General features: G+C 57.3%; 3 protein-coding genes across 5 annotated transcripts; 2 read left to right on the top strand and 1 right to left on the bottom strand.

The window, feature by feature from the left end:
• Positions 1-9,550: 9,550 nt before the first annotated feature.
• On the bottom strand, positions 9,551-17,529 carry SNCB (synuclein beta). Its single transcript, XM_062189629.1, has 6 exons — positions 17,490-17,529; positions 16,802-16,930; positions 14,180-14,221; positions 13,838-13,956; positions 9,892-9,981; positions 9,551-9,613 (listed from the first exon to the last, which is right to left on the bottom strand). The coding sequence occupies exons 2-6, from the start codon at positions 16,920-16,922 to the stop codon at positions 9,581-9,583; spliced, it is 405 nt and encodes a 134-aa protein (XP_062045613.1). The 5' UTR covers positions 16,923-16,930; positions 17,490-17,529; the 3' UTR covers positions 9,551-9,580.
• An 8,889-nt stretch (positions 17,530-26,418) lies between these two features.
• On the top strand, positions 26,419-32,233 carry EIF4E1B (eukaryotic translation initiation factor 4E family member 1B). The gene is made up of 7 exons (XM_062189628.1): positions 26,419-26,433; positions 29,490-29,683; positions 30,115-30,210; positions 30,818-30,881; positions 31,433-31,546; positions 31,634-31,773; positions 32,119-32,233. The coding sequence occupies exons 1-7, from the start codon at positions 26,419-26,421 to the stop codon at positions 32,231-32,233; spliced, it is 738 nt and encodes a 245-aa protein (XP_062045612.1).
• A 1,237-nt stretch (positions 32,234-33,470) lies between these two features.
• On the top strand, positions 33,471-42,470 carry TSPAN17 (tetraspanin 17). Of its 3 annotated transcripts, none has more exons than XM_062188648.1 (9): positions 33,471-33,662; positions 37,033-37,083; positions 37,186-37,332; positions 37,882-38,052; positions 39,284-39,409; positions 39,758-39,805; positions 40,318-40,434; positions 40,519-40,580; positions 41,069-42,468. In XM_062188648.1, exons 1-9 carry the CDS (start codon positions 33,576-33,578, stop codon positions 41,103-41,105), a joined length of 846 nt encoding a protein of 281 aa, XP_062044632.1. In that variant the 5' UTR covers positions 33,471-33,575; the 3' UTR covers positions 41,106-42,468. The 3 variants fall into 3 exon arrangements, with proteins under 3 accessions (XP_062044632.1, XP_062044634.1, XP_062044633.1); XM_062188649.1 differs by having other exon boundaries at positions 33,472-33,662; positions 40,519-40,630; positions 41,069-42,470; XM_062188650.1 differs by lacking the exon at positions 41,069-42,468 and having other exon boundaries at positions 39,762-39,805.
• Positions 42,471-67,798: the final 25,328 nt, after the last annotated feature.

The following is a 67,798-nucleotide window of genomic DNA, read 5'->3' as shown; positions in this document are numbered from 1 at the left end:
ACCTCACACTTAACTCTCACATTTTGATCTTTTCCCTTACCTGGTGGTCCATACTTCACCGTGACCTTTAATTTTTTAAAATCTCGATGGCAAGTAGAGAAAACCCACGGAACCAGCGTCATCAGCCAGCACCCGCCCAGGCAAGGGGAAAACTTCAGAATGCGGACCGATTTTCAGCACCGTGGCCAGCGCACCTGCGCCCTCCTGGTATTTCCTCTTCCGAAATTTGCTCATTCCACATCCATCCTTCCATTTCATCCCCCTATGGCCCTTCCAGGTAGACACTGCTCACTCCATATTGTACATGGGCAAGGCAGCCAGATGTGCGAAGTGGCGAGAATCACCCAGTGATCTCCCCTGGAGCAGGAAGGAGGAGCCTGTGGCAGGTGTTCAGGTGAGCGACAGTGACGCCCAAATCAGAACAAGGTTGGCTCAGCTGGAGAGGAAGGGGCAGGGTCAATGTCTATTTAGTCAATTTAGGTCAAGGTCTATTTAGGGGTATAATCAAGAGGCCTTGATCATGGATCATGGAGCGGGGGGATGTGGGCATGAGGGGAGAGGAGCCATCTCCACAATAGTCTGCTGTGGGAGCCAGGTGGAAGGAAGACAGACATCTGATGAGCTCTGGATGGCCCAATGGAGACAAGTGAGTCTGGAGCTAAGCTCTGGAGTGGCCAATCTGGAGACACAGTAGGAGCCCATTAATGGAGAGTGGGGTGGGGAGGTTATGGGAGAGGAGAGTGTAAACCAATCGCAGGGCACTGGGGCCTTAGGATGAGAAACAAAGGTTTGAGAAGCTGGAAAAAACTCAGGAGTGTGGCATCTCCAAGGCCGGGGGAGCATGTTCCAGGAGGGCTGTGCCAGCCACATCAGGAAGACAGAGTATGGATTCAAAGGCAGTGAGAGGGCTGGTGCTGTGGTGTAGTGGGTAAAGCCACCACCTGCTGTGCCAGCATCCCATATGGGCACAGGTTCGAGTCCTGGCTGCTCCACTTCTGACCCAGCTCTCTGCTATGGCCTGGGAAGGTCCAAGTCCTTGGGCCCCTGCACTTGCATGGGAGACCTGGAAGAAACTCCTGGCTCCTGGCTCCTGGGTTTGGACCAGCCCAGCTCTGGCCATGCAGCCATCTGGGGGAGTGAATCAGCAGATTGACTGGTGGAGGGGAGGATGAGGAGGGCGTGACAAGGAGGAAGTGGAATGGGCAAGTGGGCCATTTCTTGAGAAGTCTGAGCTTTGAGAGAGAAAGGAGGTAGGTCGTACAGAAGCAAAGATGGAGGAGATTTAATGGTCCTGTTGAGAAGCACCCAGCAGAGAGGGAAAAGGAGATACCAGCATGAGATCCACCAGCCTGGGCCTGGATATTCAGGGTGGAAGGGGAGGATGGGATGCAGAGCCCTGGGGTGGCTCTCAGACCCTGGGATGTAGACTGGAGGCCTGTGCTCAGGGCGTGGGCAGGTGACTCAGGGAGGGAAGGCAGCTAACAAGCCATCATCACTAAGGCAGCTACTGCGGTGGGTAAGTGGAGCTTTGTCCTGCAGGAAGGCTTGGGAGTTGGGGCCGAGGCCCTGCAGTGCTTTGGATGCGGTTTGTTCCCCAGAGGTTTATGTGTGGGGGTTGTGGTCCTCAGTGCCTGGTGGGGCCTTTAAAAGGTGAGGGCTGGTGGGAGGTCCATAGGTCACCGAGGGCGCTGCCCTTGGGAAGGGTGAAGATAACTCTCAGGGAACCCTGGGTCCGTTCTCATGAGGACACAGTGACCTATGCGTCAGCTTGCTGTCCAGCAGTGTGGTAAAGACATCTTTCGTTAGGCCCTCACTGGAGCTGCCCAGTCTTGGATTTCCAGCCTTCAAGACTGTCAGCTGAACAACTTCTTTTCTCCATAGGCACCCAGAGTCAGGTATTCCATTACAGCAATGAAAAAGAGACTACTAACACACACTTCCGAATTCTCCTATCCCAGGGTCAGGGAGCTGGGGTATTTGTAGCCTAGCACCTGGCAGGTGTTGGTTAGGGCTGTCCCTGGGGTGTGTTGTGTGCGGTTGGGTGTTGATTCCCAGCCTTTCTTGTCCTCAGGAGTCTGAGAGCATCTCTGACAAAGGTGCAGGTCCTGGCTGTTGGGAGACCTGCTGGTGGGCGCTGGAATGGTGAGGCATCCAAGGGGGTGCACTCAGGGCTCTGCTAAGCAGGCAGCTTCAGTGTCTCTCCCCATCTGTCCTCTGTCACACTCCCTGACCACTGTCATTCCACAGGGACTTGTTAATTAAAAAAACATTTTTTACATGAAAATTTCCAGGGGCCAGCCTTATTGGTGCCATGGGTTAAGCCACTGCCTGCAACACTGGCATTCCATGTGAGTGCCGGTTGGAGTCCTGGCCGCTCCACTTCTGACCCAGTTCCCTGCTAATGTGCCTGGGAAAGCAGCAGAAGATGGCGCAAGTGCTTGGGCCCCTGCACCCATGTGGGAGATCTGGAGGAAGCTCCAGGCTCCTGGCTTTGACCTGGCCCAGTCCTGGCTGTTGAGGTCATTTAGGAAGTGAGCCAGCGGATGGAAGATTTCTTTTTCCCTTTGTCTCCCTCTCTCTCTCTCTCTAACTGCCTTTCAAACAAACAAATAAATCTATAACAATAATAAAATGAGAAATTCAAGACAACAAAACAGAACACGTGCTAGAGCAGAGGAGATGCTCAGGAGGGGATGGAGGCAATCAGAGAGGATTCTGTCTGACTTCGCAATCCTTAGCTGTGTGGCCTTGATGGAGTTCTCTCTGTCTTGGCTTCACCTCACGTAACACTTGGTTCTTGGAGCGATGGGGAGGACAGAGGGAAAGAAAACACACCAAGTGCTGGGTGTAGTGTACGCCCCTGTGGGAGCACCAGAGTCAGGGTGAGCCAGGACATGTACCCTTTCATAACCAGAGCCTCCAGTTTCCCAATTCATATGGTGGGGAGGGACAGCACCCACTGCCAGCCCCAGGACAGGGAGTGACACAGGCCTGGCCAATCACTGTCCAGTGGTTTGTTCTGGGGGTGTGGCCAGAGCATACGACCCAACTCAGGGTGACTGACTCCCTCCCACATGGCCCTAGAAGTTTGGGGGTTACTATATCGGTGGTGTTGCTCAGGGGTTGTCTTTGTCCCCACGTGTGACCATCTGCCTGGGCCTGGGGTTGTGGCTCATCCTGAGGTCCAGGCTCACCCTGTGCTGACCAACCTAGTCACTCACACCCACGGGCTTCTGTGTGCACCTCCCAGATTGCTCTGCGGCGGGGAGCCACACACACTCGGACGCACCGAAGATAAACAAGTGGCGGCAGCTCCTTGGCTGGCACCCAGGCCGGGGGTGGAATAAACAATCCCAGTGACTTTCTGAGAAGCAGGCTTGTGTGGCGACAGGCTCCATGGAGACAAGCAGGCTGTACCAGAGCAGAGACGGCAGCCCGCTGCTGAGGCCACCCCGACACACGTGTGTGTGTCCCATGCTGTCTCCCCCTCACTCTCATGTCCATGTCGTGTCCACATCCATGCTGTGGAACGCAGTCAAAAGCTTCTGTTTCACAACCTAGTGCACCCTCCCCGGGAGCCTGGCCAACTACCCTCCTTCTGGCTTTGCAAGAGGCAAAATGCTTTTGAGAAGCTCTGAGATTGGGAGCCTACACTGTGGCATTTCGGGTTACACCACCATTGCCTGCCATGTTGGCTCTGGTTTGAGTCCCGGTTGCTCCACTTCCGATCCATCTCCCTGCTAATGCACATGGGAAAAGCAGCAGAAGATGGCCCACATGCTTGGGCCCCTGCATCGACACGGGAGTCCCAGAGGAAGCTCCTGGATTTGGCCTGGCCCAGCCCTGGCTGTTGGGGCCATTTGGGGAGTGTGGTCAGAGCATAAGACCCAAGTGGATGGAAGATCTTTCTGTCTGTTCCTCTGTCTCTCTGTAACTCTGCCTTTCAAACCTAAAAATAAACTGAGAGAGAGAGAGAGAGAGAGAGAGAGAGAGAGAGAGAGAGAGGTCTGAGATTCCTAACACAATGGCATCCATGGTTCCTGACCCCTTTGGCTGGACACAGGTCTTGTGTAGGCTGAATTTCTGCAAATCACAGTCTCTATGCACACAAGCATATGCTGTGTGTGTGTGTGTGTGTGTGTAGTTGGAGGTATCACGCAGCAGGCAGTGCCAGAAGAACCCAACTTTCTTTCTTTTTTTTTTTGACAGGCAGAGTTAGACAGTGAGAGAAAGAGAGAGAGAGACAGAGAGAAAAGTCTTCCTTCCGTTGGTTCACCCCCAAATGGCCGCTACTGCCGGTGCGTTGTGCAGATCTGAAGCCAGGAGCCAGGTGCTTCCTCCTGGTCTCCCATGTGGATGCAGGGCCCAAGCACTTGGGACATCTTTTACTGCTTTCCAGGCCACAGCAGAGAGCTGGACTGGAAGAGGGGCAACCAGGACAGAATCTGGCGCTCCAATCAGGACTAGAACCCGGGGTGCCGGTGCTGCAGGCGGAGGATTAGCCAAGTGAGCCGCGGCGCTGGCCAAAAGAACCCAACTTTCTGTAAAGTTCTTGTGCTTGCTTCAGGACTGCACACACAACATAGGATCCCCCAGGAAGTTCTGGCCCAGGCTCTGTGCCCCAAGTCTTGCCTCCAGACTCTCATATGTGCACCCATTGTCACGAGTGCGGGGCAGAAGCCAGGGCTTCCTGCCAAGGACAGCATGGTGTGTACCATTCCTCACTTTCCAAGTGCTTCCAAGCTCACCGTCACACTGAGATGCTACTGTTGTTAATCTCATAGGTGAGGGGGTGCTGAAGTTCAGAGAGGTTCAGTAACTTCCAGGGTCACACAGCTGGAAAGCGGTAGAGTTGGCAGTCAAACTCCCCCATGCGACCAGTGCCACTCATGCACACACAGACACACACACACACCCTGCTGTCTCCTCAGCCCAGATAATGGATGCCCAAGGGGTCATCTTTGCACTCCCCCTTCCCAGCATGCACCACTCTGGCCCTTACTGTGCTGCCCTGCTGTTTACAAGATACCCTGGTCTGGACACACAGGAGCACAGCCTCTATCCACACAGCACCGCCTCCCCACTCCCCTCTGCACCTGCTCCACCCTGGGGCCACATCACAGCCCAGCTGCTCCTTGGCAGCCCCTCCCCATCCTGCCCAGAAGGCAGAAGTGGACCTTGGGGCAGGGGGAGGGAAGGGGGCACTTGAGAAGGAGGAATGAGGCACAAGGGGGCACGATGCTCCTCAGGTGCTCCCAGGCAGTCCCCTCATGTCGGATCCTTCTGTCCGGACACTGGGCTCCCTCCCTTTCAGGGTCTGTTTGGGCTCCTCTGCCCCTCTCTTGGCTCTAACAATGACAATAAGAATATGAATGATTCACATTCACTGCTCCTGTTTTATAGCACGCTACACTCCACAGAGCGCTTCCTCACAGCAGCGCTTTCAATCATCTCCAGTCCTCGGGGGAGGAAGGAAGCACCCTCGCCTTGGAGCTGAGGAAACCGAGGCTCAGAGAGGCTATGTGAACGTCCCAAGCTCACACAGCTGCTAAGAAGGACAGCTAGGAAGTAGCTCAGGCTCCCTGATCGGATCTGGGGTAGATGAGCTGTCAGACCAGGAGTCCAGTTGTAACTGAGCCAGGTGCTAGCCCGGAGTGGGGGACACATGGCAGGGGGCAGGGCAGAGGTATAACCAGTGATTTGGTGTCTAGCGAGACTGTGGCAACATTTTTTCCTTTCCCCTCCTGCAATGAATGGATTACGGCGATCTGTGTGCTTTTAAAGCTTTTCCGTGTTTCAGGCTAATGTCTTAAGGCCAACAGATTCAGAGTGTGGATCCTGCTGAGAAAGCTCCAGTTGTGGGACCTGGGCTTCCTGAACCCTCAATTTCCCCCTTGAAAAGCAATGCGTGCAGGCCCCCAGCAGGACGGGCGTGAGAGAGACCAGGGTCATCCCCGGTCTATAGAATTCGTGAAGGACTTCCCAGGGGCTGCTGTTTTTCACATTTTGTTTTATCTTTCAAAGAGCTTCCATTCGGTGGGTGCTGGGCAGAGGCGCGGGGTGGGCTTCTGGGAGCCTGGGGGTGGTGCTGTGAGGGGAATGGGTGACAGCTCTTCCTCTCCCCCTGCCTGGGCTCGGGCCTGGCCTTCCCCCTCCCTCAGCCCAGAGCCGGTTTCTAGGCAACGGGATGGATGCAGGGATGGCTCGGAGGGGAGAGAGCTATAAATAGGGAAGGGAAAAAACAAAAATAAAGTTCCAGGGAAGGCTGTGGAGCCGCAGTATGGGAGGTGGGGGCAGGGAGCCGGACAAATGATGGGGGCTTCGGGGCCAGCCCCCAGCCCTGTCCCAGGGAAGAGGGCAGTTTCCAGGTGAGCTGTGTGTGTGTGGGGGGGTCTCTGTGCACAGCTAGGCAGGTGGTTGGGATGACACAGACTCGCTTCTGTTCAAGCAGGGGAAGCTGAGAGCGGGCAGGCTTTCAACAGGCAGGGGGCACAGCAGCTGCCCAGGAGGGAGAGAAAGCTGGGGTTCCGAGAGGGGGGGCGGGGTGTGCGGAGGGCTGGCCAGGCTCGCCTTGCTGACCACATGCTCCTGAGAACACCAGAGCGGTGGGTTCCTCCTCTACCTGCAACACCTGCCCACCCCACCCCCTTCTCAGTCAGGTTTCAGCTCCAGCCCCGCCTCCTCCGGCACCTGAGCTGGCCACCTTTCTTCAACCGTGCGCACCAGCTCCTTCCTGTGCTGGTCTAGCACCTCCGCTTTGTTTATATTCTTTGTAAAACTCCAGCTGAACTTGTGTTCCCCGGATCTGGGGATGACTTTGTGATTGCCCGGAGGTGCGCTCTGTCCGGGCAGCAGCCTGCGGGGCTGTTCCTGAAGCCGCTCACTCCTCAGAGCGGAGCAGGTGCACGGCGTGCAATGTGAGATCACTCCGTGAAGGCACACCACACGCACACACCTGTGTACACACTTGAACGCAGATCCAGACATGGCACGCCCCCATGCCCAGACCGCACGTGGAGACATGCACACCGCTCACTGCCACCCCCACACACAGCCTCCTCCAAGGCCACGTCAGATGGCCCAGGTGTCTGTAAACCCCGCTGTTGCCTCCACATTCTTATTGTTGTCATCTGCTGTTTGTTTGTCCCCCTCCACTCAGCCACAGCCATTCTCGTTTGGAAATTTCAAAGGAGTTGAGCTTTTGGGGTGGGGGTGGGGGTCAGGCTTGGGAGGATCAACATGACCTCAGGCAGGTAACTGTGTCTCTTTGGCCTCTCAGTAGAGCTCCTGGCCAGGAAGCCTTGAGGATGGTTTTGAGTGAAATGAGTGCAGAGAAGAGCCATATGTACTGGGCACCCAGCACATGGCTCTACCCTGTGTGAAGCCCACGTGTGCCTGGGCTCACACGCGAGCTGTTTGCATTGCAGTTGGGACCCTGAGCTGTGTCTTCTGCGGGGCCCCCTGGACCTGTGCCTGGGGCGGGTTTAGAGTGACCCCGGGGCAGAGCAGAGCACTGGTTTGTGGGCAGAACCGTCTCAGTAGGGTCAGGTGAGAGGCTTGGCATCGCGTGGGAGAAGTGCATTTCCCCACGGGCCAGATGATGACCCTGGTTTGGGCGTCTACAAATGGGCTCAGGGGCTGACTCCAATTCTTTTAAGGCGAGCGGGTCTCAAGGAGGGTAGTGCCCACAGCACCGGGCGCAATACAATAGTGAGAAGAAGGGACAGAGGCCACTGGAACAGGTGTGCCCAACCCAAAGGTATTCACGTCTTAAAACTGTAAAACCTTGTGCCAAACTCAGCCCGAGGGCAGAGGGCCGCGTCTCAGGTCGGCCAAAAGGGATGGCAGCGGCGGAGGCTCCAGGCCAGCGGGTCTGTCCTCAGCACGTCCCGCCCACGGCTGCCTCCCGCTTCCGGAAACCCAGCAGGCCACGCTCAAGCCTTGCCCGGGCTTTGCATAGCCTCTAGCCCCCAAGGACTCAGGGCAAGAAGCGCTAATACGTGGAGACTGATTAAACGGAGCAAGCTTCTGCCGCTTCGGGGCTGCAGGGACAGACGCTCCAAGGCACGGAGGCGGCCGGGGTCTTGCGCAGGCGAGCTGGAGGTCTCTGCGGCAAGGCCAGGCCGGGCTTCCACTGCAGGGCGGGGCGGGGCTGCTGCAGCAGAAGAGGGGCGGGGGCGCCGCGCAGGGAGGCGGGGCCTCCGCAGTGTGAGGGCGGGGCCTCGGTGCAGGCAGCTTCTGTGCCAATAAAGGCAGCGCTTTCGCATGGCAGGGGCGGGGCCTCGGAGCAGAACCCGCAGTGCAGTGGTCCCGGTCTCCCGTCCTCCGTCTTCGCTCGGAGGCGGTGTAGGGGGCCCCCTGGTGCCTATCCTGATCCGCTCCAAGCGCCTGGCCAGTTTCTCAGATTTTTGCGACCCTCGCCGATCGTCAGCCTAGGTCTCCAGGGGGAGCCCTTCTGGATGTAGGAACTTTTGCCCTCTTCCCCCAGAGCATCTGCCTATCTCCCCTCCCCTTCGGTGGGTCTTTTCGCGCTGGGCCCGTGTGCGTGCACCCGTTCCGGAGTGGGACAGCGCCGCTTGGCACCGGCGCCGCGGGCTTGATGCAGCCGTGAAGTGCGTGCGGCTCTGCACGCTTACCCTGGGTTTGGTGCGCACGGGCGGGCGAACGTGCACGCAGGTCCGTGCAAGCTGGGGCCTCGGCGCGCCTGCGCGGCTGGACGGGTGGCCCTTGGCCCCGGCTCCCCTGTCTTCGCTTTACGGCCCAGCAGGTGGCGCCCGAAGCTACCCTCCCGCCTCCTAGCGAATGCGTGTCCTAGCCCCTGGAGAACCCCTGCGCCTCGGGTCACGCCCGGGAATGGGGTAGGAGAGGGGGCAGCTGAGGCCCGAGGTGGTCAGTTTTGTGTTTGGGCCTAGCGTGCCTGGCCCCCAACGAGCAGAGCGGGACAGGCCGCGACCTGGGAGCCCATCTGACGCCGCCACCCCGCACCCAGCCCAGCCTTGCCCATTCGGCGCTGGCTACGGACAGATTGGCTTTATTCATGGACACGCGGGGGGCGGCCGGGCCCGCCCGCCCGGGACACGCTCACACGGGGGTAGGGGCTCTCCTGCCACGATCACAACACTCGACGCCCGCGCTCGGGCGGGCCGGGCCGGCACAGCCTGGCTCCTGGTTTTAGGTTTAAAAAAAAAAGTTCTTGGGAGGAGAATGGGGTGCTCTGGGGGCTGCCCGGGTTCCCCTGGGGGCAGGGAGGAGCCGTCGCTTTCCGATCTTGGTTTAAAAACACAGAGAACATGCTACATCCGCAGACGCTGGACGGGAGGGGCTACGCTGGGGACCGGGGTGGTGGGGGAGAGGGGGCGCGAGGCTCCCAGCCCCGGCCACGTTCGTGCCCCAGGGTTGGACGCGGGCGGGTAGGACAGACAGATGGACAAACACTAACACGGGCTCCGAGGGGGCTGCCTCGGAGCGGAAGGAAGATCTCGTGTTTGCGGGGAAAGGGGCAGAGGGTCAGCCCTGGCTCTGGGGGCGGGGCGGGGGCAAGGGCGGCATTGTGCTGCTGGTGGGCGGCCTTCCTGGGCCCTTACGCCTCTGGCTCATACTCCTGATAGTCCTCCTGCATCAGAGGGGTGGCGTAGACAAGAGCAACAGGGAGGAGAGGTTGGAGACCAAGCGGCCACCAGCGGCCCCAGGTCCCTGTCCCTCTCCCGGGCAGATGAGGATCCTGGAGTCCCCAGGCAAGAGAGTCCCAGGCAGGGGAGCCTGGGGCTCTGTCCTCTTAGCCAAATGCCCTTCCCTCCCTGCTCCCACCTCCTGGGGCCTGGGTTGGACCAGGGTCCTCCCATCCCACCTGCGGAGGCAGCCGGAAGTCCCACCCAGCCCTGCCGCCCTCACCTGCGGTGGCTCCTCATAACTTTCCCCTTCTGGCTCCATCAGGGGCTCAATCAGCGGCTCCTCAGCGGCTTCCTGGGCCACTTCCTCTGGCTGCGGGGAAGAGAGGGTCAAGGCTGGGGAGGGCAGCTGGGGTGTCGCCTCCACACATGGGGGAGCTTTTGGCTGCTTGGAAGCAGAGAGCAGGCTGGGGTGGGTTGGCGGTGCCAGGAGCATGTTTAATCAAGTTGTTTATTTGGAGTGCCTTGGCCGTGCCGTGGAGGTGTGAAGGGTGGAAACCCGCCAAATCCGCTCGTTTGAGGCTGGGAGTGGAGGGGGCCACGGGCTCTCTCTGCCCCTCCCCCCAGCATCTGGCCGCTTCCTGCGCCTCTGCCATTTGGACTGCATGTGGGGACAGCTTGCTCAGTCACCCTTTTTCCCTGACTCCCGGGAGGCAGGCTCTGTGCTCAGCCTCAGGACCCCAAGGGAGAACCCTGGATGCTCCCTCCAGGGCTGGTGGGAGACGGAGGTTCAGGGACAGGGCTGGGTAGGGGCTCTGAGCCAGTCCTCTGCTGCTTCCGCCCATCCCTCCCCCAGGGCCCTGTGTGGCCTGGTTTCTTCGCTGTTGCTATTTTAAGATAAGCTGGGAGCAACAGCTCATAGTGTTGCTTGGATGTGTGAGCTAAGACTCCCCCTCCCCCCTGCGTCTGCTGCCCAGACAGACAGGGACCGTTGTGCGTGTGTGTGTGTGTGTGTGTGTGTGTGAGAGAGAGAGAGAGAGAGAGAGAGAGAGAGAGATGTGGCTGGCCACCTGTAGGTGAGTGCATGTATGTGCACAAACACAGGACTGAGTTGGCTACACACAGACAAAATAACTCCAGGTCGTGCATGGCTACATGTGGCCAGGCACATGCTTGGGACCTTGGGGGATTGGCACTGAGAAGTTGGTACTCCAGTTGCCCCCAGCCCTGTCCCAATAATGTTGTTTCCTTCAGAGTACCTGTCCACGTAGGCCCTGTGGACATACCGGTTTACAGCTCCTGACCTGGCTCCTTCCCCCTAACTATAGAGCAGGGTACATCAAGGCCCAGGATAGGGAAGTATTATCTTGCTCCAAGTCACCCAGAATCTAGGGAAGAATCATGGCGCTAAATAAAAACCCCAGCTTGATGGGGCTGGTATTGTGGGCAGTGAGTTAAGCCACTGCCTGTGGTGCTGGAATCCCACATCAGAATTCCACATCCGAGCAACAGTTCACATCACTGCAGCTCCACTTCCGATCCAGCTCCCTGCTAACACGCCTGGGAGAGCAGCAGAAGATGGCCAAGTACATGGGCCCCTGCACACAGATGGGAACTCCAGTCTGGCTGTGGGCTGGACCAGCCCTGGCCATTGTGGCTGACTGGTGAGTAAAGCAAGCATTTGGAGACTTTCTCCCCCCACCCCCATAAGTTAATAAATAAATCTTTTTTTTTTTTAAATCCTAGCACGAGCACATTGATCGACAACCTCACTGTCCAGTGGCAGTAGAATGGGTGTGCAGTGGGAGCCTACACAGTAAGAATGAAGGTGACACTGAGGACGTGGGCAGGGCGGAACCTCACAAATGTACATGGTGAATGAAAGAAGCCAGAGACAGAAGAACATGCATTTTATGAAGCCCTTCACATGAAGTTAAAAAAACACCCACCTGATTTGTGCGGCTGGAAGTTAGCAAGCAGTTCTCGTAGAGGTGGGGGTGAGGATAGGCAGGGCCAGGACGGAGGGGGCCATCCGTGAGGCGCCCAGGCCCAGGTGTTAGGAAGGCAGTCCCTCTTTGGGCCATGCAAATGAGGCTCCCCCCGCACTCTGCCCCGAGTGAGCACCTGGGACACTTGTCTCACCCATGTCCTGGCTGTGATGACAGTAAGGACTGGAAGGGGCCACAAGGTGGCCTCTGGTGGGGGAGGGGGTGTGTGCTATGTGTTGGGCTGGCTCCTGGTTCCATGGGGGCTCCCTTGGTGAAAACAAGTGGAGCTGCTGGTTTTTGGCATAGGTAGGCTGCCCTTCAGTAAAAAGTCCCCTTGACCCACCCAGCCTGGCCACTGGCTAGTCCTCGAATCTCTGATCTCAGCAGCCCCGGATGGGAAATGCAGGGAGAGCTGTCTGCTCACTAGGCCTGCGGTGCAGATGCCATGATCGTGTTTGGGAAGGGAGCAGAGACTCAGAAATGATGGCCGTGGACTTGCCTGCCTTCCCTCTGTTGTTTGAACTCCCTTGAGAGAGCAGCCTTGGGGGCATGGGCAAGGAGGCAGGAACTCAGAGAGCCTGCAGGCGGACACCCGAGGCTCCCTGTGTGCCTGGGCACCCCAGCTGTCAGCACAGGACCTGGCCCTGTGTCAGCACCAGGACCTCAGGCAAATCATTGTAGCTCTGCGAACCTCAGTTCCTTCAGCTGCGAAATGGGCTAGGTATGGTGCCTTCCTCCTGGGGACGTGGCGTAGCTTCAAGGCAACAAGACCCAGGCATCCCACAGTGGAAGGAGCCAACTGTGCAAGATGTCTGGAGTGGAGGAGGGGAGTGGAAGCTCCCTCAGCCCCACCGACATGTGTGTGCTGAATGCGTGGTGCTGATCACCCAAACCAAACGTTGACAAAATCGCCCCTTCCTGCATGGAGGCAGAGTCTGCACGTGTCCACGGGCAGGCACTGAGCACCCACTGTGGAAGGGCTGTACACACGTGGGCAGGTCACAGCACACTTCCCCACACACCTGCACTCACAGGACCCCCTGGGGACAGATGTGAGCTGCTGGTGCAATCCCACTGCCACACTCTTGCTGCACTCTATCATGATCCTCACAGCGGCGTGCTCCCCGGAACTGCACGGGGAGCATCCCCCGGGGACTTCTTGTTGGAAGTGCAGGTTCTCAGGCTTCACCTGAGACCCACTGACTCAGAAGCCGGAGGACAGGAGCCTGGCGCGTGTGAGTGCCTGTGTGTGTGCATGTGTGTGTGTGTCTTTCCCCCTGGTGATTCTGATGTACATGCTGGATTGGAGGACTTCTGATTACTTTATCTCCAATCTGCACAAGAGCCCCACTGCGTTCCTCTTCCATCATGAGGCTCAGAGCCAGGGTGGGGTGCCCCACCCCCGTCCCCATCCCTGCCCAGGGTACACAGCCAGGAAGTGGTGGAGCTGGGATCCACACCCAGCTCTGTGGGGCTCTAAGAGCTCAAAGCTCTTACCCCACAGGGGGTCCCAACAGGGGCCTCTGTGTGCACAGAGCAGCCACCACTGCCCCTTGGGGAGACACGCCTGCACTACCGCGTGACCCAGAGATCCCCCCACCCCACCATGGTTCACACCTGCCTCAGAGCCTTCGTACTTGCTATTCCCACCACCTGAAATGTACTTCCCACACATCTGCTCACGGCTGCTTCTCTCTCATCCCTCAGGCTTCAGCTCAAATAGCACCTCCCCAGAAAAGCCCTTCTAGCTCAAGTAGCCTGCTCGCTTCTGGACTGTCTGTCGTGTCCGCTTTGTTGTCGTTTCTTCCCTGTCTGAAACCATCTTGTACATTTGCTTCCTTTTCACTGTGTTCGCCTAGTACCCTGTCAGCTGCATGCAGGTGGGACCGCCCACTGCCATACTGCCAGAACTGTTCTTCTCTGGTGTGGACACTTGTCAAGCAGAAAGAAATGAGTGGACAGCAAGCGGCACATGCAGATGTCGCCAGATGTGGTATGGGTCCCGCTGGCCAGCAGGATGCCCAGACAGCCAGGTGGGGTCCCGGTCACTGGGAGACCGCACATGCGCACATCTACCTCACTATGGGCAGTCTCCCATGCAGCCGTTTGGAGCAGGAGGCCAGGTTGTTCGTGCTGCAGGCTGGCAGGGACTGGGAGAGTGGGGCAGGCAGGGGCTGGCTTGCTTGGCGGCCTGGGGCGTGTGCGTGTGTGTGTGTGTGTGTGTCCTGGAGGATCTCTCACCTTCAGATCAGTGGGAAATTCTTCCCTCTTCACCAGCCCTGTGGCAGCTGCGATGTTCCCAGCCCCAGAGAACACGGCTCCTCCCAGATGTGATGCCTGCTCCTTGGTTTTCTCAGCCACTAGAGCAGGGAGGGGGTTGGGGGAGGGGTTTGGGGGCCAGGGTAGAGGAGGCATAGATGCCCCTGCCCCTGCCGTCTGGTGTCCTAGGGTCTGCCCTCCCCCCCAGGGAGCACCCAAGAAGTCTTGGGACCTCACCCTCCCTTCCCCAACCCTGCCCTCTGGATCTCGGCGATCACCGGGCCCAGGGTAGGGGAGGGGGCGGGGCCTGGGCGGGGCTGGTACCTGAGGCCACACCTTGTACCACCCCTTCTCGGGTCTTGCTTCCTGCAGGGAGGAAAAAGGAACACAGGTAAGAGTGCTGAACGGAGGGGCACAGTGGTTACAGAGTGGGCATTGGGCGGCTGCTGTCCCCGCCACCCTGTTGACCCCCTTTCTTCTCAGCATGCCCAGTGCCCACACCTCCTGCCTCAGGCCTTCCACTGAGGGCCAGCACTGTGCAGAGCTCCTGGCCTGCCCCCAGTCCTGGGATCTGGGTTCTGCCCTTGGGATCTGCGGTTATTGTCCCTGTGTCACACGTGGCCCTCGGAAGCTTGGGGAGGGCCCGTTAGTGAGTGGCTGCATGGGCACTCGAGGGACCTCCAAGTTCCAGCTCCCTCCCATTCTGTGAGTGTGCAGCCCAGCATGGGGGGAGTCAGGGAGGAGGCAGGCAAGGGATGGAGCTGAGGGGCCACCGAGCTCCGCATCACACAGTGCAGGGCTGCCCATGTGCCCCCTCCTCTCACTCCACTATCTCCAAAGTCTCTTCCCCATAAGGGGCAAACTCTTCCTTCTGGACAAAGTGGGGCGTCTTAGGTACAGGGCGGGTCTAAGGGGGCGTGCGGATGGGACTGGCATCCCAGCCTCAGCTGGCAGCAACCTGGAGACATCAAATGCGGGAAAGGCAAGAGCGCCTGATGTGGGGCGAGGGGTGGAGCCCTGGGGGGAGTGGGGAGCCTGCTCTCCCTACCACAACCCGTGGGTCTGGACACGGGCACCTGCACAGGCCGAAGCCCATGCCAGCAACAGCCTAGAGGCAGAGAGAGGTGACAGCAACACCCCCCACCCCATTCTTTGCTCCTGCAAACAGCTACTGGCGCTTCGCTTGCTGTGTGTCAGGCCTGTGCCCATGGCTCACGGTCTGAAGGGGGCAGAAGGGCAGATTCACACCCTGGGCCTCAGGTCCCCGGGAGAGCACCCCCAGCCTCCCGGGGTTTGTGAGTGCGGCGGGGACATCTCTCCCTTGAGAAGGAGCAGGTGGTTGTTTGGACAGGAGACTCAGGACGGTGTTCCAGGCTCAGGGAGCCAGGCAGGCAGGCAGGCAGGCACAGAGACTTGTGTTTTCAGAGCCATGTGCTAGGAGCCATGGGTCTGTGAGAAAGGGAGCTGGGTGCATAGACTAGGGCAGGACCAGGGAAGGCGTCGAGTACCAGACTACAGGGAGCTGAGGCTTTAATATGTAGGGACTGGGAAAAGACACCAGGGATCCTGGGCAGGGGGAGAAGCAGGAGGTGCCAATCTAAGGGGAGTGGCAGGAAGACCTGGAGGGGCTGGGGCATTTAGCAGAGTGGCAGGGTCAGAGTGGCAGAAGTAAAGGGGCTGGAGCCAGCAGGAGGCCAGAGCTGGGGTCAGGCAGACGTGGGCTCAGGCATTCTGCTGGTGCTACTGCCCTCACCCCAGCCACCCTCAGCCAGCAGCTGTGCGGCCCCCAGGGGGTTCTGTTCCCAGAAGCCTGAATGAAATCACATCTCGGCAGCCCCTCACTGACATCAATGTCCTAGAAGAGCCTCCTAGTGAATTGACTGTTGCCCATTCATGTCGTCCAGTTGTCTACAGCTACCTCCTGCTCTCTGGTGGCTGCCAGCCCACCCCGGGGCCTTTGCACCTGCCTTTTCTGCCTTCCCCCACCTGCTATCTTGTCGTTCAGGGCTCAGCTCCAAAGCCAGCTCCTCAGGCAGCCCCTCTTTCGACCTTGCCCCAAAGTGGTCCCCACCCCTGCCTGCCACCCCATGTCAGTTCTCGCTATTGAAGTGTTCTCTGCCACCTTCTCTGGAGGGCGGGCGCCTTTGTCCCCGGCCAACGGATTTGGCCCCAGCATTCACACAACGCATGGCACATAGTAGGGACAACCCAAATCTGCCAGGACCTTAGGCAAGGTGTGCAGCCCTATAGGAGATAATTATGTTTGCTGCACCTGGGCGAGCCCTGAGTCACTGAGTGGGTCTCCAGCCTTCCCTCCCTTTATGTAAATGGCCCTGCAGTCTCAGTCTCCTTTCTCGCTCAGGGTGGGAGATTTTAACCAAACCAGCCTCCTAAATCCTGGCACCAGCTGGCAGCTGCGAGGAGGGTGGGTGTGGGGGGAGCTGGCCACAGCAGAACCACAGGCACTGGGAAGCAGAGGCGCCCGGAGAGGAACTCAGTCCCGGAGGGAGCTGGGGAGGAGGGCAGGAGGGAGCCCCAGGAATTCAGGAGGATGGGCCAGGGACGTAGGGGCGGGACTTCCGAGTCTCTACAATCCGGTGGAAACCTCCACCTTCAGGTTTCACCCAGCTGTGTGACCTTGGGCAAGGTAGTGAGAGCCCAGTTTCCCCATCTGTGGAATGGGCTGACAGCACGGCTTGAGGCAGTGGGCGCTGCGACCTATCACACTACTTCCCGCAGAGAAAGGGCTCCAGGCTGGAAAGGAGGCCATGGGCTCCAACCCCACCCTCACCAATCCCCACTCCGTCCCTGCCCGCCTGTCTGCCTGCCGTGTCCCCAGTGACCCCTGCTGACCTAGCCCTATCTGCTGACTCATATCCCACTCCCTGTGAAGACCCCCAGCCCACACCCTCGGAACGCGCTCCCGGAGCCCTGCCCCCGGCCCACCGACGTAGAGGACGCCCTCCTTGGTCTTCTCCGCCGCCTCGGTGACCCCCTGCTTGGTTTTCTCGGCAGCAGCCACAACGCCCTCCTTGGCCATGGACAGGCCCTTCATGAACACGTCCATCCTGGAGCCTGGGGAGGGCGAACACTCGGGCACCGGGGCGCTCTCCCGAGGGACCGGGTGCCCGCTCCTCTCCCTCCCCGAGGCCAGCAGTCCCCTCCCACGCCACCCCTCTCCCCAGTACGAGGCCTCAGGGCCGCAACGAATCCTGGCGTCCTTGAAACCCAGGGACGCGGGAGGGGCCCCCGCCTCGGTTATTCGGAGCCCTGCAACCTGCAGCCCCGTGGAACCGGAGTGCCCGGCTCGGCGCGAAGGCTGTGCACTCGCGTCCGTCCCACGGCCATGCACACAAACACACCACGGACACGCTCACGTGCACAGAGAGGCCACTCAGGCGTCCACACGCGCACGGACGCCCCCCACACACGGGCACGGACGCACGTCCACACGGCCGCACAAGCAGGTGCAAACCCGGGGGGCAGTCACACATCCCAGGGGTTCACCCTGACGCGCAGTCCTCAGTTGGCTGCCTAACTCCTTCCCGCCCCCTTTTTCATCCCGTCGCGGTCCCCTTGGCCTCCCCATCCCCTTTTCCATCCCCAGCGCCCGGCGGGCGCGCGGCCGCCTCACCTGGATGCGGGGCCGGGGCTGGCGGCGGAGCGGCGGCTGCGGCGGGCGGACGCGGGGGCTCGGTGAAGCCGGGCCGGGCGGGCTCAGAGTCGTTGGGCAATCAGGCCGTGTCCAGGCGCTCGGGTCGCTGGCCCTGAGCTGGGGCGCAGCAATGCGCGGACCTCGGTGCGTCGCCGGCCACCGCTCGCCGCTGGCGCTCTGCTCGCTCGCGCGCTGCGCTCGGCTGTTCTCGGGCTCCGGCTCGCGCGCTGCGGCAGCTCTGAGCTCAGCGCCCCCCCTGGCGGCCGCGCCGCCCCCTCGGCCTGACTGACAGGGGGCGGGGAGGGTGACATCTCCGCGGAGCCCGGGAGCCTCCAGGGGCGGGCTCCGACGCGCCGCTGGGGACCGAGGGGCGCGGAGGCGGTGGCGGCTGGGGGAGCGGGGAGGCTGCGGCGTGCTCAGAGCGGGGAGGCAATACTGCGGCTGGCTTGGGAGTTGTGCGGGGTGCCGGGCTCAGCGGTGCTTTGAGGGACCTTGAGCTGCTTTGCTAAGCTTTGCCCGAATGTTCTTCAGTTTTCTCTTTTGAAAAACGCGGACAATTGAGTGGGTATTTGAGCACTTGGCAGGTGGCTGGAGACGGTGGAAGCCAAAGACAAGCTTCCTGCTCTCTGGAAGCTACCCCGGGGGAGAGTGTGCTTGGGAGATGGGAGGCAGGTGCGAGAGGAGGCTGCAGCCGGGTGAGAGCAGAGATCTCAGAGACATGTCAGGACACAGGTGATGCTTACGGCCAGCACTGCAAGTGCAAAGGCCCTGAGGTAGGACTGTACTGAGGCATAGCTTAAAGGTAGTGCAGGGGCCCACGTTGATGGTGCAGCGTATCCGAGTGTAGGTTGGGGTCCTGGCTGCAATTTTCACCCAGTTTCTTGCTAGTGTGCCTGGGACCCACGTAGTTGGGGTGACCTGGATGGAGTTCCAGGCTCCCGGCTTCACCTTGGCCTAGTCCTGGCTGTCATAACAGCCGTTTGGGGAGTCAGTGGACAGAAGATTCTTCCCTCCCTCTCTGGCCTAACAGTGTCTCATATCAGAGTGCCCGGGGTTTGTCTACTGACTCCGGCTTCCTGCAAATGCAGAAGTCATCACTCAAGTCATCGAGTCCCCGCTACCTACCTGGGAGACCCTGATGAAGTTCCTGGCGTACAGCTTCAGCCCAGCCCAGCCCAGAAAGGCACAGGCATTTGAGGAATGCACCAGTGGGAAGGAGCTTTCTCCATCATCATCTGTCTCTCAAATGAATGAACTGAACGAAACTTTGTATGAGCTTTTTGTTTGTTTCTAGAATGGCCTTAGCAGGCCAGGCACATAGTGGGCCCTCTGTTGGTTTCTTGGTAGAATTATGTTCATGAAACTGTGGGAGCCTATGGCTGGCAGCTCGGCTCAATAGGCTAATCCTCCGCTTGCGGCCAGCACACCGGGTTCTAGTCCCGGTTGGCGCGCCGGATTCTGTCCCAGTTGCTCCTCTTCCAGGCCAGCTCTCTGCTGTGGCCCAGGAGTGCAGTGGAGGATGGCCCAAGTGCTTGGGCCCTGCACCCACATGGGAGACCAGGAGAAGCACCTGGCTCCTGGCTTCATGCAGGGTCTTAGTCCACCTGTACAGGATGGACTGGGTCCAAGGAAAGGTAAGTGCGCCACTCGCCTGTTCCCCAGCCTCCGGATCCCGGAGATAGTCAGATGCAGCGGGGAGCCAAGTCTAGCAAGAACTCGTTTATTACCCGCATAACAGAGCCTTTTATAGCACAAAACTGCAGAGTCATTGGGGCAGGACTAAGGACCAACCAATCACTTAAACCGTCATTTTACGGGGCAATTTCTTATAGGACCAAACATATGTCTATACACTTGTTACTAGTTTTGTTACCTCCCTTGATGTTGCATAGCCAATTAGTTTTAGTGGTAAACAACTTTGGATTCCGCCCAGCTTACTTCGTTTGGGCTCCATCTTTGAATTACCTCATGTAACTAATTTCCCCACAGCTTCAGATCAGCGCGATGTGCCGGCCGCAGCGAGCAGTGGCGGCCATTGGAGGGTGAACCAACGGCAAAAAGGAAGACCTTTCTCTCTGTCTCTCTCTCTCTCTCACTGTCCACTTTGCCTGTCAAAAAAAAAAAGGAAAAAAAAGGAAGCTGTGGGATCCTGGGGGAAAGGGACTCTGCCAGCTCAGGGGAGCCAGGGAAGGTTGTAAAGAGGAAGTGACAAGGGGCCAGTGCTGTGGCATAGCGGGTAAGACTGCCTGCAATGCAGACATCTCATGTGGGCGTCAGTTCAAGTCCCGGCTGCTCCACTTCCAATCCGGCTCTCTGCTGTGGCCTGGGAAAGCAGTAGAAGATGGCCCAAGTGCTTGGGCCCCTGCACTAACATGCGAGACCTGGAGGAAGCTCCTGGCTCCTGGCTTGGGATCAATGCAGCTCAGGTTTTTGCGGCCAATTGGGAGTGAACCAGTGGATGGAAGACCTCTCTCTCTCTCTCTCTCTTTCTGTAACTCTTTCAAATAAATAAATAAATAAATAAACCTTAAAAAAAAGAGGAGGTGACAGCTGGAAGATTTCATGAGGCAAACAAGCAAGGGAGGGAATTTTAGGCTATGGGATAGCATGGGCAAAGGCACTGTGGCCAGAAACACTGGGTAGGTGAGCGACAGGTAACCAAGTAAGGGGGAACCAGCAGCAGAATCTGGAAAAAAAAATGTTCACAGGCCATTGGTGGGACTGTGAATTGGCGCAGACTCTTTGGAAGGCGATTTGGCAATGTTTACCAAAAGCATACACACATGCTCCTTTTGAGCCAACAGCTTCCCTTCCAGGAATTTATCCCGTGGAGCTCCACTCACACAAGTACACAGAGACATTTGTGCAGGGATTTTTCATGTCAGGCAGCGTGGTTTACTGTAGCAAAAATCCAAACATATCTAAGCGTCCATCTTCAGAGGACTGGCTAGTTAGCTGGGTCCACCAACCCTGTGGTTTGCTATGGAGTGGTGATAAAGGATGGGTTAGACCCGTGTGCACTGATAGGGACTGTCCAGACATGAGGGAGAGAAGCAAGTGCAAAACTTTAATATTGGGAAGGAGCCAATAAAAAAAAGAAATTTATTTATTATTTATTTTGAAAGTCAAAGTTACATGTGTGTGTGTATATATATATATATGTAAAAAGTTACATATATACACATGTATATATACATATATATATATAGAGAGAGATCTTCCATCTGCTAGTTTAATCTCCAGAGCCAGGTCTGGACCAGGCTGAAGCCGGGAGCCAGGAGCTTCTTCTGGGTGCAGGGGCCCAGTACTTGGGCCATCCTCCACTGCTTTCCCAGGCCAATAGCAGAGAGCTGGATTGGAAGTGGAGCAGCCAGGACTCAAACAGGTGCCCATATGAGATGTCATTGTCACACGCAGTGGCTTTACTCGCTATGCCACATTTCTGGCCCTGGGATGAGCCGATTTTGATACTTAGAAACTGATGTATAATTTTCTAAGTATCACAATATATTAATATAAATGTCTGTTGCTACTCACCACATACCACATTATACACAGACACTTTATATACAAATACGTGCACACGGCAGCCCCTCTGCGTCTGTAAGGCTGTGGGTCAGAGGACTCAGCGGAAGTAAGTTGATTTACCCAAAGGAAATTAAATTGGCAAACAAAAAAGCTGTCTGCACCTTAATGTTTATTGCAGCTTAATTCACAATAGCTAAGACCTGGAATCAACCTAAATGCCCATCAACAGTAGACTGGATAAAGAAATTATGGTACATGTACTCCATAGAATACTATACAGCAGTCAAAAACAATGAAATCCGGTCATTTGCAACAAAATGGAGGAATCTGGAAAACATCATGCTGAGTGAAATAAGCCAGTCCCAGAGGGACAAATATCATATGTTCTCCCTGATCGGTGACAACTAACCGAGCACCAAAAAGGAAACCTGTTGAAGTGAAATGGACACTATGAGAAACGGTGACTTGATCAGCCCTTGCCCTGACTGTTGATGAACAACTTAATACTTTATTCCTTTTAGTATTTTTTTCTGTTTGTTCTACTTAATACTATTGGTTGAATTCTATAATTAATACACAATTATTCTTAAGTGTTGAAACTTAACTGAAAAGTGATCCCTGTTAAATATAAGAGTGGGAATAAGAAAGGGAGGAGATGTACAATGTGGGACATGCTCAAGCTGACTTGCCCCAAACGGTAGAGTTAGAAACGTACCAGGGGATTCCAATTCAATCCCATCAAGCTGGCATGTACCAATGCCATCTCACTAGGCCAAGTGATCAATTTTCAGTTCACAACTGATCATACTGATAGGTCTAAGAGTCAAAGGGATCACACAAACAAGACTAGTGTCTGCTAATACTAACTGATAGAATTTAAAAAGGGAGAGAACGATCCAACATGGGAAGTGGGATACAAAGCAGACTCATGGAATGGCAGATGTCCTAAACAGCACTCTGGCCTCAGAATCAGCCCTTAAGGCATTCGGATCTGGCTGAAAAGCCCATGAGAGTATTTTAGGCATGGAAAGCCAAGACAAAAAAAAAAATGGCCTAAATGAAAGATCTCCGCAAGTGAGATCCCAGTAGAAAGAACAGGTCATCAAAGGAGGAGGTACCTTTCTCTGAAGGGAGGAGAGAACTTCCACTTTGACTATGACCTTGTCCAAATATGATCAGAGTTGGCGAACTCAAAAGGCTTCCATAGCCTTGGCAACTCATGACAAGAGCCTAGGGTGATTACTGACGCCATAAACAAGAGTGTCAATTGTTAAGTCAACAACAGGAATCACTGTGCACGTACTCCTCATGTAGGATCTCTGTCCTTAATGTGTTGTCCAATGTGATTTAATGCTATAACTAGTACTCAAACAGTACTTTACACTTTGTGTTTCTGTGTGGGTGCAAACTGTTGAAATCTTTACTTAATATATACTAAACTGATCTTCTGTATATTGAATTGAAAATGAATCTTGATGTGAATGGAAGGGGAGTGGGAGAGCGGGGGGTGGGAGAGAAGTTATGGGGGGAAGCCATTGTAACCCATAAGCTATACTTTGGAAATCATATTCATTAAATAAAAGTTAAAAAGAAAAAAGAAAGTAAGTTGAAAGGATTCTGAGGGCTGGTGCTGTGTTGCAGCAGGTAAAGCTGCCGCCTGCAGTGCCAGTATCCCGTGTGGATGCCAGTTCAATCCTGGCTGCTCCACTTCCCATCCAGCTCTCTGCTATGGCCTGGGAAAGCTGTAGAAGATGGCCCAAGTCCTTGGGCCCCTGCACCCATGTGGGAGACACAGAGGGAACTCCTGGCTCCTGGCTTCGGATGGACCCAGCTCCAGCCGTTGCAGCCATCTGGGGAGTGAACCAGCAGATGGAAGATCTCTCTCTCTCTCCTTCTCTCTCTCTCTCTCTCTCTCTCTCTACCTCTCTGTAACCCTGCCTTTCAAATAAATAAATCTTTAAAAAAAAAAAACCAAAAGAAAATATTTGGAAAATAGATTTGCTTCTCTCTTGAACATGTGCAGACTTTGTTCTTGTCATTATTCTCTAAACACTACAACGTAACAACTATTTACATAGTATAGCAGCTTTTTATTTAAGATTGATTTAAGAGGCAGAATTACAGAGTGAGTGAGAGACAGACAGAAAGATCTTCCATCCACTGGTTCACTCCCCAAATGGCCACAACTGCTGGAGCTGTGCCAATCTGAAGCCAGGAGCCAGGAGCTTCTTCCAGGTCTCCCACATGGGTGCAGGGGCCTAAGCACTGGGGCCATCCTCCACTGCACTCCCCGGCCACAGCAGAGAGCTGGACTGGAAGAGGGGCAACCGGGACAGAATCCGGCGCCCCAACCGGGACTAGAACCCACGGTGCTGGCACCACAAGTGGAGGATTAGCCTAGCAAGCTGCGGCGCTGGCTGTAAAACCTGTTTTTAACGTGAGTTATGTAAGTTTATATATGATTTTTTTTAAAGTAGTTACAGAGTGAGAGGAGAGACAGAGAGAGATCTTCCATGGGTTGGTTCACTCCCCAAAGTGACACAATGCCCGGGGCTGGGCCAGGGTGAAAGCCAGGAGCCAAGAGTTTCTTCTGGGTCTTCCCAGAAGGGGCCCAAGCACTTGAGCCATCTTCTGCTGTTTTCCCAGGCACATTAGCAGAGAGCTGGTTCAGAAGTGAAGCAGCTGGGACTCGAACCAGTGCCCATATGGGATGCCAGCACTGCGGCAGCGGCTTTACTCGCTACACCACAGCACTGGCCCCCATAATGATTCCTTATAAAGACTTCAACAACTGGCTCATAAATTCCTGAAATTTTAACATTTGTCCTCATCTTCTATCTGCTGGGTCACTCCCCAAATGCCCACGACAGCTAGGACTGGGCCAGGCTGAAGCCAAGAACCAGGAACTCCATCTGGGTCTCCCATGCGTGTGGCAGGGGCCCAAGCACTTGAGCCATCTTCTGCTACCTCCCAGGCACGTTAGCAGAGAGCTGGATCGAAGCCTGGAGCAGCTGAGACTCAAATGAGTGTGTCAGGGTGGGATGTGGGCATCCCAAGTGGCTTGGCCTGTTGTGCCACAACGCCCACCCGAGTGGTAACATATGCTACTTTTCCTTCCTCTGTCTGCTGTCCCCAGAGAAGGGGGTATGGATACCGGGGAGCCGCTTTCTAGCATGGCAGATCCATTCCCAGGCCACGCCAGTACCCTCCTTAGGGCATAGGCTCGGGCCCCTAGGTCTCTTTCTGGCTGGGCCCTAAGCCTGGGAGTTGGGTCTCCTGCTGGGAAGTGGGTCTTTCCATTCCCCTCTACCCTGTGCTCTTCCTATGGCTGTACGGAGGAGGACTGCTGAAGTTCTGGACCAGGGAAGGCTGCCAGTTCGCAGGGCATGGATTGAGAGTCTATCCCAACCTGAACCGAGGGCTCTCTGGTGAGGCTCCCCGGATCCCAGCCCTGCCTGGGTTCTGCAGAGAGCCATTTGCCCCTTTCCAAGTCTGTGCATGGAGCGTGTGGCCTGAACTGACAGTCACCAGTGTGCCTGCTGTCCTGAGGCCTCAGGTCGGGGGGATACAGGCTGGCCGGCTCCCTGCAGGGCACTGGGACAGGTGGCTGATAGCAGAAAGGGAAATAAGTGGGTGACATTTATCGATCACTTACTATGTGCCTGGTATTCCATTATATCTAAAACACTAAACCGAATCTCCCAAAGCAGGAACTGTATTCTTTGCGGTCAACTTTTTCTGCGTGTCTACGGTGTGCAGGTACCACTCTGGGTCCAGAAGATTCAGCAGAAAACAAGAAACAAAGTCCCCGCTCTTCTAGAACTTAACATTTGAGGAGGACGGGACAATTAACAAGGGATCTTGTGCCTGGTAAGGTGCTTTAAGCTGTGTGGCTCTCCCAGAATCATCAGCGACCTGCAGCTTGCTAACACTTCCCACTGTGACCTTGGGGCACCTGCCATGAGTCAGCCGCTGTTCGAGGAGGACTTGCCTTGAGTTCCTTACTCCTGGCTTGAGTGGACATAGATGCAAACTTGGTGTCTCTCTCTTCCCCGCCCTCCTCCCCAAACTTTGCCTCTGTAAAATTTTACAACATTCCAGCGGGAGCAAGCTTAGGAAGCAAGGGAACAAGAAGTCCAGAGGCGGGCGGGGGGCTGGCACGCGGCCCTGCAGGTTGGAAGGCCTGAGTGGCCGGAGCAGGGAGAGGGTGACCAGAGGGAGTGAGGGTTCAGAAGGGGTGGGGCCCAGCAGACACCTGTGCTGTGAGCAGAGGAGCGCTGCTGATGGGAGCTGTGTAGGGCGTGCGCTGCTCTCGGGCAAGAGAGGAAGCTGGGGCCTGTTCTGAGGCCATGGCAACACGGGCTCCACTCAGGCTAGGGTGGCGGCCGTGAGGGAGACGAGCAGTCAGATCCCACGTGTGACTGGAAGGACAGGCATCTGGGAGAGCCGGCGTGGGGGTGGGGTGGCCAGGAGTCCAGCTTTGAATGCAAAGAGTCTGGGAAGCACATTGGACACCCAGAGGGCACTGGGGGGGCAGCGGGCTCTGCTCTTCTGGACTCCAGGTCAGGGCGGGAGGTAGCCCTGTACCTGTGACTTTCAGTGCCTGTGACTGGGTGAGGGCGGGCCACCTCTCCAGACGGGGTCCCCGGGCTTAGTCTGGGCCTTCTGAACTGAAGGGAGAAAGCACCTATGTCCTATGTTGTTCACAGCTTTTAACAGAGTTATTGATTAGAAAGGCAGAGTTACAGAGAGGAGTGGAGGAAGAGATTTTTTAAAACATTTAAAAAATACTTATTTATTGGCCAGCACCGTGGCTCACTAGGCTAATCCTCTGCCTGCGGCACCGGCACCCCGGGTTCTAGTCCCGGTTGGGGCGCCGCATTCTGTCCCAGTTGCTCCTCTTCCAGTCCAGCTCTCTGCTGTGGCCCAGGAGTGCAGTGGAGGATGGCCCAAGTGCTTGGGCCCTGCATCCGCATGGGAGACCAGGAGGAAGCATGTGGCTCCTGGCTTCGGATCAGCACGGTGCGCTGGCCATAGCGGCCATTGGGGGATGAACCAACGGAAAGAAGACCTTTCTGTCTCTCTCCCTCACTGTCTAACTCTGCCTGTCAAAAAAATTATTTATTTATTTGAAAGGCAGAGAGAGAGAGAGAGAGAGAGAGAGAGAGAGAGATGTCTTTCATCCACTGGTTTACTTCTCAAATGGCCACAATGGCAGGAGCTAGACAGATCTGAAGCCAGGAGCCAGGAGCTTCTTCTGGATCTCCCATGTGGGTGCAGGGGCCCAAGGGTGTGGGCCATTTTCCACTGCTTTCCAGGCCATAGCAGAGAGTTGAATTGGAAGTGGAGCATCAGAGATTCAAACCGATGCCCATACGGGATGCTGGCACTGCAGGTGACGGCTTTACCCACTATGCCACAGCACCAGCTCCAGAGAGAGAGAGAGATCTTCTATCCATTGGTTCACTCCCCAAATGGCAGCAACAGCTGGGACTGAGCCAGGCCAAGCCAGGAGCCTAAGACTCCATCCAGGTCTCTCAGGTGGGAGGCAGGGGCCTAAGCACTTGGGCCATCTTCCCCTGCTTTCCCACACCCATTAACAGGGAGCTGGATGGGAAGTGGAGCAGCCTGGTGTGGGATGCCAATGTTGGCTTACTCTCCTGAAAGCCTAAAGCAGTGCCTGGCTCAGAATAACAGGTAGGTCAGTATTTGTGGAGGAGCTGAATGAATGAATGGATGGATGATGTTAAGGGGGAAACAGGGTGATAAATTAAAGAACACATCTGGGAGCGTAGTAATTTTTTTAAAGATTTATTTATTTATTTATTTGAGAGGTAGTTACAGACAGAGAGATGAAGAGACAGAGAGGTCTTCCATCTGCTGGCTCACTCCCCCAATGGCCGCAATGGCCTGAGCTGTGCTGATCCAAAGCCAGGAGCCATGAGCTTCTTCCAGGTTTCCTACGTGGGTGCAGGGGCCCAAGCACTTGGACCATCTTCTACTGCTACCCCACTCCCAGACTCCAGGGGCTGCCCCAGGCTGGGAGATACAGAAGAGGGTTGGGAAGCGGTGCTGCGGCCACATTGTGCGCCAGGACTCACATCTCGGAGAGCGCCCTTCCTGCCTGCCTTTTCCCCTCCAGGAATCGAGTTTCCTGGTCTCTCCCGCAGCCTGGTCCTCCTCCAGAATTCCCTCTGGCCACAGTTCTTCCACGCTGCTCCCATGGAAGCATGCGATAAGGCCCCTGCCTTGGATTCAGGCCCTGTGACTCCCGCAGAACCCAGTGGGGCGGCTTCTGTCCCCCTTTGCTTCCTTGGGGACACCTGTCCTGGGAACCCTGCCACTGTGCTGTGAGGCGGCCAAGCAGCCACATGCAGAGGCCACGCGGAACCAGCCCAGCCCAGCGCCCAGCTGACGGCCATCCTGGAAGGAGGCAGCAACTCCGGGGCGGGGCCGGCAGTGTGAGCCCAACCAGCCCCACAGGTGCCTCTGATCCTGCACTTGAGAAACCCTGCTTTGCAGCCCCCAGCTCAGGCCGCAGACTCAGCTATCGTCTCCTATTCCCGAACGCCTTTCCTTCAGAGGCTTTTTTGAAGATTTGTTTATTTGAAGGAGACACAGAGAGGTCTTCCATCCACTGGTTCCCTCCCCAAACGACTGCAGTGGTTGGTGCCCGGCTGTCTTTTGCTGCTTTCCCAAGCACATTAGCAGGGAGCTGGGCCAGAAGTGGAGCAGCTGGGGCTCAAACCGGTGCTCGTATGCGATGCCAGTGTTGCAGGTGGCGGCTTTACCTCTTGCGCCACAACAAAGGCCCAGGAGGTGGCTATAAACATTCCCATTTTACAGTTGGAGAAACTGAGACTGGTTGAGTTCAGAAACTCGGCCAAGGGCAGGGCTGGAACCCAGGCTGTGTGGCTACGGTAGTGCCTTGCCAGTGATGCCCAAGCGGAGAGTGCTCAGATGGGTTCAGGGGGGTTGCATGGAATCTCATGTGTAGATGTGTGAGGTGGAAGGCCCAGACCTTCCAAATTCTCAAGAGGACCCAAAAATGTAGAAAATTAGCAAGTAGTTACATTTTTTAAAGATTTATTTATTTGAAAATCAGAGTTAGAGAGAGGAGAGGCAGAGAGAGAGAGAGAGAGAGAGAGAGAGAGAGGTCTTCCATCCAATGGTTTACTCCCCAGTTGGCCACAACAGCTGGAGCTGCACCGATCAGAAGCCAGGAGCCAGGAGCTTCTTCCTGATCTCCCATGTGGGTGCATGGGCCCAAGGGTGTGGACCATCTTCCACTGCTTTCCCAGGCCACAGCAGAGAGCTGGATCAGAAGTGGAGCAGCCGGGACTTGAACCGGCGCCCACATGGATGCTGGCACTGTGGGCAGCGGCCTAACCCACTACACCACAGCACCGGCCCCAGTAATTACATTTTTTTTTTTTGACAGGCAGAGTGGACAGTGAGAGAGAGAGAGAGACAGAGAGAACGGTCTTCCTTTGCCATTGGTTCACCCTCCAATGGCCGCTGCGGCTGGAGCGCTGTGGCCGGTGCAACGCACTGATCTGGAGCCAGGAGCCAGGTGCTTCTCCTGGTCTCCCATGGGGTGCAGGGCCCAAGCACTTGGGCCATCCTCCATTGCACTCCCGGGCCACAGTAGAGAGATGGCCTGGAAGGGGGCAACCGGGACAGAATCCGGCGCCCCAACCGGGACTAGAACCCGGTGTGCCGGTGCCGCAAGGTGGAGGATTAGCCTATTGAGCCGCGGCGCCGGCCCCCAGTAATTACATTTTAAAAGCTCAGATGTTTGAGGAACCAGCAGATGGGCAATCTCTCTAGCGTTCTGCCTTTCAAATAAATAGAAACAAATAAACATACACAAAATTTAAAAAGCAGCTCAGATGCTTCGAGAGTCCAACATAAATGCCTGCACCATATGACGCTGGGCGGGCAAACCAAGGCTGTGAATGTTCCAGAAACCAGGGGTGGGGTGGGGCATGGAAGTTCGCTTTAAATACAGGGGCCACTTTTGGTGGCATGTCGACTTCACTCTCCCTGAAGGCAGACCCCAAATATAGACCCTTACCTTGGCCCATATCTTGGCCCACCCTGGGCTGGGTCTGCCTGGTCTCAGCTGTGGCCAGATCGGGACTTGCATACAGAAGGTGCTCATTTAGTGCTTATGGATGGAAAGAAGCCATTAAACCTCTCCAGCTCGGAGCACCCTCCTCACTCTTCCGGTTCCCTCCCCCTCCCCTGCCTTGGGCAGGTGGGGGCAGGGCACTGGAGGGTTAAAAGCTTGCAGCTGGGGGCTGTTGGGTGCTGGGTCTTGGTGGAGCTTCAGCAGCAGCATGGCTGCCACAGGCCCTGTATGTCCCCCTGCCTGACCCCTGCTGGAGGAAAGGTTGGGGGCAGTGGGGGCCAGGCGCCCAGCCCCGCCTCACTCCTTTCTTTGGCCAGGTTTGTGAAGTTGAGGGTAGAATCCAGGACCAGGAGGAGGAGCGGAAGGAGAAAGAGGAAGAGGCGGCAGTGGTGGGTGCGTCCCCCGGCGGGCAGGCTCAGGACTCGCCCAGGTCTTCTCAGCCTCTGCGGAGAAAGGTCCAGAATGAGGGCCCCGCAGAGGTCCACCTCGGGGTGCACCCCCTGCAGAACAGGTGAGAGCAGCCACAGAGCTGGACACGGACCCCTGCTGTTAGGCTGGCTTCTGTGCTCGCTGGCGGCAGGGACTTGGGCGACCCCTTCCTCTCTTGGGCCCCAGGTCCTCATCCACAAAAGGCCAGGGTTGGCCTAAGCCTTGAGCCCTGTTGCCCACCCCACCCCACCTTGACCCTCCCCCTTCCCCCAGCCTTAACCCTGCTGAGATTCTTGGTTAAATGTATCCTCTGTCCCCTGGCCCTGCAGGACACCTGCACACACACACACACACGTGTATGTGTAGGGGGTGTCTCTGCCCCAAATCCCATCTCTGTCCTTAGAGGGAGAGAGTAAGAGAGAGACCCCTGTCAACCCAGGTGCTGCTCGGGGTGGACCTAGAGGGCTCCCGGCTTCCTCCAGGCCACTCCCCCCACTCCCTACCCCCCTCCAGGTGGGCTCTGTGGTTCTTTAAGAATGACCGCAGCCGGGCCTGGCAGGACAACCTGCATCTCGTCACCAAGGTTGACACCGTGGAGGACTTCTGGGCGTGAGTGTGTGCCCGGGCGCCGGAGCCTGGGCTCTCATCCCGCGTGGGGGTGGGGGTGGGGGTGGGGTGAGTGCTTCCTGCACAGCCCAGCCAGCCTGCTCCAGGGAACCCTTCGGTGTGTGCTGAGGGTGGGGCTCGGTGGGTCTCGAGCAAGGGCACTGGGGTTGGGGCCCAGCCACCTTTGCCACCTGCAAGCCTTCCTCCGGCTCAGGGGGAAAGAGAGAGCCTGGGTGGGGGAGTGGGGGAAGCAAGGGGACAACCTTGACTCTGCAAGTCCATGGCCATGTGTTGGAGAAGCCATGGGCAAGGTCCCCTCCACGCCTGAGCCTGTGTCAGCAGCCAAGGTGTTCCCAGGAAACTGCCCTGCAAACGCTGGGGCAAGAGGGTCCCAGGCTCCAGCTGGGGCAGCACAGGCTTCATTGGGTTGGGCAGCAGGGGGTGGGGTTCCAGGGAGAGGTGGGGCTTGAGTAATTGGGGGTGGGGTTTCAGGTGGCAGGGCGAGCGTGAGCACAGGCCTGAAGGTGGTGGCGAGGACCGGGCAGGGCTGAGGCCAGCTGGAGCCAGGTTCGGAAACCCTGACTTGAGCAGGGCTGGGGTCCCTCTGCAGGATGTACAGTCACATCCAGCTGGCCAGCAAGCTCTCCGCCGGCTGTGACTACGCCCTGTTCAAGGTGAGCTCTGCTCCTGGGAGCCCCATCCCCAAGGGGGTGGGGGCTGAGCCTCCTGGCTTCTGCTCTGTCCCTCCCTCCCAGGGACCGGGGTGGGGGGCAGGGGGCAAGACAGCTGTGATTTCGGGCTCAGAGGGTCAGTCAAAGCAGAGTGGTTAAGTCTGCAAGGGGAGGGCAGGGAGGAGGTGACTGGCCTGGCTCAAGCAAGGGACAGCACTGGAAGTCCCTGGAGATGCTGACCTTAGCAGTCAAGGACTTGTCCCAGTGACTTCTGCCCAGCGAGGTCTGGGGACCTGGAAGCCATGCCTGGGACATCTCTGGCCCCGGGGATGTCAGCCCCAGAGACTTCCTGGATCCTCCCCATTTGAACTCCTGTCTCAGGAACTTGGTTCCGTAACACACACGGCACCCAAACAGACAAGGCCCACGACAGGCAACGAGTGGTTCAGGGTGGACCCTGCTCCTGGGGAGGGCTGGAGGCATGCAGAGGCTGGGAGGGGGCGGGGCCAGTACCTCCGACCCCAGGGGGGTCGTGGACCTGCACCCCCTGGCAGGATGGCATTGAGCCCATGTGGGAAGACAGCAAGAACAAGAGGGGTGGCCGCTGGCTCATCAGTCTGGCCAAGCAGCAGCGCCACAGCGAGCTGGACCGACTGTGGCTGGAGACGGTGAGTGGGGGAGGGGCCTCCAGGGCCCTGTGGGCAGCCCCAGGCCTCTGCCGGAGGTCTTTCCATCCTCTCCTGCTTTGGGTGCAGCTGCTGTGTTTGATCGGGGAGAGCTTTGCGGAGCACAGCAGAGAGGTCTGCGGGGCCGTGCTCAACGTCCGCACCAAGGGAGACAAGATCGCCGTGTGGACCAGGGAGGCCGAGAACCAGGCGGGCGTGCTGCACATCGGGTGAGGATGGCTCGGCTGGGTCTCCTCTAGCGAGAAGGGGGGTGGGGGTGGTCTGGCCTGCAAGGGAGGTCCCTGGCAGCTCTCCATACCCCTCCCCCTCACCCTTACCCCCCTCCCCCATCCTTACCCCGCTGTGTGAAGGGGCTGGGAGTGCAGAATTCCAGCTCTCCCTAGCAGTAGAACTTTGGCTGCATTGGAGTCCTTCTTTGAGCTTCCGCACCGGTGGAACACACGAAACAGGAGTGGCTGGGGCTGGAGCCACGGTCAGGGTTAGGAGGGCAGGGGTCATCTTGGCCCAGCCTCTCTGCTGCCCACCTGATGTGGGTCTCTCTCCCACCCACCCAGGCGGATATACAAAGAGCGCCTGGGCCTCTCCACCAAGACCATCATCGGCTACCAGGCCCACGCCGACACAGCCACCAAGAGCAACTCCCTAGCCAAGAACAAGTTTGTGGTGTGAGGACGCCGGAGCCTCTGACTGCCATGGTGGGGGCGGGAGGCTCAAGCCTTACCCATCCTGGAGTGAAAATAAATAGCTTGACATAGGATGACCTGGGCCTTGTGGTGGCATGGGGTGGTGGCCGAGAAGCTGGGAGGGGCTCCCTGGGGAGAGTTTGTCATGGCAGAGGGGGAGAGGGGTGGGGGGAGGGCTCACAGCAGGTGGGAAGATGAGGGTGTGTCCCATGATGACTTAACTTGGCCTCCATGGGAAGGGGGCTTCTGCCTGGAGGGAGGGGGCTTGAGGCCACTGTTAACTGAGAGCTGGCATTCAGCAACGAGAGTGGGGGGGGGGGTTCCTCTTTGTGACCTCTCTGCTTTAGCACCTGCAGGGCTTGCCTTTCATCACAGCCTGTGTCCTGTCTCCTAACCAGCAGTGAGGGTTGGGTCCCCTGCACAGGCTGCCCTCCCTGCCCACGGAGCTGGAGGGTTGGAGGAGATCACCCTCCCCTGTGCGGAGGGGCAAAGGGGAGAGCGGAGGCTGGAGAAGCCTGTCCCACCTCTTGAAGAGCGCAGGCCGGTGGCCCAGGCCTCCCCCGCATCAGTTAGAGGCAGAACACTTGCACCTTCCTGTTCCTTCTAAACAAATACTTCCAAACAAAGTCGTAAGTTTTTAAAGGAGGGCCCCACAATTTTGAGTAACTTCTGGGTTTCCTGAATCCTCGCTCTGGGAGCTCATATGAGATCCTGGATACTAAGGAGCCTCAGCCGGTTACAGGAGAGAGGGGGGCGCCAGGGACCCTCAACTTAAGGGTTGGAGGACAGGATGCTGGCAAAACTGGGGGATGGGGTGGGGGAACAGCAGGTGAGGCACGCATAAGACCCCGGTCCCCATCAGGCCTGAGTCTGAGTCGGTACAGATGGCGCTAAATGCAGCCGATTCCACATCACCATCCCTGCTGTTCCCAGGGACAGCGGTCAGTCCTCTGGGTTCTGACAGCAGGCCCGGGATGGGGCTGCCGCTGGTACTGAGCCTCGTGGGGCTGTGGGGCCCAGGGATCTGGACGCCTGTAGTCGCCAGCAAGGGCCCTGGACATTCAGCACGAAGGAAGGGCGCTGGGAGCTTCCCCTGGCCGCCTGCGCAGGGGGCGGGGTCGGAGCAGGGCTGGGGGCGGGGCTCCGGACGCCGGGGGCGGTCCCTGCGGGGCGGGCGGGGCCCGACCGGCGCTCTGTGTGGCCGCGGCCATGAAGCCGCAGCCGCCGGGCTAGGCCCCGGGCGGCTCCAGGCCTGGGCGGCCCGCGGAGGGCTGGGCCCGGCCCCTGGCTTCGGTTTCGGCTCCCGGGCCGGCGGGCGTCCGCTAACCATGCCCGGCAAGCACCAGCACTTCCAGGACCCCGAGGTCGGCTGCTGCGGGAAATACTTCCTGTTTGGCTTCAACATTGTCTTCTGGGTGAGCTCAGGGTCTGCGCCGGGCCCTGCGCTGGCCTGGTGCGAGAGTGGGGGGGTGGGTGACGGGCAGGCTAGGGGAGGTGGTCCGGGCCCTGCTGGGAAACCCGCTCTCTGCCCAGGATTTAGGGCTCGGGACAGCCCCCCACTTCCTCCTTGCACCCCCACGCCTACTCCCAGGGCCGCTCGAGGGGGCGCCGGAGAGGCCCGGACTGCTGGCGGCCGGATCCCGGCGCCGGCGTGGCTGGGAGTGGAGGGAGGCTCCCTGAGGACTAGGGGAGAATGGCAAAGTGTTTCCCGGAAGACCTCAGGCACCCCCTGGGTGCGAGGCACCCCCTCTGTCGCCCCTTGTGGCGTGTAGGGTATGAGCTGAGCCCCACCCCTGGTTCAGCCCATCGGTGGAGAGCTCTGTGCAGACACCAGGCCGGCTGGGTACCCTCCTTGCCTCTCCACCGCCTGGGCTGGCCGCCTTAAGCTGCTGCAAAGGGGGGGGGGGGTTGTCACAGCCCTGTCCCCACCCTAATCCGGTGCTTATGGGCAGGGAGGGGCTACAGAGATCTGCCTTGCTGGGAACCCAGGGGCCTGCCCTGGGGGAGCAACCTGGACATCCCACAGCTGACCACACTGGGGGGCGGGGGGGCTCCACCCCTGCCCAGAGAGGGGGCTGCTCCCAGGGTGGCATCTGGACCCTGTCAACCCAGTGCTGCCTCTGCGGACTGCTCCTCTGCCTTAGGTCAACGTGCCAGGCGCCTTTGGTCTGCGTGTCCTGGACCCACCTGCTGAGGGCGCTTGCCCTTGTGAGGGGCGTCCTCGGGCCTCTAGGGTGTGGGCGATGTACAGAGAGTGCTAGTGAGGGGTCAGGAGGTGTCTCGGAGGGCACCGCAGGCCTGGCCGTGAGTCCCCTGGGCCTCAGCTTTCCTAGCCTGGCCGTGGGTGATAATGAATTCTGCCCCCACCCCCAGGGTTCTTAGGCAGATCGAGTTCCAAGGAGTTCTAGTCACAGGGCTGCCTATTACTGTCTACCGTTTGCCAGCGGGAGATGTGAAGGGACAGGCACGGAGAGGTTAAGTCATTTATCTGGGGTCACACAGCAGTCAGGTGCAGAGCCATAGGCTGGAGATGACCTAGAGTGACTGGGGGCAGTAGGTGGGAGTGACCCAGGTTTGTTGGGTAGGGGTGGAGGTGGGATGGAGGTGGGCCCAGCTTTTCCTGGAGTGAGTGTGTGGGGTTGCCCTGCAGGAGTGATGGGTGGGTGAGGGGCAGTGAGGGGGAGGAGGTCGGGGTCTAGCTGGGAAGCTGAGGGTGGGGGAGGGGAGGGCAGCTCCAGGGAGAGTCCTGGGGCTGAGTTGATAGGATTGGGCCGCTCAGGGGGCTGAGGAAGGTTTCAGGTTGGGGTGAGGATGGTCCCAGGGAGGCTTCTATACAATGAGGAGGGTGGCGTTGTTTGAATGTCAAGTGGACCCTGGCATTGCCCTGCTCTGAGCCTTCACATGGGACACGTGGTCTGGCAGGTGGGACTCAAAGTTCAGCGAATCTCTAGCAGGTTAATTTCTAAGTTTTGTGTGGCCGACAGATGATGTTGTAAATATCCAAATGGCCCTTGGCAGGCAGAAGGTCCCCCCGCCCTGGTGGGTTCTCACTGCTCCCAGAACACAGTCCAGATTCCTCCCCGGGGCTCCAGTGCCTGCTGGGTCTGGCCCTCCTTGCTCCTGCCAGGTGGGAGTTACCTGAGGCCCCTTCACTCTGTTGATCTCTGCCTGCTGGGATCTTCTCCTTGCCAAACCTCAGCCAGAACGCCGGCAGCTACCCTGCCACTTCTTTAAAAAAAATTTTATTTAGGGGCCTGTGCTGTGGTGTAGTAGGTTAAGCATCCGCCTGCAGTACTGGCATCCCATATGGATGCCGGTTCAGGTCCTGGCTGCTCCTCTTCCGATCCAGCTCCCTGCTTATGGCCTGGGTAAGCAGTAGAAGATGGCTCGGGTCCTTGGGCCCCTGCACCTGCGTGGGAGACCTGGAAGACGCTCCTGGCTTCAGATCGGCCCAGCTACACTGTTGCGGCTATTTAGGGAGTGAACCAGTGGATGGAAGACCTCTCTCTCTCTCTCTCTCTCTCTCTCTCTCTCTCTCCCTTTCTCTGTCTGTAACTCTACCTCTCAAGTATATAAATAAATCTTTTTTAATTACTTATTTGAAAGGCAGAGTGACAGAGGAGGTGGTGGGCAGAGAGAGGGAGCGAGAGGGATTGCCCACCCAGTATTTCACAGTCTAAGTTAATGCAACAGCCAGGCCTGAAGCCCGGAGCTCCATTTGAGTCTTCCACATTGGCAGCAGGAGCCCAGATACTCGGGTCATCATCTTCTGCCTTCCAGGGACATTAGCCGGAAGCTGGATCAGAAGTGCAGAGTAGCCGATACTTGAACCAGACACTTCGGTATGGGACTCGATGTCCCTGCTGTGGCCGCAGTGCCTGCCACTCTCTAAAACACACCGAACCCCTGATACATCCGTTTCCTTTGCGGGACCTGTCGGTACCTGAGGCTTGTCTGCTCACTGTTCACTTCCCTCGCTGGTGCGGAAGCTCGCCTGTCCTCAGTGTGCGCCGGTGCCTGGGGTGCCAGGCGTTTGCGGCAGGCAGGTGGACGTGGGGTCCTGAGCCAGGGTGAGGCCTGGGGGGAGATCTGGGAGATGCCAGCGTCCTGGTGGGATGGAAGGTGGGTGTGAGATGGGAGAGGGGCGGGAGAGGAACCCACGGGGAGTGGTCATGGGGCTGGGGCAGGGAGGAGAGAGCCTCCTGGGAAGAAAGCTGAGAAGGGTCCTCAGGGTCAGGCATGGGAGGGCAGCTGCCCTTGAGGTCCAGGCTGCTCAGGGGAGGAGCCCAAAACTGGCCTTTGGAAGGCCCAGGCAGGACCGTGGCCAGGCGTGTAATAGGGCAGTGCTGGTGGCCAGGCCAGGGGCTGCTCAGCAGAGAGCTTGCGCTGTGTGGAATTGACGGGGGGTCATTGTGAGCTAGGACAGCACGCTTGCTGGCAGATGGAGGTTACTGTGGTGGGTTGGGCATGGGGGAGGAGCCCTGGGTAGCGGGGGGGGGGGGGGCCTGGAACTCCAGCAGGGCCTGGGGGGAGCAGTGTCTCGCCACTCTCTGCTCCAGTCTTAGGTTCCAGGAAAGTGCCCCTAACGTCCATCTCATTAGGCCGGGGCTGGCTCCGGTCCCCTAGACGGTGTTGTGGGGACAGAACATGTGTTCTTGCAGAGGTAGGAAGGACCCCAGATCCAATCACAGGCCCCTAGCACTGGGGAAGAAAGAGTGAGCGAGGGGGCTGTGCCGCTGCCGGCGCCCGGTGCCTAGCCCTGAGCTCCGCCCGCTGCTCTTGCAGGTGCTGGGAGCCCTGTTTCTGGCCATCGGCCTCTGGGCCTGGGGTGAGAAGGTAAGGTGGTGGGTAGGGTGTGGGGCTGCCTGTGGGGTGAGGCGGTGGGCAGCTCCGCGGCTCACGCGTGCCCCCACCCCACCCCACCCCACCCCACCCCAGGGTGTCCTCTCCAACATCTCGGCGCTGACGGACCTGGGTGGCCTGGACCCCGTGTGGCTGTTTGTGGTGGTTGGAGGTGTGATGTCGGTGCTGGGCTTCGCTGGCTGTATCGGGGCCCTGCGGGAGAACACCTTCCTCCTCAAGTTTGTGAGTGCCCCCGCACCTCGGAGCCCCCGGGGACTCCAGCCGCCTCCGTTCATGGCCAGTTCTTGCAGTATAGCTGGGGACAGTGCTGCCTTCCCCCTGCCGCCGGCCCCAACTCCTCCTGCTGGGGCTTGGAGCTGTCTTTCCCCAGCAGCTCACCCACCCCCAGTGCTTTAATCACCTCTCCTTGGCTCTGATTGGCTGTCTCCAGGCCAATCCCCGCGGGTCCTGGGGACATCGTGCTCTGATTGGTGGGCTGGCGGCACGCGCCCACTCCTTGTCTGGGATGGGGTCGGAGGTTGCCCCTGCTCCGTTCTAGGCAGGGGAGCTGAAAGTAGAGGGTGGTCCTCTCGAAGGTGGGTGTGATTAGCAGGTGGAAGGAGAGGCCGGAACAGTGCCGCTTGTCACCCTCGGGAGTTAACCAAAAGTGGGGTGCTAGGCTCCAGGCTCTCGATGGAAGTGGGGGTGGGGCTCTGATACGACTCCAGCAGGTCCCAGCCGACTGTCGCCAGAGCCCCATCATCTGTGTGCCCTCCCCACTCCCATCCCCAGTTCTCCGTGTTCCTCGGCCTCATCTTTTTCCTGGAGCTGGCGACGGGGATCCTGGCCTTCGTCTTCAAGGACTGGATCCGAGACCAGCTCAACCTCTTCATCAACAACAACGTCAAGGCCTACCGCGATGACATTGACCTCCAGAACCTCATCGACTTTGCTCAGGAATATGTGAGTGCAGCCTCCAGCGTGCGCCACCTGCAGGGGGCGCCCATGAGCAGAGGACCGAGAGCACAGTCCCTGTGTGTTGGGACCACGCCCGCACCGCAGGCCCCTGTCCCAGGAGAAGCCCAGACTTGGTGATGCCGCGGGGCCTCAGTTCCTGGCCTTGCAGGGACTTGGGCTTGGGGAACTGAGGCCAGAGGCTCCAAAGGCTGCCGCTCCCAGGCCAGAGCATTTTTTTTTTTTTCTCAATAAAGATTTCTTTATTTACTTGAGAGGCAGAGTTAAAGACAGAGGGAGAGAGAGAGGTCTTCCATCGCTGGTTCGCTCCCCAAATGGCAACAACGGCCAGAGCTGGGCTGACCTGAAGCCAGGAGCCAGGAGCTTCTTCTGGGTCTCCCACACGGGTGCAGAGACCCAAGGACCTGGGCCATCTTCTGCTGCTTTCCCAGGCCATAGCAGAGAACTGGATTGGAAGTGGAGCAGCCGGGACTGGAACCGGCGCCCATATGGGATGCCGGCGCCACAGGCGGGGGCTTTACCCGCTATGCCACAGCGCTGGCCCTGAGCCCCACTTCTATGCAGTTGGCAGTGCGGCAGGCATGTTCTGATGCCCTACTGTGTGTCAGGTCCTGGGCCGGTGGAACCCATCCTTTTGGGGTTAGTGGAGAAGGCAGATGATAACCGGTGGTGTCAGAGTCACCCAGAGGAAGAGAGGGAGCAGTGATGTGAAGGGAGGGGTGATTGCTCCCCCAGCGGTTGCCTCTGGCATTGATCAGGTGGGAGGGGTCGGCTGCCTTGCCTGCCCTCCAGGGCTGCCTAGGGATGAGCGCCTTGGTTCACCGCAGGCCCCACGCTGGCTGTTGTCTGGGCAGGGGTAAGGGGGCTTCGGGGTAGTGCTGGCTACACGGATGGGGTGGGATGGGACGGCTGTGAGGATGGGCAGTGGGGAGAGCTGGTATACATGTGGGGTTCAGTGACGTCTGGCTGGAGGAAGCCAGAATCCAGACTGGGAACCCCCATTCTCCCGTTCTCCAGCCTCTCCCGGGTTGGGGGTGGGGCAGCTGAGGATCCCCTTCCCTGCCCACCTCCAGGAGCTCTGGGCCTGGCCACTCTGTGATCCCCTTGGGCCCGGGGGGCCCACCTGGCCGCCCCCTCTCTGGCTTGTTGGCGCTGGCTGAGGCTCCCCGGGCTGGGCCCGGCTCCCCTGCCCTCACGAGGGCGCTCTCTCCTCCCGCAGTGGTCTTGCTGCGGAGCCCGCGGGCCCAACGACTGGAACCTCAACATCTACTTCAACTGCACTGACTTGAACCCGAGCCGGGAGCGCTGTGGGGTGCCCTTCTCCTGCTGTGTGCGGGACCCTGCGGTGAGGAGGGCGGGGCTCTGGGGGCGTGGCCGTTCTGGGAGTGTGGTGGGGGGGCAGCTCCAGAACTTCCGCTCTTCAGCACACACCCCACCCCCCCCCCCCGCCTGCCTGTGCAGGGGGCTGGCAGGGTCTCCCGTTCTTATAAAGCGGAAGCAGGCAGGTTCCCAGCAGGGGCTGGCGTGTGGGCAGCCACTGCCCTGATGTGGGACCTTGGAGACTTGCTTAAGAGCAGAGGATGTAGCAGGACCCAGGCCCTGCCCCGCCTCCCCTCCCCCTCCTCCCGCCCCCCTCCGCAGGAAGAGCCCATCGCAGGTGCCTCTGGGTTGCTAACCGGCCTGTTGCCCTCAGGAAGATGTCCTCAACACCCAGTGTGGCTATGACGTCCGGCTCAAACTGGTGAGCGGGCTGGGGGCAGTGGGGATCTGGGACAGGAGCGGGGCCTCCCAATGGCCCCAGGGATTTTTGCGGAGAGGGGTGCCGAGTCCCAGAAGCCCGCGCGGTCCCCGGGAGTGTGGGCATACGTGGGCTTGCTCGCCGCAGCTCTGCAGAGTGTCGGCCATGTGCCAGGCCTGGCCCCAGCCCTGGGCGAGCCATGCTGATGAGATAGGCGGTCTGGGGAGCTCACAGCTAATAAGTACAGGCTTGCGTGCTTACTACACAAGGTAGTCACAAACAGCCTGGGGAGTGTTTGGAAGGAAATAGGAGATGGCAGCTAGGGGCTGGTGGTCACGGAAGGCCTCTTGGAGGAGGAGGGCAGTGTCTCTGCTGAGACCCGTGAGAAGGAGGCAGCCGTGCCAAGGCCCTGTGGTAGAGCTGCAGGGAGCAGGTGCTGCGGGTCCTGGGCCCTGGGCGGGGTGGGGGAGGGAAGGGAGAGCCATGTGGTGACAAGCCCGGTGTGGGTGCCATAGGAGTTGGAGCAGCAGGGCTCCATCCACACCAAGGGCTGCGTGGGCCAGTTTGAGAAGTGGCTGCAGGACAACCTGATTGTCGTGGCCGGGGTCTTCGTGGGCGTTGCCCTCCTCCAGGTACTGTGCCAGCTCACAAGTCCCGCCCTGGCCCGGCCCTGGCCCTGGCCCTGGCCCACCCCTCACCCGCCCTCTGTCTTACAGATCTTTGGCATCTGCCTGGCCCAGAACCTCGTGAGTGACATCAAGGCAGTGAAAGCCAACTGGTGAGGCCGCCGTGGGCCATGAGCGCACGCCTGGCCTGCCCAGGCCGCTGGTAGGGGCCCCCGGGACCCTCCTCCTAAGCTCCCGACGGGCGAGGCTGCAGGAGCCTGAGGGACTCCACCTGCGGGGGTGCGCAGTTCATGCACAAAGCCGCAGCGGCTGCACTGGGTGTGTGTGTGTGTGCACGTGTGTGCGTGCGTGTGCACACATGTCTCGGCTGTTGGGTAGTGGGTTATTCAGGAGACCAGGAAGGCCACAGCTAAGAAGGCGGAGGTGGGAGGTGGGAGGTAGGGCCTGGGTCCCCTGCCCCACGCTGGGACACACTCCTCTGAATGGCTCTGTGGCGTGAGCTTTGGGGTCTGTGGTTCCCCCTGCCACCGAGCTCTCCCCTACTAGCTGTAACCTTGAGCCTGCTAGGAGCCCACCTCAGCCTCAGTGTTCTAGACTCTGCAATGGGTCCAAGAATTTTCTCCCCCTCTCTTGCCTCCAGGATCAAACGTGATGATGGCTACAAACTCCTCCAGTAAACGCTGCTTTGAACACTGCTGGCTTCCACTGGCCGCCTCCGAGGTCCCTCGGCTGCTGGGCTTTGCTGGAACTGCGGCCGGGACCCTGGCCTGGACCCAGCCTCCCGGCGGCTTGGCCGCAGCCCGGAGGTTTATTCCAGCCGTCAGAAATTGGGGTCTTTCACATAAAAGCCCAGCTCCCCGGCTTCTCCGTAGAACCACGACCTGGCCCCATCTCCCTGAGGGCCTGCCCAGCCTTCCTGCTCACCTAAGTGCCCTGCCCGACCCCGTAGGCTGGGAGTTGGCCTCCCCGCCTCTGTAGGTTATGTCTGCCAAGCCCTGAGCTGAGCGAGGCCCCAGAGCGTGGGGAATGGGGAGGTGGGACCCTGCTGGGACAACAGCGTCCGGCCCTGCGGGACCGAGGTGGGTGCCAGTGTCCAGCGGAGCGGCCAAGGACTTGCAAGAGGAGTTAGAAGATTTCACCCAGGAAGCTGCTAGAAGCTCAGGGTGTGGCCCCTGCAGGGAGGGAGGGGAACTGTCGGCCACAGACGGTTGACTCCCAGAAAAAGTTGAAAGTCGTCCCTACAGCCTGCAGAGCTACCTCCTGGCCGGCAGAGGGCGCCGGCACAGCGCCACCGGCCTGGCTGCTTGCTTCCCGCCGCTTGCCCGCTCTGCGCCGCCGCCTCCTGTGCGCACCCTGCTTGCTAGCGCTTCAAGTTCAGGGAGTCTGGACACTTGGACAGGAGCGAACGGTCCTGGGCGTGGGAAGCCTGGCCGCTGTCCGCAGCGCTGGCTCTTAGCAGCTGCATGGAGCGGGCAGTGGCCTTGCCCCACCCCCTTCCGGGCTGCGGGTAAAAGAAGGAGTTGGGGTCCCGCCGGCGCCGGTCGGCCGTGCATGGGGAGCCGCTGTTACTGGAGATGTGGCGTTGTGACGGGAGGAATGTTCGCACAACCTAAGGGATGCTGGCGACTTGCCTGGGAGCGCGGGAAGGTGTGGTGGGGACTGTGGCAAGGCCCAGGTTCCCATCGGAAGGTGGCTGTGACGGAGGTCTAGGCAGAAATCCGGAGAGGCCAGAGATACGGATTTTTATGTGCGCGGTCTTGATTTTTTTTTTTTTTTTCAGTTCTTGGCAATGAGTTAAATCGAGCCAAACAAAAGGCACTTTTTTGCCCAGCAGTGGCCCCTGTGCCACTGAAGTTTCCTCGGGGACAGTCATCCACCAGGGCCCTGGCCGCGCTGCTGTTCAGGGATGCTGGGAGCTGCCGGCGGGGGTGGGGGTGGGGGCCTGTGCCCAGCAGTGTGGCTCCATGGTGCCCACGGGGAATGTCCTGGGGGCCCTGGCCGTGGGTGGCTTGTGTACGCTACAATAAACGCCGCTCACAGTCTGGTCTCTGCTCTCTCCTGTTTCCACTCGCAGCCTCACAACCCCTCTTGTGGCGTGGGCCTGTTGTCCTGTCGGAGGGGAGGGAAGAGCTGGGAGGCAGCCTGCAAGACTGTGCCCCGTCCATTGGATACCTCTGTGTGGTTATGCGGAGGCTGCACACTCGTCCCCTTTGGGGTACATGGGAGACAGGAGCGAGGAGGGCCGGGTGCGCTGGGTTCTGTTAGCCTGGTGTGCACCTGCTCTGGGATGCTCTGCCAGAGCTGTAGTCCCAGTCTGGGTGCGAGGGGCAGGGTGTGGACAGGGAGGTGGGGAGGCAGAGTGTTGGGAAACATGACTGATGAGGTGGCATGGGGGGGGGGGCATGGGTAGGAGGCATGGTCCTGGCTAGGGACCCAGGGTTCTTTCCCAAAGCTCAAGACATCCATCCAGTCTTCCATCCACCCACCCATGCCTCCGTCCAGTGAAGCAGCTCTGACAGTCTTGGAGGCAGACGGTGGTGTGACACGTATCTGGTGACAGGCACGAGATGAGCTTGGCTAGGAGGGGCTTGGAGCTGGCTAGAGACCTTGAGCACTTCCTCACACCAAGGATCTCTCGCCCTGAGCTGCAGCCTCTAGATACGGCAAGCACAGTGTGGCTCGCAAGGCTGCTGCCACCCATCTCTCCAAGCGGGCCCCTGGGCTGTGGGGACCACAGTCACCCTCCTACCCTCAGATGGGATGATGGGCACACTGGTAGCCGTGGGCTTCGTCTGCCCGTCTGGGCTATGCCAGGAGCCTTCTGCCTGCCTTGTCTAACCAGAAGCGAGGCTTCCAGCAGCTTGGCGGGAGGACATGCTATGACACCTGCCTACCCAGGGGGAGAGGGGTCTGGAAGGCGATCCGGAGAATTCGGGGTGGTGGCCTAGTGCCTTGGAGGCAGCCACTCCTAGTGGCCACCAGAGGGCACCAAAAGCACAGCACAAGCTGAGTAACGAGGCTCCGTGCCTATAGATACGTGGGGAACAAACTTGAGCCCAAGCAAGGCGCCTGCAGCTCTCTCCGTCTCCTCCAGGGCTCCCCACCCTGAGGCTGCCTGTCACGGGTGCTCCAGGCTACAGAGCCCCCGATCCCACAGGCATTGGGGATATTTGCTAGCTGGAGCCCCCAGTCCCTGAGCACCAATCATGCGCCCCGCGTTGTTGTAGGCACACGGGAGACACAAAGGAACCAGACAGTCCAGACCACGGACCGGCAGACCTGGTTGTGAAGACTCAAATCATGGGGCCCGGCATTGTGATGTGATGGGTGAAGCCACCATCTGTGACGCCGCCATCCCATAGGGGTGCAGCTCCGGCCATAGCGGCCATTTGGAGAGTGAACCATGGATAGAAGACCTCTATTGCTCTCTGCCTCTCTAATTCTGCATTAAAAAAAGACACCTGTGTCTCACATCAGACTTCCTCGCATCACTTCCTGGCTCCAGCTCAAGACGCTGGCTCCCTGCAAATGCACGCCCTGCAGGGCTCCAGGAGTTGGGCTCCTGCCACCCACGTGGAAGAGCTGGATTGAGTTCTCCAGCCTCAGCCTAGCCCTGGCATTTGGGAAATTAGCCAGTAGATGGAAACTCACTGCCTCTCCCAGAGAGTCATTTAAACAACACACAGCATCATCTTTAGCTCTGGAGCTGTACAAAGCAGGCCGTGGGTTGGATCTGCCACGTGGGCTGGCACTGGCTGACCCTGGTGGAGGGAGGCGAGAGAAATTGCACAGGGGCTGCCAGAGACCCGACGGTGGGAGGCAGCGGTGCCGTGGAGACAGCAGGGAAGGGGCCAGCGCGGGGAGGGGGGTGCACAGCACAGGCCTCAGTGCATGATGGGACATTCTGGGTGATCTCACCCAGAAGGCAGGAGGGAGCCAAGGCCTTCGTTTAAATTTCAGGATACATAAGAAGGTGTTCGACTTATTTTCTCATCTGTCCCTTCCACTGTCCCTCAGGCTCATGGCAGGGTTGGCTCTGGGGCCCTTTGAAGACCCTCAGTCACTCAGGCAGTATCCTTCTGAGACCTTCTTTTAACAAAGATTTGTTTGTTTATTTGAAAGGCAGAGTGACAGAGAAAGGGAGAGAGGTCTTCCATCAGCTGGGTCACTCCCTCAAATGATTGCAATAGCTGAGGCTGGTCCAGAGTGAAGCCAGGAGCCAGGAGCTCCTTCTGGGTCTTACATGTGGGTGGCAGGGGCCCAAGCACTCAGGCCATCCTCCAGTGCTCTTCCAGGCGCATTAGCAGGGAGCTCGATAGGAAGTGGAGCAGCTGGGACTCGAACTGGTGCTCACATGGGCACCACAGGCGGGGCTCTATCTGCTGCATCACGGCGCTGGCCCTCTGTAGACTTCAAGTCATCTTAAGGTTTCTTACAATAGCTAAGAGGATGTAAACCCTCAGTAACTAGTCACTATGCGACAGTGTTTAGGGCCTACGACAAGGCAAAGCGTACAGGTGCTCAGTTTAGGGGCAATAATTGTTTCACATATTTTTCATCCTCACTTGATTCACTCTGCAGAGGTGAGACCCACGACTGGGCCAACCGTGTGCGTCTTCGCGAGCTTCTGCTCGCACCAGGAACCACCGAGATGCTCCGCGTCGTCGTCTGTGTGTTTTCAGTGGCGCTGTCGGTGCTGCCGCCTGCATCTGTTGCCCCCACCTCAGCTTCTGGGGCCCAGCCGTGCCCAGGAATGGGAAGCTGGGTCACGCGCACTGCAGGGACTGTGTGTCACAGCAGGGAGAAGCCAGGTTGCTGTCCCCAAAGGGCACTGGGGAGTCAGGCTGTCCCCACTCTGCGGCTGTTTCCACCCCAGCGCTCCGATTACAGGCACAGCCCAGTCCTCCTGGGGGCTTTGGCTGGAACAGCCCCTGCTTTGCTGCTGGGAGAAGTGATCCCACGTGAGGACTGACGGCAGAGGGGGCCCCAGAGGGTCTCTGCTTGGGCCTAGGCACCTAATTTTGGCCCTCAGTCAGGACATCAGCCAGGGTAGCATGCTCTCTGATCGTAGGACCTGGAACTCAGCCCGATGGACCGTTAAAGCCACACAATTAACCCCTGGCACTGCCAAGGCTGTGGCCATGGTGACACCTCCCTGGTGCCCTGTGCAGCCAAGCGCTAAGGTCATCAGCTGGGGCCTCCGCCTTGGTTGGAGGCTGCCTGAGGTTCCAGTGGATGCACCTGCTCGCCGGGATCTGTTTCCAGATCTGGTCAGTAGCTCAAGGTCTGCCTCCTAAAGGGGCTGCTTTTTTTTCTGAATCAGACTCTTCCACAGTGGGAGCCTCTGGGAATTGGTGCCTGGGGAGGAAGTGGTCCCTGGCCTGGCCATCAGCCAATCTTTGTCAAATCTCCTGGTGTGTCTGGGCCTCAGGAACTCAGCATGAGCACCAGGAACTCAGCATTGGTACCAGGAACCCAGCATGGTACCAGGAACCCAGCACAGGAACCAAAAACCCAGCACGGGCACCAGGAACCCAGCACGAACACCAGGATCTCAGCATGAGCACCAGGAACTCAGCACAGGCATCAGGAACTCAGCACGGGCATCAGGAACCCAGCACAGGCACCAGGAACCCAGCACGGGAACCAGGAACTCAGCATGAGCACCAGGAACTCAGCATTGGTACCAGGAACCCAGCACAGGCACCAGGAACCCAGCACAGGCACCAGGAACTCAGCACGAGCACCAGGAACTCAGCATTGGTACCAGGAACCCAGCACGGTAACCAGGAACCCAGCACAGGCACCAGGAACCCAGCATTGGTACCAGGAACCCAGCATGGCTCCTGCAGGTCCCTGTCCTGAGGGGGCTCATGCTTTGGTGGGAGACAGGCAGGTCCATCAGCAGCCTTTCAACACGGGCCACACGTTCCAACAGGTGGTCCAGGCAGGCGATTGAGAACAGCGGACTAGAGGGGGCGGTTAAGCCTCTGCCTGTGATACTGGCGTCCCTTACCAGACTGCCGGTTTCAGTCCCTGGTGCTCTGCTTCCCATTCGGCTCTCTGCTAATGCACCTGGGAAAGCAGTGGAAGGTGGCTCAAGTCCTTGGGTCCCTGCCACTCAATTGGGAAAGCTGGGTGGAATTCCTGGCTCCCAGCTGTTGCAACCATTTGGGGAGTGAGCCAGCAGATGGACGATCTCTCTCTCTGATCTCCCTCTCTGCCTCTCCATCTCCTTCTCTATTATTCTGCCTTACAAATAAATAAATGCATCTTTTAAAGGAAAGAAGATGGCAAGATGCACGAAGACACAAGGGCCAATTCCCCTCAGGTCCCTGCAGCCCGCCTCCCCTCCTGGGAGCAGCCACAGCCGCCAGGCTGGCCCGCACCCTTTGGGAGCCCCTTTCTCCAATAAAGAAGGCAAGGCAGAGGCAAGCCCATGTGCCCAAGTTTTTTCTGGGAGGTGATCACACGGTGGAATGCCAACACCCCCCAGTTCTTCCCCACAGCATCAAGCTGGCCATGCTGACGAGAACTGTACTTACCCGGGTGCTGGGTGCTCTGTGCTTTGTCTCTAGCAACTGATCTCCTCCTAACGACTTGGACAAGCACTGTGCTGGTCTCACTCTGCCGGGAGGGAGCCGGGGGCCCCCCGCTGGGCCCCGTGCTGGATGCAGGGGCACAGGGTTTCCAGGCAGCCACGCCTTGGAATTCTGGCCTGACACTCAGCTCTTGGCAGGATACGCGTGGGAAGGGACTCACTGTGTTGATGGACAGGTGGCTTTTAAATTTCCCCCAGCGTTTGCCAAGCTGTCTCTGCAGAGATCCCACGGATCTAGCGTCCCACGAAGCTCACGAGGTGGCACCAGCGCCCTCTCGCGGCAGCATCAGGGCCTGCACCGCCTCTGCGCATCCGAGAGGACACGACCTGTCTGGCTTGGTGGTTTGGCCTCGCGTGGCCAAAGAGGTCACGCCTGTTTCCCGCAGACCAGAACAATCTCACAGAAGCTGGGTCACACAGGCGGGAGCCCCCAGGCGGAAGTGGCGTTTCGGTGTGGGGTGAGGGCGGAGGATTGGGCGCCGGCAGGTCCTGGGTGTGTGGGGTTGCAGGGCGCTGCGGGCGGGCGGAGGGACCGAGGCACCGACCTCATCTGCAGATCCCCGAATCCCTAAGGCCCCGGCCCGCTGTTCCCCGTGGGCTCCCAATGAGCGGGCAAGGACCCCTTCCAGCGTCCGCGGAGGGGCCCTGCAGCTGAGCCTCCCGCGCAGCGGCCCCGCGGCCCATCCCTCGGGGCCCCACCGGCCAGCGGGCGCGCGTACATCCTCGTTAGCACGGTTCAGCGGCCGCGCCAGTAATGGATCTGCGCGCGGCCCAGTGTGGACAGCGGCTAATGGGGATGGATGGGGCGGGAGGTGCCGCTCAGGGACGCTCACCCGGACGCCCGCGCAGGGCAGAGGGGGCAGGCAGGACACCTGCTGCCTCTGCTTCCAAGCGGGGCCCTGAGCAGGCCGAGGGGATGGGGGCAGGTGGGCCGCAGCGTGGCTCTGGAATTCAGCTGCCCAGGGGCGCAAGAAGGCGCCAGGGTGGGGGGCTGGGGGTGGAGGGTAGGGCCAGTCTAGGAGGTGGGGATGGAACCTCAGGATGGTGTCCAGGGGACTGAGAGCACCAGGCTTAGGCAGGTGGTATCCCCATGAGGGTGGGAGGGAGGGGGACTCGTGGCCTAGCTGGACTGGGCAGCCTTGGGGCAGAGCTGCCACAGGAGCCCAACACAGCCCCAGTGGTCACTCAGTCAAGAAATAAGCATGGTGGGGGTGGGGCGCAGCCCTGTGGTGTAGAAGGTTAAGCCTCTGCCTGCAGTGCCAGTTGGAGTCCTGGCTGCTCCACTTCCAATCCAGCTCCCTGCCTGGCCCAGCCCCAGCTGTTGCAGCCATTTAGGGAGGGAACCAGCAGATGAAAGACCTCTCTCTCTCTCTCTCTCTCTCTCTCTCCTCTCTCCTCTCTCTCTCTCCCTCTCTCCTCTCTTTTCTCTCTCTCTCTCTCTCTCTCTCTCTGCCTTTCAAATAAATAAATAAATCTTAAAAAAAAAGAAAAGAAAGCAATGGGCATTGGGCAGGCGGAGTTGTGGCACATTGGGTTAAGCTGATGTCTGCAGCCTGCATCAAAGTGCTGCTCCAAGCTGGATGTTGTTGTTAGGGCTCCAGGGGCCTGAGGGGACCTGGCCCCATGTGGGAAGGTGACCGCAAACCACAGGGGTGGTGTCTCAGGTGCAAAGACCCCGCTGAAGACATGGTCACATCCCACACCCTGGCTCTGCACTCCCCCCAACCCACAGTGCCACTCCCTGGACACCTGGTCAGTTCTTTGTATCCTTGAAGGACTTACCTAGATGTCCCTTCCTTTCCCTGGCTGTCTCTTCTCCCCCTTGCCCTCTCCTCTAGGCATCTACCTCTTCCAGGTCAAGGAGAGCAGTCAGCCTTCCCTAGCCATGGGCTGTCTTTTGTAATTCAACCAACCGTGGGTCAAAAATACTTGAACGAAAGGTGCACCTGTACTAAACATGTACAGACCCTTTTCTTGTCATTATTCCCTGAACAATCCAGTGTAACGGCTCCTTATGTAGCATTTACACCGTATTAGGTGTTTTAAGTGATCCAGAGATGATGTCAAGTCTGTGGGAGGTATATTTTGGTTCTATGCAAATTCTGGGCCTATTTTATCTATTCTGGACCTATTTTATATAAGGGACTTGAGCATTTGTGGACTTGATAGTCAAAGATGTTCCTGAACCAATTCCTTGCTGATACCAAGAGAGTGCTGTGAGCTTGTGCTGTTATGGATCCAGTAAAATATGATCTGGAAGTATATTCTGCATGTCAGCATCAAGTTGGGATTTTAAAAGAACACAACGCCTTAGCAGCCAGAAATAAGAGGGGATTTCTGTAATCTGATCAAGATGCCTAGCGGACACACAGAGTGAACTTTGTACTTAGTGTGGGAGCGTTAGCAGCAGGAATAGGACAAGGATGCTGAGTCCCAGGGCTCCCGTTAGGCACTGTTTGCAGTCATAGCCAACGCAATAACACAAGAAAATAAATGTGACGATTAGCAGGGAAGAGACAAGGGCAGGGGCCGTCACTTCTTGTTTTCAGTGAAGCAGATACTTAATAACTGTTTGTCTCATTGAAGACAAATCCAGGGAGTCCATAAAGCAGTTTCTTGAAGCAGTGGGGGGTGGCATGGGCTCTGTCACAGCAGGAGTCTGAGAGAATTCACTGGTCCTCAAGAGATGCCGTCGGCCAGGGACCTGTCAGAAAGACAGACGCATGCTATTTCCTGAGACTGGACTGAAAGGAGGGTGCTCTCCGAATGTCGGGAAAATGATTCAGCTTCCAAAACAATGGCCGTCTACATGCTCCCACGAACTTACCCCTAAGGGTAAAGTGAAAAACTTGATGTGGGGCTCCAAACCCTGTTAAGCTCGTCCGTGAGAGCTCCGAGGACAGAGGCTTGGGCCCCAGGAAGTCGTCTTGCTCTTTCTGGTGGGGTACTTGGAGTATCCCCACCCCTGGGATTCTAGAGCATCTGTTCCCCGATGGATTCTAGAACGCTGAGTTCCGTCCCTGCTTGACATCAGTGCCCAGACACCTTGAGGGTTCTTGCTGTGTCTGTGACCTGCTCAGGACACACGACTGTGGCTCCAGGAACACTTGCTGCTGCACAACTCCTGCTTCTGCTGGCTCCCATCTCTTCCACCATCTTCCACCAGGATTTCTGCTTGGAGGATCCTCCGCCACCCTTGGTCCATGTTCTTCAAGGGCTGTGGGCACTGAACCCTGTTCTGATGTCTGTCCATCCCATCAGGCAGAGACATCCCCTGTCCTTCGGGATCTGGAGCCCCTGGCAGCCAGCTTCCTACCTGTGGTCTCAGAGTGAGGCTGACACAGAGAACCGTACATGGGGCCTTGAACAGGTTTGTGGGAGATGGAATTAAAAGGTAAGTTTATTTTGGTGCAAGAGAATTTTGAAATGCATGCATATGAGGGGTCTTTCTTATGTTCATGGGAAATGCGTACAATGAAAAAACATGCATGGATTTCAATTTTTTAAAAGATTTATTTATCTATTTGAAAGGCAGAATTAATTACAGAGAGGCAGAGACAGAGAGAGAGAAGAGAGGTCTTCCATCCGCTGGTTCACTCCCCAGTTGACCACAATGGCTGGAGCTGCACCAATCTGAAGCCAGGAGCCAGGAGCTTCTTCCAGGTCTCCCACGTGGATGCAGGGGCCCAAGCATCTTCCACTGCTTTCCCAGGCCATATAAGAGAGCTGGATCAGAAGTGGAGCAGCCGGGACTTGAACCTGTGCCCATTCAGGATGCCGGCACTGCAGGTGGTGGCTTTACCTCCTATGCTACCCCTCCAGCCCCAGAATAGGGTTCATTTTGAACTTGATTGAGTTACAAACACCCAAGCGGCCCTTGGCAGGAAAAGCTTCTCCCCCTGCCTAGAGCTTCCTGCACAGACGGTCCTTGGTGGTTTCGGGTTCCTGGTTTGTGAATCTATAGACTCTGACCAAAGTGTATGTGTAACCCCCAATCAATACTCACGGCGTTTTCTTGTGGTCGTCCGCGGCCATTCGCAGGGTGGGGGATGTTGCCTGCCCACAGCGATGCTCTGTGTTCTTGTTTCCATTCTTCGACTAAACAAGTGTCTTTTTTCCCCCTGCAGACCATTTAGTGCTACCTCTTCCGCATTTGTGTGGCTTTTCTAGGTTGATGACTTTGCTCTTGAACATGGCCCCCACGCACAGGGCCGAGGTGTTGGCTGCTGTTCTGTGGCGTGCCTCACAGAGGAAATACGGTGCTGGGGACGTTACAGGTGGCAGAAAACATGTTAGAGAAGCTGTACGCCAGCATGAGTTACAGCGCTATTGGCCACAAGTTCAATGCTAATAAATCCACAATATATATTATTTCTTAAAGATTTTTATTTGTTGGAGCCGGCACTGTGCTATAACAGGTTAAGGTGCTGCCTGCAACACCAGAATCCCACAGAGTTGCCCATTTGAGTCTTGGCTGCTCTTTTTTTTTCTTTTTAAGATTTATTTATTTATTTGAAAGGCAGAGATATGGAGAAGAGAGAGAGAGAGAGAGAGAGATAGAGATATCTTCCATCTGCTGGTTTGCTCCCCAGGCTGGGCCACACCCAAGCCAGGAGCTTCTTCAGGGTCTCCCATGTGGGTGCAGGGGCCCAAGCACTTGGGCCATCCTCCACTGCCTTCCCAGGCACATTAGCAGGGAGCTGGATCAGAAGTGGAGCAGCTGGGACTGGAACTAGCGCTTCAGTATGGGGTGCCAATGTCTGTGCCACAACCCGGGCCCCAACAACGTACATGAAACAGTGTGGATTTCAGGAGAGGGAACAGAAGCCGCAGAGTTCTGTGTGGATGGGAGCGCTGGGGCCGCAGCCTCACAGGAGCCTCAGCACGGTACTTCCCGAGGAGCAATGGGTCAGAGCTGGCGCGTCTGTGTCCAGGGGCGTATTCCTGGCACATGGCTGTGACTGACGAGAGCTGACCGGGGATGGAACTACGGCACACAGGAGCCTCAGCACCGCGCTAGGGGCCCAGCAGTCCGTGCCTGTGGTGGTCGGGGGCTGCTTGTCCTGAGGAGGCGCCACTGTTTCCTTCTTCATTCACCAGTTGCTGCAACATTCGCCTCGTTTCCCATTTTTGGGCAATTAGGAAGCAAGCCGCCCTGAACCCTGTGTATAAATCTCCGTGTGGACATATGTTTGCGTTTCCACTCTAAATATTTTCATAGGAGGAAATAAATTCAGTGTTTTTTTTCATCTTTATAGTAGCTCCACGAAGCAGCGCCTTTCCGTGTGGAAGGAGATGGCGCTCAGGGCTGTGGTGGGCTGCAGAACGCCATTCGGCTTCCGGTGACCACTGTCCTGAATGCTGTGCCCCCTCCCTGGTGGAGGCTGCGGGTCCCGACTTGGAGTCGGCCCCGCTGTGGGGTGAGAAGGACCTTGGCTCAGTCACTGGCTCCTCATGGGTGCTGTCCTTGGAAGGTGTCTCCCCAAGTTCGCGGGCAGGAAGCTTAGTCCCAGTGCAGCCGTGTTGAGAGGTGACAGCACCCCGATTGGGCTTGGAGGGCGTGGCTTTGCTGTAACAGTGAGCTTTCTGAGACACCTGCTATGCCACCATCCGGTCAGTACTCACCCACCCTGTCACATGATACTACAAAAAGCCAGGAAGATACCAGCACCATCATCTCGGATGTCCCAGCCTCACAAACCATAAGCTAAACGAACCTCTATTCTTCATAAATTACCCCATCTGCGGAATTCCATTACAGCAGCAGAAAATGGATGAAGACGGTGAACCCCAAGCTCTTCAGCTGCAAAATGTGCAGTTTCTGTGGCCGCCAGGGACCTCTCAGATCTCCAAGGCTGTGACCTTGACCCTGCTGCTAGCCTGAGCCACTACACACCTGGCCCTAGTCAGCCCTTTGGGAGCTGAGCCGGGCTAGAACCAAGAACGACAGAGTCTGGGTGGCTGGCTGCCCTGAATCCATTCCCCCTGCTGGAGGTAACAGCAGCAGTTTTTGCCATGGGACCCCTCCTCTTTCATCACCTGCCACCCAGTGGGGACTGCCCACCCTGGTCTGGGCTCGGCCAGCTGGTCTACCTCTGTTGTCAGGCTTGAGGTCTGAGCAGAAACCTGAGACAAAAATGGAGAAATGGCTCCAGGTAGCCCCTTGACCTTGCCCTTCCCAGACCAGGAGTGCCAGCTATTGGCAAGTCAACTGCCTGGAGACCTTTCGGCGTGTTCTGGAAGCTTCCTGTTGCTGGTACGCAGATACTCTGTCTCATGTAGGGGTACCTCCCTCACAGACCTGAGGCCTCAGCACTGGCCCAACATTTCACAGGCCCCTTTTCTGGGCTTGGGGAAACCCTGGGAGAGGGACAGTCTAGTGCTTGAGCGCCCGGCCTGGGAGCAGACAGGATGACCTGGTTCCGGAAGTGCCCTTTGCCCTCTGGGGCTCATCTTCTTCATCTCTAAAGTGGGCACTGTGACCCTGGCCTTTTTCTTTGTCATCGACCACCTCCTTTGGGCTGGGCTCTGTCAGTGGCACTGGGGAGACAGGGGAAGGGGAGGAGGGACCCAGACAGGCACCTGCCCTGGTAGAGGGGAGGCAGCTGATGAATTGCTGCAGCTGGTGAAGACAGAGGACGTCCCAATGTCCTGGGGTCAACTTGGGATGCTGTTCAGACCTTGGTCAACCTTTGGGCCAGAAACTGATGTTGGCCGTCTTAAGCAAAATTCACTGGAAGGAAAGGGCAGAGGCCAGGCCAGCCCTGGGGAGTTGAGTCCGCTCCTTGCAGCAGCACGGGTTATGGGCTGAGACGCCCACCAGAAGCTGAGAACACGGTAAGCTAGAACGCATGCAATGCACCCAACCCTGACCATCGCCGACAGTTGGACAAAATCAGTCACGGCAAAGCCTGTTTTATAGCACGTGCTGAGTGGCTCCTGCAGTTTCTCGGCTGCCGTACCGGAAGTGAGAACAGAATGCTTGTGCGGGTTCACCCAGGCACCACTGTAAAATAAAAAAATTGTGAGTGGAGCCACGGAAGCGGGGGGCCATCTGTGGAGAGGATTTATAGCAAAGGCTCCTTAGGGTGTGGTCATCAGGATGAGAAATTCTGCTGGATTCCAGGGGGTCTGCACGCAACAGGGTGGGGGCGGGGCGTCGTGATGGACAGCCCGCCAAGCCACGCAGCGACTAGGGAGGCGGTGGTCCTCAGATGCTCCCCCTCCCGCCCCCAACCTCCACTCCCCCGGAGAAACAGAGGGAAATGCGGGTGCCCGGAGTGGGCTGGGGGTCGGAAGGAGAGGCGGCCTCACCTGCAGCCCCCACCGGCCCAGCGGCCGCCCCGGGGCGGGGCTTCGCACCTGTTCTTTCTCTGACCCCGCATCGTAACACGCCGGGGCTTCACGCACGTTCGTGCCGGAGGTGGAAGGGGTGAAGCTTGGCGCACGTGCCCTGCCGGCTGGGAGTTCCGAGTGGAGCGGCGGAGGAGGCAGCGACGCACAGTGCGGTCCCTGCCGTCCCTCACCCGGGCGCTGGGGATACCCGGGAGGGGTGCCCGCCAGCACGCGTGGCCTGGGGCAGCTGCAGGGGCTCTGCCGGGAAGGCTGAGCAGGGCGGCGGCAGAGCGCAGGGGCAGCGCTCCCGGGGGGACCCCGGCTGTGTCCTGTGGACCTCGGCGGGAAGTGGGGGCTGGGCAGACCTGCTCGGAGCTGTCCAGCGGTGAAGCTGGGGGGAGGGGAGACAGGACGGAGGAGGGGGCAGGGAGGAGGAGCCCTTAGGGGTAGGGGGAAGGAAACCGGGTGGGGGTGGCGGACGGGCCCCTGCCTGCCTCCTGCGGAGGACACCCCAAGGTTACCTTGGCCCGGGGCTCCCCGGCTGAGCTGCGGGCGGTGACAACAGGAGCCGCAGCCTCTCCGAGTTTTATTATCATTCAAATGAGGACGTGGAGAGGTATTTCATTTGATTGGTAGAATAATAGCAGCCATTTATCTACCTTCTCTCAACCTTTCATATCTGTTTCACTATTTTATGGGATCGCATACATCATAGTAAAGGCAAAAATGTATTTTTTTTCCTCTTGACTCGGGGCTGGCGGGGGTGGGGGGTGGGGGGCGGTTCTGGGCTGGGAAGTAGGCGCTCGGGAGAGCTGGCGGGAGCTGAAGGAAATGAAATCGAAAAAGACTATTACTGGTGACAGTTACCTCTGAACGGGAAGAAGCAGCTCCCAGCGCGGAGCCACAGAAGGGTTTAGACGGAGGACCTCAGAGCCTCCAGCGCTGGCTGCGGGGACAGGGGTGGGGGCCGGGGAGCAGGAGGGGCTTTGGGGAGACAGCAGCAAGCCTGGCACAAGGGGCAGGGGGCCCAGCTGTTGAATTTGGTCCTCTTGCTTCAGGTGTGATAAATCCCACGTGCTTTGGAAACAATGCGACGTGACAGGTGCAGACTTGTGGCTGCCAGTCGGAGCCCAGCCCCCCTCAACCCTCCCCAGAGGGAACACTGTTAAGCGGTTTTCTTGCTCTTGATTTTACCAATACTGCAAAAAGTTCATGGAAATACAATTAAAAGATAAGTTTAGTTTGGTGCCAACAATTTGAAATCCATGCAGTTTTTTTCACAATATGTATTTTCCATGAGCTTTAAAAAATGTATTTGAGAGGCAAAGAATGTGTGTGTGTGTGTGTGTATGTATGTATGACAAAGAGGGAGAGGTGTGTGTGAGAGAGAGACAGAAAGAGAGAGAGAGAGAGAGCGAGCTCCAATCCACTGGTTCACTCCACAAATGCCTACAATGGCCAGGGGACAAAGCCAAGGGCCAACTCAACTCAAGTCTCCCACATGAGTGGTGGGAACCCATTTATGTGAGCCCCCACTGCTGCTGCCCAGGGTCTGCGTTAGCAGGCACTGGAGTTGGGAGCTGGGGCTGGGCATCTAACCCATGTACTCCTAGATGAGATGTGAGTAGCTTAACCGCTAGGGCTTTTAAAGACCCATTGTGTACTTTGAAGAAGTGATGCTGTTTTGTGGATGGCTTTCTCCTTTCCTTTTTAAAGATTTATTTTATTTATTTGAAAGACAGAGTTACAGAGAGAGAAGTAGAGCCAGAGATAGAGAAAGGTCTTCCATTCTGTTGGTTCACTTCCCAAATGACTGCAACCAAAGCCAGGAGCCAGGAGCTTCTTCCAGGTCTCCCACATGGGTGCAGGGGCCCAAGGACTTGGGCCATCTTCCACTGCTTTCCCTGGCCGTAGCAGAGTTGGATTGGAAGAGGAGCAGCCGGGACCCAACGCCCACATGGGATGCTGGAGCTGCATACTGGGGCTTTAACCCACTACGCCGCAGTGCCAGCCCCAGCGTTCTCCTTTCTTAACAGATGCAGTACTGTGTTATTGGCATCCCCCCACCTCGCTATGTTTGCGTAGATGCAAGGGGGTCTCGGTCATTGCTAGAAGTGTCTCAAGGTGCTCTCATGTGACTGCCCTGTGACAAATGCTTGGTGGCTTCCACTTTTTTTGTGTGTTTTAAGATGTATTTTATTTATCTGAAAGAGTCACGGAGAGAGAGAAAGAGAGAGAGAGAGAGAGAGAGAGAGAGGTCTTCCAACTGCTGGTTCAGTCCCCAGATAGCCTCAAAGGCCAGTAACAAAACCAATGCCTGTAACACCAGCATCCCATGTGAGTGTCAGTTAGAGTCCCGGCTACTCCACTTCCAATCCAGCTCCATGCTAACACACCTAGGAAAGTAGTGGAAGTTGGCCCAAGTGCTTGGGCCCCTGCACCAGTATGGGAAACCCATAAAAAGCTCCTGGCTCCTGGCCTTGGCCTGGCCCTTATGACCATTTGGGGAGTGAACCAACAGATGGAAGCTCTCCCTTTCTGTCTCCCCCTCCCTGTCTCTAAACCCTGCCTTTCAAATAAATAAAATAAAATTCTCTCTTTTTTTTTTCAGTGCCAGTGAGTCTTGATTTATTCTTTGTATTTCCCAGAGAAAGCAGAAGGGGTGGGGAGAATCAGTATGTGTGTTACAAAGTGCTTAGAACATGGGAAAGGAAGTACCCAGTACAGCAAAATCGTCCTTCAAATAAACACACCCTTGTGCTAGGGTCACCAAACCCAATGGAGCTTAGTGTCCTGCTGCTCAGGAATGAGGGGAAGGGGTCAGTGAGAGAACAGACAGGAATTTCCCACCCCTCCATCCCTTTCTCCCTCCTTCCCAGGAATTCAAGATTGCACAAAAAAGCTTTGGTTGCTAGCAGTGCACCTGCCAATTCATCCATCTCCCATCAAACAATCTGTGGCCACTTGGACATCAGTTTCTTGCACCTGCATCAAAGTCCCTGAGTGATTTGGATGTACACTCCTCATCCCCTTCGTGGTCTCCAAACCCCACTTTCTACACAGTAGGTCTCCAGTGGCTTCTCTTCTTCAGGACAAAAACTAAGTAGGTTTAATCCATCCAAATACATCACACCTAGATGTGGTCTTGACTCAGGAGGCTGGGGACAAGGGATGGAGGTTTCCTATTTTTTCCTGGATTTTCATATAAATTCTTTAGAGTTGTGGAGACACTCCAAGGATTAAACCCTTATGTGTGGAGGTGTAAGTTTCTTTTTGTAGATGGGGGAAGAGAGAAGAGGGTAGAGCAGGAGTCAGGTTTTACAGGAGATCCAAATTAGGGCGGGGAAGGGGAACACAAAAGAAAAGATGGTTTAAAATCCCCACTTTAGCCAGTGCTATGGCATAGTAAGCTAAGCCTCTGCCTACAGGGCCGGCATCTCATATGGGCGCCGGTTTGAGTCCCTGCTGCTCCTCTTCCAATCCAGCTCTCTGCTATGTCCTAGGGAGGCAGTAGAGGATGGATCAAGTCCTTGGGTCCCTGTACCTGCGTGGGAGAACCAGAAGAAGCTCCTGGCTCCTGACTTCAGATTGGCCCAGCTCCGATCATTGCAGCCATTTGGGGAGCGAACCAGTGGATGGAAGACTGTTCTGTCTATCTCTCAATCTCTCTGTCTGTAACTCTACCTCTCAAATAAAGTGATAATAAAACAGTTTCTTCTTTAAAAATATATATATTTTTTAGAAAAGATCCCCACTTCAAGAAGAGGGCTCCCCAGGACCTACATTTCAGATCCTTTGGTCTGGCACGGAATCTTCTGTTCAAGATGATTCAGCTGTTTTTCTCTCAATACAGAAAGTGCACCTCAGCAGGTGCATTACCAGTGATCACTACTGTCACAAGGCAGGTCAGCGGTTCCAGACACCACAGAGGCCCTCACTTACAGGTAACCCCTAGAAGCCAAGAATTCGGACAGCTTAAGGATTTTTAGTCCTGGCTTCATGTTTCTATCTCTGGACAGCAAGGTCGTGGTCTTCAAATTCCTCTTTACCAGCTCACATTTTTCACACACGTGTGTGTGTGCGCACACACACACACACCATGCTGTGCATAGTGGGCCTGGCCTTATCTGGTGAAATGGATCTGTTATGTGAAGCAAAGGACCCATGTCCTAGGATCAGGCGACCCTAACCACAGCTTCCTCTCTCAGCCTGTCAGTTGGCTCAGCCTCTCTTAACTTCTCTGTACCCCCTTGTCCCTTTTACACTAATTTTCAATCTTCAAGGAGGAGGAGAGCATGGGGCAACCTAATTGACATCTTGTCTCCCTTGAAACGTTTTTCCAGGTGGAATGGGTTTTGAGAGGACACAATGGCAAAAAAAAAAAAAAAAAAAAAAAAAAGCCAGCTCTACTCGGCAAAGGGATGTAGCTCCGTGGGCTGTGCACGCCAGACGGTTGCTGTCCATGGTGATGAAAACAACAAGAAGTCTTCCTGCTGTGGGGCCCTGGAGCTGCTGCATTCTTAGCCCTGAGCCCGCTCACATACTGAGAAGACAGTGCAAGAATGAGGGCCTCCGATTAAAATATACGAGAGTACAAAGCTAGAATATGGATATTAAGGAAAACGAGTTTAAATGCACAAGATACGTCGTTTGGGCCTGGCGCCGTGGCTCACTTGGCTAATCCTCTGCCGGTGGCGCCCGCATCCCATATGGGCACTGGATTCTAGTCCCAGTTGCTCCTCTTCCAGTCCGGCTCTCTGCTGTGGCCCGGGAAGGCAGTGGAGGATGGCCCAAATGCTTGGGCCCCTGCACCCGCATGGGAGACCAGGAAGAAGCACCTGGCTCCTGGCTTCGGATCAGCACAGCGCCGGCCGTGGTGGCCACTTGGGGGGTGAACCAATGGAGGTGAACCAACGGAGGGAAGACCTTTCTCTCTCTCTCTCTCTCTCTCTCTTTATTAAAAAAATTAAAAAAGAATAAAAAGATACGTCGTTCGCACACGGTTAGTGCAGTTGGCAGCCTGGAGAAAGTGGGACCCAAGGTACAGTTATTCAAGGGGGCAAAAAACTGATTCACACTGGTCCAGAATGGGGCGAGAGTGAGCTTAGCAGCAGGGGTCTGTGACTGCTTCCCTGACCACCCTTTCTGCCGACCGTCACAACCCACTGCCTGGACAGGTTCCCAGTCCCCTGTCCCAGAACTGGGAAAACCCTGCGTTACTCCTGAGGGAGTCCCTCCCCCACAGTGCACTGGCTTCCAGGTTGGGTCCAGTAATAATCGATCTTTTCACCCTGGCGAGGGAAGAATTAGTCCACATCCTTCCTTGACAGGCAAACAACTTCCCTAACCAGGAGACTTCCAAAGCTGGAGATTTTGCAGGTGGGGGCCTCAGATAAAGAATGCAGGTTCCTGGGTGATGTCGCCTCCTCCAAAGCCCCCACTTGCATTTGGATACAGCAAGTGTGGTTGGAATCCCTTTGTTTCTATGCTTCCTCCCAGCAAGAGGGGAAAAGAGGTGATGCTGTGACCTAGCCTGAGATACGTGGCAGTGTGGCTCCCCCGGCCTATTCTGTCCCCTCTCTCTGCTCTGCAGTGGATGCATGCTCCTAGAAACTTCCTGGAAGCAGAACAGCCCCCACTCACTGCGGTTCAATTCTGGGCCTCGGGGAACAGATCCAGGCTGAGGATCTCTTCTTCATCCTCCCGGAAGTAGGCTGGCTTTCCCCGGGACCTGGGTCCTGCTGGGTCTTCGGGGACGATGCTCCGGCAGAAGTGACACTTTGTGGGCTGGGTGGCAGCTTGTTATCCTTGGCGTGTTGGTCTAGACCGTGGCACTGTAGCACTGGCCCCCTTTAGACCTGCAGAATTCTGCACGTTCTTCCCCTTGGCCGCCTGTCACTGCTAGCACAGAGCACCCTGCCAGGCCGGGTGGATGGATTCCAGGCCCTTGGCGGACTTCTGGAAGGTGAACTCCACCAACCCCCAGCCCGCCCCCACCCTCCTTTAGGTTCGGGAAGCCCTCCGTGCACAGCTTATGCTGGTGCACAAAGCAGGCCACCGGGGGTGGAGTGCAACTCCACGCCGGCAATCCAGCACAGGGAGCTGAACCCCAAGCATACCGTTGAACCACTTACAGATGCCAGATCCCATGCAGCAGGTGCGGCTCATCTGCTGGGGCTCCAGTGCCACGCGCCTCCTCCGGCACCTCCTCTGCAGCCTTGGTGCAGCCACCTGTGAAATGCTGGTTGGACGCGGAGCCCACAGTCCAGTCTGGCGGCTGCTGGCCCCAGAGAAGTCCGGAGGCAAAGGGGTGGTTTGGAGAAGAGGCAGCGATATCTTGCCCTGCACCATAGCTGTGGGAGGGCCCGACCTTGTAGTGTAGCAGATAAAGCCTGCAATGCTGCCATCCCATGTGGGGACTTGATCGAGTCCCGGCTGCTCCATTTCTGATCCAGCTCCCTGCTAATGCGCCTAGGAGAGCAGTGGAGGATGGCCCAAGTGCTTGGGCCCCTGTGCTCGTGTGGGAGACCTGGAAAAAGATCCTGGCTCCTGGCTCCTGGCTTCAGATCAGCCCAGCTCTGGGCATTGCAGCCATTTGGGGAGTGAACCAGTGGTTGGAAGACCTTGCTTTCTCTCTCTCTGTCTCTGTCTGTCTTTCAAATAAATAAATCTTTAAAAAGAAGATCACTTTGTTTTGGTGCAAACATTTTTGCAATCCATGCATTCAAGGGGATCGATTGAACTTTTTTTTTTACACCAAAATGAACTTATCTTTTTTTTTTTTTTCCCTTTTAAACTGTTTCAGAGGCAGAGAGACACAGAGAAGTCTCTTCTGCTAGCTCACCTCTCAAATGTCTGCAATGACCAGGGATGGACCAGGCTGAAGCCAGGAGCCAGGAACTCAAACCAAGTCTCCCATTTAAGTGGCAGGGACCCCAGGACTCGAGCCATGACCTGCTGCCTCCCAGGATGCACATTAGGAGGAAGCTGGAGTTGAGAGCTAGAGCTGGGGCTGAAATTTAGATACTCTGATATGGGATGCGGGCGTCCTCACTGGTGTCTCAGTCCCTGAACTTTTAATTACATTTTCCATGAATTTTTTTTGAAGTCGTCTCACACCTCCTCTCATGATGAAGAGTCATGTGGAGGTTTGGTGACTTAGAATAGAAAATCACTTAATTGACACCACTGGTAACTCTGAGGGGCTCCAAGCTGGGATCTGGGTAACACTGCCTGGTGGGACCATGAAGATGAGCTATTGTCTGGAGTTTGCAAGGTTTTCCTTGGAGCTGGGAGCCCAGCGAGGGACCCGGACTTCATTAACTAAACCTGGAGGCCCCTGTGTGCGTGTGCGTGTGTGTGTGCGTGTGCGCATTACTCTCTCTTCTTGGGTCTCTCCATCTGACCCCTGTCAGCCACCCTCAGGCTCCCAGGGGAACAACCTTTTCCTTGGGTCATCAGAGCACAGCTCTGTCCCTGCCGGGGCTTGAGGGGTGGGGGTGGGGTGAGAGTCGCAGGGTCAGAGACACGGCCCCCAGCCTCCGCCCCTTGTGTGCCAGCTGCTGGGGGGGGCGGCTTCGAGCTCCAAGTCCACTTGCCCCCGTGTCAGGACAGCTGCTCCCGGCTTCTGCCAAGGGCGGGAGGGGAGGCCATGCTCTCAGGAGGGTCTCTGTGAGCTGCAACCCTGGTGGGAAGGATCTAGTCGTGGGCTGTGGGTGTGAACAGCGAAGCCACTCCCCCAGACACTCCAAAACCACAGTCTCACCATCCTGCTATGTGTGGTCTGGACTTTCAACTCCCACTTCCTGCCCAGGAGCAGAAAATTAGTCCTGGGTGCCTCCGTGGACCTGCTGCAAGGAAGACCCCACCTCTGCAGTCCCTCCCCACGCGGCTGGCTGTCCTCCCCAGCTCCCCAGCAGGACACAGGTGGCTTTGGAGGGGACAGTGACACAACAGAGGGGACGCTGCAACACTTTCCCCAGTGTGGGCTGTTGGTAGCTCCCACACCTTCTTTTTCTTTTTTTTTTGACAGAGTGGACAGTGAGAGAGAGACAGAGAGAAAGGTCTTCCTTTATCGTTGGTTCACCCTCCAATCGCCGCTGCAGCCAGTGCGCTGTGGCCAGCGCAGTGCGCTGATCTGAAGGCAGGAGCCAGGTGCTTCTCCTGGTCTCCCATGGGGTACAGGGCCCAAGCACTTGGGCCATCCTCCACTGCACTCCCGGGCCACAGCAGAGAGCTGGCCTGGAAGAAGGGCAACCGGGACAGAATCTGGCGCCCCAACCGGGACTAGAACCCTGTGTGCAGGCGCCGCAAGGCGGAGGATTAGCCTATTGAGCCACGGCGCCGGCCCACACACCTTCTTTTTCTTTTCTTTTCTTTTTTTTTTCTTTTCTTTTCTTTTTTCTTTTCTTTCCTTCTTTCTCTCTCTTTCTCTCTTTCTCTTTCTTTCTTTCTTTCTTTCTTTCTTTCTTTCTTTCTTTCTTTCTTTCTTTCTTTCGAGTTATTTATTTGAAAGGCAGAGTTAGAGAGAGAGAGAGGTTCACTGCCCAGATGGCTGCAATGGCCAGGGCTGGACCAGGCTGAAGCCAGGAGCCAGGGGCTCCATCCGGGTCTCCCGTGCGGATGATGTGAGCTAGCTCAAGTGCAGCTTTTTCCAGGTGCATGAACAGGGAGCCAGATCTCAGACATGGAGCAGCCAGGTATGGACTGGTGCCCATGTGGGGTGCTGGCGTCTCAGGCTACAGCTTAACTCACTGCTCCACAATGCCGGCCCTTGCCATGCCCTGTGTACCCTACCACCCTCCCCATAGGCACAGCCACCAGACTCTGGCCTGCAGGGACGCAGGCTACTCAAAGAAGAACAAGTTATGTGGTGGCTTTGGGACTATCACAGTAGCCCAGGCCCTAATAATCCACAATTTGGAACGCACTCTGGCCGGCACAGGCTGGCGCGGTACATGGCAGTGAGCAGAGGATTGAGATGGGTGCACAGGGCCCCAGTGGGGTGGGGAGTGGGCTGACATCAAGCCAAATCCCTGGGGTGGGGGTGGGGAGGGTGAGTGTCCCAGGTGGAGCTGGGGCTGTGATTGCTAGGGCACTGAGCCTTGTTCCCTGGGCCGGGACTCCCCGCACACATGCCCTGTGTGTTATGGTGGCAGCAGCTTTGGTAAGACCCAGTGCAGCTCCTGACTCTGGAGAGGGCCTGGAGGGGAGGCCACAGTCACAGCTATCCTAGCCCTTCCCCCACAGGCACCTCGTCCACGGCCAGCGCGGAAAGGAGGTAACAGCCAAGAACCGGATGTCCCAGGTATGTCTTTTTTTTTTTTTTGAAAGAGTTATATAGACAGAGAAGGATAGGCAGAGAGAGAGAGAGAGAGAGAGAGAGAGAGAGAGAGAGAGAGAGAAAGAGAGGTCTTCTATCCACTGGTTCACTCCTCAAATGGCCACAATAGCTGGAGCTGTGCTGATCCAAAGCCAGGAGCCAGGAGCTTCTTCTGGGTCTCCTACGTGGGTGCAAGGGCCCAAGGATTTAGGCCATCTTCTACTGCTTTCCCAGGCCATAGCAGAGAGCTGGGTCGCAAGTGGAGCAGCTGGGACTCGAACCAGTGCCCATATGGGATGCTGGCACTGCCAGCAGTGTCTTTGCCCGCTACGCCACAGCACCGGCCTCCCAGGGTTTGTCTTGTGGAGAACCAGTGGGGACAACTCCCACCAGTGATGACGCATCTGCCACCTGCTCTGATGGCACTGTGCCAGCCACGTCCCACTGGAATCTGGAACAAGGCCGGGGAAGAGAAGGGGGTGGGGCCCGCGGAATCGACTGAATCACAGTCGCAAGGGCTGAACTGCACAGCACTTATTTTCTGCTCCTGGGCAGGAAGTGGGAGTTGAAAATCAAGATCACAGCTAGCAGGATGGTGAGACCATGACTAGGGCCCTCCCACCTGGGTCACAGCTCACAGAGACCCTACTGAGAGCTCGGCCCCACTATGGTCAGAGCCGAGCCGATGGACGGCACCTGCCCTCTCCCCTCCCTCCCTGGGATCTAACCATCTTGATGCATGCAGTGGTCCAGCGAATAGAGAGGCTGAGAGAGTGGCGATGCTGGGGGCTGCAGCAGGGCTCTGCTGCAGGCCTGGGCGACTGGGAGCCCAGCCCTGCACCCCCCACCCTCCGCCCCAGCCTGCTGGGCTGGGTTTCCCCATCTCCGCTGAGATTTATGATGGAGGAAGAGAACCGCCCCCCTTCCCAACCTGCCTCTAAGACTACGGAGTGCAGGAGTTGGGGTGTCTCAAGGGGACTCAGGGATAGGCCCTCGGGTTGGGACCCTACCCACTAAAGGTGGCCCCATGGAGGTGGGATCTGGGCTGCGCCCTTCACACCCAAGAGGTGTGAAAACCTGGAGCAAACCCTGGGCTTCTGGCAACAGGGATGGCTGTCTATCCCCTGCAGACCTGGGCTGCGAGGCTGCTGGAGAGGCCCTGGGACCCCGGCTCCGCCCCAGCTCCGTCTGCCGCACCTTGGGGTCGTGGCTGAGACCGCAGCTGGATGGAGTCTGTGGCCCAGTGGTTGTGTGGAGGGTGCAGGGCGAGGGCCTTCCCTTCCTTCCTTCCTTCCTTCCACTCTCTGCGCCTTTGTCTACCGCTCACTGGGCTGTGCCGAGAGCAGCTCGCGGCACAGGATGGTACTGCAGACAATACATTTTCAACTGACAGATGAGTGAACTAGTGGACCAATGGACCAGCGAAGGCATGGTGGTGATTGCCCGAGGCTGTGAGGCTGAGTGAGACTTTGCCATTTGAAGCCCTGAGTCTGATGGCAGGTCGAGGAAGCAGAGATGCGGAGGGTTAGAGGTGGGAGGCCCCCAGGGAGTAGAGGACGGGGTGCGGTGGGGGTGGGGGCAGGGAGGTCACCCAGGGCAGCAGTCAGGCTGGGTGGGGGAGCTGGGGGTTGAGACTCTGACTGCTTTATTATCCACTCACAGGAGTTTTATTTTGGTTTATTTATTTGAAGGGTAGAAAGAGAGAGAGAGAGAGGGAGAGAGAAAGAGAAAGAGAGAAAGAGACACGGACCTTTCATCCACAGGTTCACTCCCCAAATGGCCCCATTCCCAGGCTGAAGCCAGGAGCCAGGAACTCAGTTCAGGTCTCCCCCGTGGCTGGCAGAGACATTGTTACCTGAGCCACCACTGCTGCCTCCCAGCCAGGTGTGCATGAGCAAGAAGCTGGAATCGAGTGGAGCTGGGACTCGAACTCGGGCCCTTTGAGGTGGGATGCAGGTGTTCCAAGGGGGTGGCTTAACTGCTGTGCCAAACACCTGGCCCTCACCTGAGCTTTAAAACCCAAGCTGGGGACCCACTGCAGACCCACTGGCTCCCTCTTCAAGGGGGCTAGGGATCTGCATCTTCCACATGTCTCCCAGGGCGATCTTAGCGCCCCCACAGACCATGGCTGGTATTGCCTGTCTCAGGTGCACCCTCCCAGACCCTACCCCCACCCAGACCCCGTCCTGTCCCCACCCTACATTGGGCTGCTGTCTTTCTAAGGTCACCTGTCACCTTCCATGTTGGTAATCGGGCCCTGTGGGTATGGCTTAGCCACTCACCGCATTGTAAGTAAGTTTCAGAAAGAAGGAAAAGTATGAAATGACTGTGTTTGTTTTGCCCAACCAAAATCCATTTATTAAGTGCAGCACTCGTTTAAGAAAAAAACAACAGCTATTGACAAAATATAAGAAAATAAATTAAAGCAGCAGCTCCTTAAAAGGACCCTGTCCAATAATTTGATTTTTTCCCCTTTTCTTCCCTCAAAGGCCAAAACGACACAATCAATCTTGCTATTCCATAGGCTGTCTCGTTACAGCTTTTTCTTAAGTGGGGGAAAAAAAGGATAAAAAGAAAAATGAGAAGACAGTCAGAGCCACCTGAGCAGCGTCACCTCCCAGCGCACAGTGGTCCCACTGGGTCCCTCTGTCCCCCTGCCCCAGGCTTCCCGCCCTGCTGGCAGCCCAGTCCTGGCCCCCACCCTGCCCCAGATGTGCCCTCCAGGTGGAACCAGCAGCCGGTCAGCTCCAGCTGTCAATCTTATTCCCCAGCCCACAGGTGGGCGGGTTCTCAAACAGATTGCTCATCCTGACAGGCTCTTCCCAATAGCTGATGCTTTTCATGAGAAAAAAAAAAAAAAAAAAAACACCCTACCAAGACAGGTGTGTGCTGTGAGCAGGCACCTTGCAGACACAAGGCGGCCCAGTGCCTGCAGGATCCCCGGGGCCAAGGAGGCTCCCAAGCCCTGCTCTGAAGCGGCCATCCATCTGGCCAGCTGCATACACTGGGTGCCTGCCCCGACGGGCGTGGTCCTTGGGCCACCCCCATCTTAATTATGGGTATAAGATGTGTTGGGAGGCAAGCCAGCATGAAAGGCAGTCCCTCTCCTCACCCTCCATGTTTAGATCCAAGGCTGTGGTGAGTTCTCGGCCAAGTCCCTGCACCCCTGTAGGAGTCTCCACCCAGAGTGAGATCAGTAACACCCAGAGGCTGTGGTGTGGCTTAAATGAGCAGCCACTCATGATGATAATAATATTTTAGCGCTGAGCCCTAGCTCAGTGCCTGATCCTGCGTTATAACTCTTTCCTGACATTATTGGCAAAATCGTCAGTTCATACTGTTAGCTTTATTTTAAGGATGAGAAAACTGAGATGCGCAGAGATGAAGTTAATTGCCTGTAGTCTCACAGCTGTTAGGAGGGAGGAGGGTCGTTTCGGGTGTGGGGCTTTGCAGAGTCCACACCACCCCGGCCCCAGCTTGTTGGCGCCTAATTCCCTCTGGAAAGGTTCTCATTGGGTGGGCTTCACGGGAGGTCAGAGGTGGTGCTGCCTGCCACCGTGGAGCCCTTGTAGTGACCTCAGCGGGAGCCTTGAGCCAGCCTTTGGCTTCTGATGTTTCACTCTCCCATGGATTCTGGGAACCCCAAATATGTCTTCCCCCTCCTTTTCTTTTTCCTCTATATGGGCCGTCTGTCGCTGTGGCTTCAAGCCCTGGATTCTACGTGCAACAAAATTAGTGCTCATAATAGGACCAAGAGGAACTATGATTTCTTGTACTTGCTATGTGCTGGGTCCCAAGAGAAAAGAGTTGTAAAGATGTGATTGCACCTCATGCTTGCCACATGGCTGCCACTGCCCTTGTCTCACACACAAGGCAACCGAGGTCCATCTATGTTTGGATTCTTGCCGGCATCACACAGCCTTAAAGAGAGCTCGTGGCTTCACACTCTGAACTGCCTGAGCCTAAGTCTGAGAGCATAAAACTTGGCCCCTGTGCTGGTGTAAGAGGGGCCCCCTCAGCGGTGGCTTTAGCTCAGTGTGTGGATGCGTGCATCATGTCCGCTGAAATGTTACAGGGGGAGGCAGGTGTGTGGCGCAGTGAATTAAGCCAAC

This window comes from Lepus europaeus, chromosome 4 (genome assembly GCF_033115175.1).
Source record: "Lepus europaeus isolate LE1 chromosome 4, mLepTim1.pri, whole genome shotgun sequence".
In the NCBI taxonomy this organism is placed as follows: domain Eukaryota; kingdom Metazoa; phylum Chordata; class Mammalia; order Lagomorpha; family Leporidae; genus Lepus; species Lepus europaeus.
This window is presented reverse-complemented; position numbering and strand designations above follow the sequence as displayed.

What these genes read in the sequence shown, in the direction of transcription:
- TSPAN17 (XM_062188648.1), top strand. Translation starts at nt 33,576, where the DNA reads ATGCCCGGCAAGCACCAGCACTTCCAGGACCCCGAGGTCGGCTGCTGC. An exon ending in GCTGTGTGCGGGACCCTGCG is followed by an intron (nt 39,410 to 39,757) that starts GTGAGGAGGGCG and finishes TGTTGCCCTCAG; the next exon opens with GAAGATGTCCTCAACACCCA. An exon ending in AAGGCAGTGAAAGCCAACTG is followed by an intron (nt 40,581 to 41,068) that starts GTGAGGCCGCCG and finishes TCTTGCCTCCAG; the next exon opens with GATCAAACGTGATGATGGCT.
- SNCB (XM_062189629.1), bottom strand. Translation starts at nt 16,922, where the DNA reads ATGGACGTGTTCATGAAGGGCCTGTCCATGGCCAAGGAGGGCGTTGTG. An exon ending in GGAGGGCGTCCTCTACGTCG is followed by an intron (nt 14,222 to 16,801) that starts GTGGGCCGGGGG and finishes TCCTCCCTGCAG; the next exon opens with GAAGCAAGACCCGAGAAGGG. An exon ending in GGTACAAGGTGTGGCCTCAG is followed by an intron (nt 13,957 to 14,179) that starts GTACCAGCCCCG and finishes TCCCTGCTCTAG; the next exon opens with TGGCTGAGAAAACCAAGGAG.
- EIF4E1B (XM_062189628.1), top strand. An exon ending in ACCGTGGAGGACTTCTGGGC is followed by an intron (nt 30,211 to 30,817) that starts GTGAGTGTGTGC and finishes GTCCCTCTGCAG; the next exon opens with GATGTACAGTCACATCCAGC. An exon ending in ACCGACTGTGGCTGGAGACG is followed by an intron (nt 31,547 to 31,633) that starts GTGAGTGGGGGA and finishes CTTTGGGTGCAG; the next exon opens with CTGCTGTGTTTGATCGGGGA.